This window comes from Pongo abelii, chromosome 2, assembly GCF_028885655.2.
Source record: "Pongo abelii isolate AG06213 chromosome 2, NHGRI_mPonAbe1-v2.0_pri, whole genome shotgun sequence".
Lineage (NCBI taxonomy): Eukaryota > Metazoa > Chordata > Mammalia > Primates > Hominidae > Pongo > Pongo abelii.
Window position 1 is genome coordinate 190,385,276 of NC_085928.1, and position 72,089 is coordinate 190,457,364.

Below are 72,089 nucleotides of genomic sequence, written 5' to 3' on the forward strand. Positions count from 1 at the left end.
TTGCAGGAACTTCTGGAGAAATTAATAGGAAAGGTGGTACATTAAAGTGGAAAAAATAGAGCTTCTTACAGGTGGACATCTGGAAGAGCTGGAGCAAAACAAGAGACAGGACAGATGGAAAAAGTGAGTTTTGTATTTTCTGCTTCAAGCCCACCCATTGCATACCAACAGTTCTCAGGAACATATCTAAGAAAAACACTTTAGTTGAGCAACTCAGGTGATCAAACTTGACCCAGGTAGCAGCTTACAAGGAAAGTAAAAATTTCATTGGCACATATCTGAACAAGACAAGTACAGAATGCTCACTAGGACACTATGTCCTAGGTTTAAATGTAGGTATAGTGGTATCAGACCACATACTTCAGTTTCTCCCCACCACAAGGAAGACATTTGGAGTTTGAGTTTTGCCAACTTAGGAAGGTTTGGTAAGCATCTTAAGTTTTCCATTGATACCCCAGAATGATCACATCTTAGGGATATAAATTAATATCCAGAATGAAAAGATTTGCACTAAGGTTATGGGAAAAACCTAAATAGACCCTCCTGAATAAAGCATAAAGCCAAATCCCTATGTATTCAGTTAATCATTGCAAGAACAAAACCCAACAACTTTTAGAGGAAGATATCAAAATTCAGTGTCTTACAATCATCATCTACAATGTATAGTATACAATAAAAATATCTAGACATATGATGAAATAGAAATATGTGACACATAGACCAAAGTCAGTCAGTAAAAAGAGAACTGCATAATTCATGAAGAGATTTAGAAATTGCTTAATGGAATAACATAAAACGCCTAGAACTAAAAATACAATATATTAAGTAAAAATGTATTGCATCAGTGAATTTGAACATTGGTCAATAGAAATTATGCAAACTGAAGTGCAGAAAGAACTTTAGTGAAGTGCAGAAAGAGACTCAGTGGCACATGAGATGTTCTCAAGCCATCCAAAAATATAGGAAATTAGAGTCCCAGTAAATAAAAAGAGAGTGAGAATGGGGCAGAGAAATATTTGGGAAAAATATTGACTAAAAATATTCCAGTATTTGACCAAAAAACAGTAAACCACCAATCCAAGAAGTTTAACAAATCTCAAGCAAGATACTTATTCATTTAAAGAAAACTTCTATATCTTTTGCAAAATATTTTATAAAAGATGTGCACTCTTTTCACATCCAATATCTTTATCATATGGGGGCATGAGAGAAACAGTTCTAAATATTTATTCTAAATAAAAGAGGATTTTATATTTTTATTTGTCAGATTAAGAGGATTTCCCAATCAAACAATTCCATATTTTTAGCTCTGTCAGGAAACTTGGAGCTGGATATAGCAGAGGTACTTGTAGCAATTAAGTTATTGCTATCCTATCCTTCTTCAAAAAGCTTTTCTTCTGTTTTTTAGTGCTCCCCTCCCATATCTCATGTACACTTTATGCTAAAGAGAACCTATAGCAGGTGGGTTTTGGAGTTAACCAGACCTGCATAGGAATTTGCTCCTTAACCTTCCTCATTGTATGATTTGACCCCTCTGCACCTAAATTTCTTAGTCTGTGAAATGAGGGTAATAAGAATACTCACATTATCTGTGTTACAGCATTGTTAGAGAATTTAATTATAAAATGCATGCAGAACCCATACATCCTGGCATGGAATGCGATCTCAGTTAATGTAGACTATTGTTATTTAGTCACCTCAAATAATGCTTGGGATTAGCTGTCATATAAAATGCAAATTAAAAACAGTAAAGTCATCAAGTACAAAGGAAATGTTTATCTAAAGATAAAGTAATACGGGGAATTTTGAAACTAATGAGAAATTACCAATCTTTGTCTCTGGAATAAATACTGGACCCACTTGTATGATGGTTTCAAATTTCTGGGCAATAGGAACGTGCATTTAGTAGACACAACATTTGCTCATGGAATAATTAATAGAATGCGAATATAAACAGGTCCTCAGACCTCTTTGGTTAAGTTCATTCATTTTACTGCTAGTGAAATACAACAATTATGTGTATTCATAATGCACTGGATCTTTAAATTTCATAATTTTTATTATTTTCCAGAATTCTGCAGTACTTCCTGTGGACCCTAATCCCTAGTCTCCAACTCACTTGTTTTGAAAATGGCTAAATCAGAAGGAGGTAGAGCATCTGTAAAGTGGGAATTATAGCATCTTCCCAGCTTACCTCTCAAGTTGTTATGAGGATTAAATTGTGAAATATTTTGGGGAAAATATGTGTAAGTAGGAAACTGTAATTCTCATTATTTGTCTCTGTAGCATTTCTTTTAATCAGCAAACAAAATTCTGGTATTTATACTCCTAGCTAATGAGGGAGTTCCTATTTTACAAAATAAAAAAAATTATTTGGTTTTATTTGTAAAGAGAAATACAAGAAAAAATTATCATGCAGTATTTTTCCCTCTTGCTTTTTAAAAATAATATGACTTTGAAACAACTACCATTTAAAGTTTGGGTGTGAGGAACAGTACAATGTACACAGCCATTTGACCTTTCATTAGAACAGAAGTATCTTTTCTGGTGCCCAGAAAAAATGGTAAATAATAATAGCTCCATTATAATAAAAAGAAACCAAGCAGATAATGATCCCATTATGCCAAGAGCTTTTATTCCTCTTTCCACATGTAAATGGATTGCTTCTTGATCCATACTTTTTTCTTCTACCTTTTTAATATCCTCTTATACCCCACTGAACAACACTGTGCGACATAAGAGAGATGTCAGACTTATTTACTTACTTTCAGACATAGGCATTATTTGGCTGTTTGCCAACACCAAGATAAACCATCTTTTTCTGAGTTTGAATTCCTATAATTTATTAGATTTTAGAGGTGTCCTTTATGACTCATATCATTTCAGAGCAAAAAGCATTTTTTTAAAAAAGAAGAAATTATATTGAGAGCTTCGATGTGCCTATGGACTCCTAGTTTGATATATCTATCTCAGATCACACTTTTGAATGCCAACCCCATAGTGCTATTTCAAATTCAACATATACAATATTAAACTCACCCCTACCACCCATTCAAATATACTTTTTTCCCTCTACTTCTTAATTTGGAATATTCTATTATTGTTTTAATATTTCTCTCTTTTAAAAAATAATTGATTTTTTTCTTTAAAAAATTTTTATGGATATACAATTATACATGAGTACATGTAATATTTTGATACATGCATACAATGTGTAATGATCAAATCCTAAATAACCATTGATGGGTTACGCACACTGTTCCATGGCTGATCTTCCTACAACATTAATCTAAGCATGTATAACTCCCCTGTTTTGAAACCCTCAATGACTCTTTAATGCCCATAACAAGAAATCCAGTCTTCTTAGTGTGATACGCAAGACCCAGGGTCTTGTCTTCTTACTATCAACTTTCCCAATCTCAAATCCCTGCCCATGCTCTATGCTTCATTTAGTAAATTACTTAAATTCCCAAAACAGTATATTGTTCCATGTTTCTTGTCTTTGCACATGGTTTTCCCATTGCCTAGAATGCCTTTCCCATCTCTCACATCACCCATTTCAACATTCACCTGCTAAACTCTTACTCATCCTTCCAGATCCAACTCAAGTTTTTTTTTTTCATTGTGAAGCTGTCTCTAATGTACCAGGAAAGAAAACTCCCTCCTCTGGGCCACCTTAATAGTCAAACATTCTTCTATTATTGCTCTTAATACATTGAATTCTAATACGTTTTCACATGATTGTTTCCTCCCTTTAGTCTCAGGGAAAGAAATGTATTATTTGTATCACTTTCTCAGTATGTAGCCAATGTACTGAATAGAGGAAGTCTGCAAGTCAGCAAGTATTTGTTGAATAAGCAAGCAAATGAAAATTTTAAAAACTGCCTTACAATTAGTAGGCTGGGCCCAGCGACGCATGCCTGTAATCCCAGCTACTCCAGAGGCTGAGGCAGGAGAATTGCTTGAACCTGGGAGGTGGAGGTTGCAGTGAGCCAAGATTGCACCATTGCACTCCAGCCTGGGTGACAGGGCAAGACACTGTCTCAAAAAAAAAAAAAAATGCCTTACATTAGTAAAACATTTTTATATACATGCTTCCTATAATTCTCATCAGAACCCTGGCATGTCAGTAGCCATAATCATTGTTATGGAACAGTTGAAGAAAAGATTGACACTACTAATACATCCATGTAAAAGGAGTTATCTTAAAACCAAAGGTCTAAAGGTCCAGTGAATGGGTACCCAAATTGTGGCTGACATGGCTCATTGAGTAATTTATGCTAAAGCAGCTGTTGTTTACCTCAGGTTTGACTTTACAAGGAAATCTGTGTATGTGCTGCAGGAAGATACATATTTTTTCTCAATTATTAAGAGATTACTAGCAGCCTGAGGTAAGGTTTCCTCCAATTCCCAGAATTTAGATCCCGCTTTATTGACATTTCTTGTTCACTATTCAGTTTCCCCTACTGTCTGTGACTGTTTGAGGATAAATATTAATATTATGCTATTTTCATGTTTGTTTCCCCAACACTAAGTGCCTGGTATTTAGTAGGCTCTAATAAAATGTTTCTAGAAAAAAAGAAAAGAGGAGAAGGAGGGAGGCAGGAAGGTAAAAAAGGGAAAGGAAGGGAAGGAAAAGAAGAGAAAGAAAGCAGTCACATCTGCTTGCAAAAGTAAGCAATGTAAAAATTATTCCCATTTTTTCAGACAAGAAAACAAAAGAAGAAAAGAAGCACACAAGACCACCCATGTACTGGTTCACTGGTAAAGCTGAGACCACACTCAGTTATCCAGTCTCGGAGTCTGCGGAGCACAGATTCCAGCATCTGGGAAAGAGCAGGCACTCACACGTTGGTGTTTCCCTTCTTTCTTCCCAGTGAGCCTCTCTGCCCTCTCATAAAGAATTGTGTAGAGAGGTATTTTTCTAGTTATTCACTTAGTAAAATGGAGCTTCTTAAGTATACTCAGAGAAACTAACAAAAGAAATGCCTTAATCATAGTATCCTTTAACAAATTCTTTCTGGTTTTGTTGTTCTTCCTTCATTACAAAATTCCATCCTTGACTGATAATACAGATGACAGAAAAGTCCTAAAATTAATAAGCTGAAAATTGTGGGAAGTCAGTGGAATATATTTCTACGAAAGTGATTTGTAGGAAATGAAAGCTAAGTTACCTCTTTCTCTGGCTGTTACTCTTTTGAACAATTAAGAACTTTCATATTTAAATTATGGAGAATATTGAAATTATGTTTCAACTATACTTAGAGACCACATTTTCTTCTCAGACACATTTGCCCACAACTTTCACATCCTATTTTACACCCTAGAAACATGACCCTTCTCTGGGCTCCCATGGAACCCTCTAACAACACATTTACTACATTGTCATAATCTTTTAAACTATTGATTTCTCCCACTAGTTGTTTAGTCCCTTGAGAGCAGGAACATACAGAGCACTATAAGATATTTGTTTGTATCAATGTGAGTCATATGTGAATATTAAACTATTTAATTTTTGTGATAAAATTTCTTACCATACAATATCTTCTCTAAGATCCTAATTTCCTTCTGGACTATAGCTCTCTTATATCATAGTTCTAACAGATTATATGAATGCATGAGGAACACAAATTCAAGAGTGAGTTGGATGATTCCAGCCATGTCATTCCACTTTGGAACCTACAACACCTAGTGTGTAAGGTTTGGCCAAATAAGACTTCTGCACTTTAAAAAGCTTCATGGAACTAAGTGACCAGGAATCAACTACCAGCCACAGTGATTAGTTAAGGGAAGAGCTTGAAGCCTCAGTTAGTGCAAACAGAGAAAATCATGGGAGTTTTATTGGGACAATTGTTGAAAGAGAAGCTCTCTTCCTGCAGATGTTGCTGAGGTTGGCACATACTATGAAACTTCCAGCCACTATAAAGCAGGGAGGGATCTGCCTAACAATAGAGCCAACAGTGAGAAAGAGAGAGAGTAGTAATGAAATTGCCTGAACCCTTGGATGCAGCCAAACATGATTTATCAGTTACAGAAGCCAACACATTCTGCTTGTTGCTTAAGCTGTTTAAGTTTCTGTAACTGTCATCTGAAGATAAACAGCTAACAAACTTATGGCTTTGTCAAGATCTATGAAATGAATTGAATAGTATTAAATTCCATCAGCCAAAATCTCTTGTCAGTTACTAAATATTGTTTCACCCTGTTTTTCTTGACTATATTCCATTTAAGTCTGCAAACCCATTATTGCACATCTACTATTCATGACCTCAATTCCAAAATAACCATCCTGACCAACTAGAAATAACCTTCCCTTCCCCTAAAGTCTTAAAAAACTTTATTTGTAAGAAAACATTAAGATACTTTCAACTGTCTAAATAATTAGATAGTTGTCTTATACGGACCAACTTACCATAACTCAGCCAACTTTTTAAACTACTGCTTTACACCCTAAGATTTGTTTTATTAATTAATTAATTTCTAGAGATGGGATCTTGATGTGTTGCCCAGGCTGAATTTGAACTCCTGGGCTCGAGCAATTCTCTTGCCTCAGCTTTCTGAGAATCTGAGACTGTAAGTGCAGGCCATCATACCTACTTGAATTTTCCCCTGAATGACGAATAGATGAAATATTAGACTTTTTATTTATTTCAATTATTTTTTACTGGAATTACCAAATCAAAATTTTAAAATCAGTATTTCAATGTCATCATTGTATTAGTATTGTAATTATTCGTTCTATTTAATAATTTTAGTTTTACTTGTGACTTAGATGTAATTTCATTGTCTATATATGAGTTTCTTTGACTTTATTTATGTGTTTATGAATAGTTTGTGATTTCCCAAAATACCCATGGGAAATAAGCAACAAACAACTGCATAGTTTCATCTAGCTTTTGTGCAGTTCCTATTTTGAAGAACTTAGGTGGATTATTTTACTCTTTTGGTTGTAACTATATTAGAGCTAGATTATCTGAAAAGTAAATCTTACAGTGAAAAATCCCTTAATGCCTATATTATTTATATAATTTGCTCCATTATATCAATCCAGACTCATTTCTAGCAACTTCCTGCCTCAAACCTTACACTCAGAAAACACTAAACCACTTGCATTTCCTAGAACATCATGTTGTTATGGTTTTTTTTTGCCTTTGGATGTATTCTCCCTTCTATTTGAAATGACTTTCTATCTTTTGTCAATCAGGGAAATTCTTATCTATCTCTCAAGCCTAAATTGAGCTATTATTCTCTCAATGAAACCTCCCTTTCCAAAGCAAAAATGATCATTCCTTCCTCTCTGATAGCACTGAATCTATGTCTCATTATTAAACTTGTCCCTGCTGAATTATTTATTTGACTGTCTCTTCAACTAAAACATGAACTCTTTTAAAGTAAGGGGACCAGATCCCATGGATTATTGCATATCCAGAGGCTAGAATGTACTTGGTAATGTAGTAAATAATTTATGTTTGATGAATGAATTCATGTAGACAGCAAGAGTGATTTATGTATGTTTGATTAATTTAACAATCATTTCATTTTAATAAAATGTCTTTTATATTAATCAATGTCCTAATTCTATTTTTATAGAAAATTTTTAAACACAAAAATGAGATCTCTGCACAAATTTTAAGTAAATTTGGGGTTTCTATGGCAGAGTTTGAACTAAAATTCATTAGCTAAGGTTCTAATCGAGCGTGGCATTCTTCTTGTTGAAAAATTTAAATGACATGTTAATAGGTACTATCAGTGGTATGGAAGTGTAAAAAGGTCAAGTATTATTTCCAAAAGCAATTAACATATAAGACATACTGGCCAGACGCAGTGGCTCACGCCTGTAATCCCAGCACTTTGGGAGGCCGAGATGGGTGGACTACACGAGGTCAGGAGTTCAAGACCACCCTGGCCAACATGACGAATCCCTGTCTCTACTAAAAATACAATAATTTGCTGGGCATTGTGGCACACACCTGTAATCCCAGCTAGTCTGGAGACTGAGGCAGGAGAATCACTTGAACCCAGGAGGCGGAGGCTGCAGTGAGCTGAGATTGTACCACTGCACTCCAGCCTGAACAACAGAGTGAGATTCCGCCTCAAAGAAAAAAACAAAACAAACAAACAAACAAAAAACAACCATCCATAGCCAACACTTACCCTCTAATAAGAAAAGAAAGACAAGCCAAATAGAAGATAAGCAAGATCTTGAATAAACAATTCACATAAGAAATATAAATGGTTATACTTCTTAATATAAATTCCTTCCTACTAGGGAGGTGGAGGTTGCAGTGAGCCAAGATTGCATCACTGCATTCTAGCCTGGGGAACAGAGTGAGACTCTGTCTCAAAAAAAGGAGAGACATTTTGGCATAAGAAATACTTTCAGCTTATAGAAAGATGTACAATAACTTCTCACACTGCAGAGATAAAATAACAAAAGAATCCACATTTTAAGACATGGCTGCTAGAAAAATGACAAACTTACAGGTTTCATTAGAGGTCACAAAAATAGAAGATTCTCAGAGTCAAAAGACATTAAAATAGAAAATGTAAAAATTTCTGTTTCATCAATTACATAGATGATTGAAATAAAAGATAATGTGCTTTCATTAAGATCCGTAAGACAGACCCTATTAAAAGGTAGAACCCACATCCACTTTCTATTCCATTAGAAGAAATTAAGATGTTAGATTTACCAGGTTTTATATCTGATTCTATATGATTCAGAAACCTTCCCCCCTACCTCCACCCCGAGATGGAGTTTCATTTCTTGTTACCCAGGCTGGATTGTAATGGCATGATCTCAGCACACTGCAATCTCAGTTTCCCAGGTTCAAGAGATTGTCCAGCCTCAGCCTCTTGAGTAGCTGGGATTACAGGCATGTGCCACCATGCCAGGCTAATTTTTAGTAGAGACAGGGTTTCACCATGTTGGCCAGGATGGTCTCAAACTCCTGACCCTCAGATGATCCACCCACCTCAGCCTCCCAAAGTGCTGGGATTATAGGGGTGAGCCACCGCACCTGGCCCAGAAACATTCATATTGCCCTTATTATTGAGTACACACAACTAGTAGATTTCTTGTGGCAGTCACTTGTCATTTCAGAAAATGTCAACATATTTAGAACATTTATAATTTTGTGAAAGAAAACTTGGAAACATTTTTCACAATTAAAAAACAAACTTTGCCACACCTGTGAACCTCTTGAGGTATAAAATATTTTCAGTCATTTCCTGTCTCATAATAAAGTATCATTAAATGGTACAATTTAAGGAGAAATAGAAAATTTGAAGAGGCAAATAAATATTAAAGGAATTATAATAGTAGACAATTTCCTCCTCACCTCATCCCTGTAATTAACTTATTATTAAATTCTGTTGACCTAATTGGCTATCCATCTGGAAAAAAGCAAAACTAAATTTCTAATTCCTTTTGATATTTAAATATACGAAGTAGAACCATACAAATATTATAATAAAAATTAGAAGACTGCATAAATTGGGGATGGAAAGAAATTTGGGATAAAAATAAGAAATGTAAAAATCCATAAAGGACTAGATAAATATAACTAATTACATAAAAATATTAAATGTTTTCAGGGTGAAGATATTATAATCAATAAAAGAGGATAAACAGGAAATAGAAGAAAATTGTTTCATATCTAAGAGCCAACAGGTTAATACAAAAGAGCCTCTAAAAATTATTGTCTTTAAAAAAATAAATCAATGGGAAAATGGACAAAGGATATAAGCATGTAATTCAAAAAAGAGAAAATTCAAGTGCCCGGTAAACTTAAGAAAAGATGTTTAACATGTTGCTACATAACCTGGTCATTAAAAATAAAAATATGCATTTCTTCTGCTATTTAACTTTTGGTAATAATCTCTTCTACATAAATAACAATAGTACATGTATAGACTGGATTGTTAATTGAAGCATTGTGGATAGTGAGAAAAAACCAACTGGACACAGAGTGACTGTTTAAGAACAGGGGATTGGTTAAATAATGGTAGTAAAACCACAGCTAGTAAATGATGGAGCGAAAGACACAAGTAAGGCAGCCTCAGCCATTGCCTCACTATTGCATCTGGAGAGCATTGGTCATGTCCACCTCTCACATCTCCTATCATGGACCTGACCTCTAAGACATGCACAGTTTCCAGAGACCAACCTGCTAATCTAGTACAGTTCTCCTAAAATAAGATGGGCTTCTCTCCTCATCTCTTTGTCTGATTCTCTGACACTGTGAACAGTGTCAAGGAACATCAAAATCCCCAGGCTGAACATCTACTAGGTCCTTCCTACACTTGCCTCTGTCCTAATGACATATACCAGTCCTACTGGCTACCCCATTGCCCAGTAGTTAATTTTTGAAGGTTGTGGTATCTGACTGGCAACGATGAGATTGGAACAGCACTCTGGCTGTCAAGTAGTTCACTAATGCAGCAAATAAATAGCTTCTCAGTTTTCTTGTTTGAGTAGATATGACCAGGAGATAGTAGAACTGGATGAAAGATCTCCCCACCTATTTTGAGATGTGCTTACACAGAAGGCCCCAAATTTCATTGCTCAACCCATTTCCCTTGGTCATAGGGAAAGTATTTTCAGATTCTGCCACTGATGCTGGTAGTCCTTGTTCTCAGTGTTGTGGTGAGTTTTACCATTTTTCTCTGTTTTCTCATGTATTTTAAAGTGGGTCTGGGACAGATTATTTCAGAGGCTGCTAGCCACATGCTTTTTAAAACTGGAACTCTTTAATTTCATACAAGAAGTTGTCATGAGGTAGATCAGGCTGTGAAGTTTGTCTATGTAAAGCCAGTTATACTCATCTTTATCAAGTTTTTAATTTTAAAATTATCATACAGTAAAATTGACTTTTTTCTCTTTTTTTTTTGGTGTATAGTTCTATGAATTAAACACATAAATAGATTTGTGTTACCACTATCCAGAATTACACAACAGCTCATCATACCAAAATCTCTCCTCAGGCTCTGGTCACACCCTCACCTCACCCCATCACTTGGCAATCATTGAGTTTTTCTCCATCACTGTAGTCTACTCTATAGCATATAGAATCACTATTGTCCTTTAATGAATGTCATGTAAATAAACTTGTACAGTATGTAAAAAAAATAATAATAATAATGGTAGTAAAAGCATACTATGACATGTTAATTAGTTCTTAAAAATAACAAGCTAGATTTCTATCTATTGATTGGAGGAATATTCACAATGTACTACGAAGTGAGAAAAGTAAATTTCAACATTTGTATAATATGATTCCATTAACAACAAACAAAGAAATTTTTTAAACCTATTTATATGAGCATAGAGAAAAGTAGGAGGAGTACATATAGGCTATAAAGATTGGTTACTACATAGGAATAAAAAGAGGGTTGATGACGGTGAGAGTCAGAAGCTGTATGTATGTAAAGATTACTATTTCTTACTTTTTATATGTTAAATTGTTCCACTGTTTGCAATTAGTGTGTATTACTTTTGTGATTAAGAAAAATAATCAAATGAAAAGATGTCATGGGTCTGTATAAGCCATTCCAAATAAACATCGGTTAGAAAGGAACTTACAAATTTTGTAGAACAATCCAAAAACTTGCAATCCAATGAACAATCCAGAATACAAACAATTTTCTGTTAAAAGTATCTGGGCTTAGGCTAATTTTTATTTCCAACAAAGGTTGGGGCCAAAGTAAAGTTGGTTTGTTGTCAATGAATACCACTGGGCTTTAGTTGAATCTACAAATAAGTGGAGTAGATTAATATATCCTTTCTCTGATATTCTAGGCTGATATTCTATTCTGATATTCTTCAAGGTTTCCATAAAAATTTAATTCAGCAAATATGCAGTCAACATGTATTATATGATTGCAGTGTGCTAGGTAATAGTCATGTACATATGGATAAGATTTGACATTTACCCTCAAGAAACTCAGTCCACCAGAGGGAAAAGTAGGCACTTAACCCCACACATTGCAATTACGAATTATACAGGAAGGCACAGAAACATAATTATGAAAAACGTAGGTTTCTGGAAGATGTGAACTGGCTGTCAAGGATTAGCAGGAGTTTATGAAGCAAATTAATATTTCAGGCTGAAGGACCAGAACATACAGAGACAACAGAAGAGAATTTTCCATGTATGTGTGCAGAAAGATGAGTAGCTGAGTGTAATTACGATACAGGATACGTGGAAAGTATCAAAATATGAAGCTGGAAAGCTGGTTCATTAGGGCTGCTTGTGCCAAGGAATTTGCATGATAGCCTACAAGTGAGTGGTTCTCAAACTTCTGTGAACACAGTAACATCTTGGGAATACTTATTACAACTCAGATTCCTAGAACCCAGCCCCATGAGACCCAGGAATCTGTATTTTAATATCAGGTGATATTGGGAAAAATGCTATAAACCCAGTGAAATCATTAAGATTTTAAATTAGAGTTGATTATCATACCTGTTTTAGGTGACTAACTCTGATGCCAGTGTGGAGAGTGGATTAGAGTTGGAGACTGGGGGCTGGGAGACTGAGTTCACATATTCACATGGCATTACCAATGCACAGTTGAAAGATGATGAAAACATAAATTAGGACACCAGCAGCAATAGAGATAGACACTTGCGGCGAGGCAAGTTTTGAAAGACATTGGAAGTTGAATGAGCAAGATTGTCGACCAACTGAAAATTGGTGAGAGGCAGAGTGGAGAGAAAAAGAATGAGAAACAAAACCAAAAAACCCCAAAGATTCCACACTCCTGGGACAAGACGTTGTTCTGAGGCTCTGTAGTGAGCAACCACCCAAACAGGAATAAAAAGCATTAATAAATCAATGACAACTTTCTTCAGTGAATATACTTCTGAAAGCCACCCAGCCTGACATGAAGAAGTATGCCTCTACAGCTGGTTTCAGCCACTCCCACTCCTGAAAGTGTTTCAAACTCTGAAATCTATGCCTCCTCAAAAGTCTGTCAATTTCTCCCCTTGCCTTTTCCAAACGTTGGCTTTGCTAAGGGAAACTTCCCTGCTACCATCATTCTCCCTGATTTAAGAAAGTAACGAATTCATTTATTGATTTAGTTATTGTGTGATGATCTTGTCCTTTGACAGGAAGAAGGCAATGTAGAAAAAAAAGGAAACTTAACATGTGTTTAGTGATGGCTATATGTTAGACATTTTACCAGATGCTTTCATTTTAATCTTCATTTATTTTCTAAAACTCTTTGAAGTATTATTCTACTATTTTGCACATGAGGAAATGGAGGCTTGAGAAAAGAAACTCATACAAAATCATAAAACTAATCTGATTTTGATCCAGAATTTGATCCCAGGACTTCTGATTCCAAGTCTTGTGTTTTTCCTAGATTTTAGTTTAGTGAACATTAACTGAGACAGTAAGTCAGGAAGAAAAGCAGATTTCAGGAGATAGAGTTTTATAATAGACAGGTTAAAGTTGGAGACTGCTAAAGGATATTGAAGAGGAAATGGGCAATAAACAGTTGGAAATATAGATGAAACTCACTAGAGAAGTTGGGACAAGAATGATATGTTTAGGATAAATTACATCCTATGCTGATGCAAGATTAAATGATAGACATTTAAGGTGCTATTGGAGGAGAAATAATGAGAGAAAGGGAGGGGGGTAAATCATTATTTAAGGAGAGCACAAAAAATATATACTTACATAAGAAGACAGACAAAGTTTTCATAATGGAGGATGTGATTGACAATGCTGAATGTTGAAATTAAAACAAGATGAGATATTTATGCAGTTACTGGATCCAATAGCTACATCTTCTTTGATTTCGATCAGAGTAGTTTCATTCAAGTGACAGGAATATAGACCAATGAATTGAAGAGCAAATGAGTGGGAAAAGGGAAGAGACAGTAAGTTTAGATGACTTTTCAGCTCCCAGTAGTGAAGGAAAAATTAAAGCAGACAGTGGCTGAAGGGAAAAACAGAATTGAGGTATCTTTTGTTGCTGTTTTTAGGATAGGAAAAACTTTAGCATACTTGTAAGCAAAAGGGAGGGAATCAGGGAAAAACGTGATTTAGAATTAGGTGAGAGGAGAGGGAGGAATTAAGCTTTTGTGTGAACACCTTTTCCTCTAAGGCATGAAGATAAAAGGAGAAGGTGGGTGAAGTGATGGATAGGTTTTTCAGTAGAGAAAAAAAATTAAGGTATTGTCTTACTATTAACAAAGACAATTATCTATACGTAAACTTTCTTTTATTTAATCATAATAGTTTTTCTCAAGGCAATATATATTTTGAGTTTTAAATAAGACATATTTTTGTCAGTATATTAGAGTGGTGAATCATTTCAGAAAAACTAGAAAGCATGGAGAATGGCAAATAGGATTAAGACAATAGGAATTTGAGACCATATATATGTACATATATGTGTATGTGTATATATGTATATATGTGTGTGTGTGTGTGTGTGTGTGTATATGGAGATAAGTTTCGTGTACAGGAGCCAAGAACTTGTGAATACAATGATAATAATTATTCCAACATTCATTATGATTTTGGACCAATTCCTTAATTTCTCCACCCCTGGGGGTTTACAGCCTAATGATTAGCTTTCCCAACTATAAAATTATGGGGCATGTCAAGTATTATATAGCTAATAGTTGAATGGTAATATTTGCCTATCTGCCTCAAGAGTAAAATGAAAGAATTAATTATTCAGAGTTTGTGGACACCTACAGTGATGAATCTAAAAGGAGCAAAGGGAGAGAAATTTATAAAGAAACATTCTTTATCTGAATATAGTAATGGTTTTTGAATATATATTGCTTCCACTAAATCCATTTACTCTCACATTTCTTCACTTTATTTTATTCAGGTGTCTGTGCCTTACAATAAAAGGGGAGAGGAGTTTTGTTAAAATTTTCTTTGCAATTTACTTTTCCCAATTTCATTGCAGTTATTTAAAAAGATCCACTGACAAAAGAGGTTCAGTGTTAGAGATTCATTAATTCAACTTTTCAGACAAAAGCAACATTTTTCATAAATGGCCTAGGGCCATTAATAAGTAACAATCTACTACTTTCTAGAAGGAACCAGAAATGTAAAAGTGATTTTCAGATAAACTGGTTTAAAGCTAATTAGATCTCCTGAATAGCCCCCAAATTGTGAGTGAGCACAAAGAATTTCATTTAAATTAAAATTCTTTGTAAAAGTCAGTTTAAGAAACTAGAAACAGAAGAAGGAAAGTGTCATTGGATTCATATATAGTTTGCGAAAGTTGTGAAATACATTCACTTATTATATAATTTGCCTTGGTTTTATAACATTTTGTATGTTATTTGTAATATTAGTTTAAACAATACAAAGAGACACCTCCTAAGAGGTAACATTTTTTAAAAGGCTGACTCTGGAATTTCAGGGAGAAATAACTATTTGGTGCAATTCTACTGAACTGGCAGTAGTTGTGTTTTCATCTGATACACTTAGTTTAAAATATTATATGACAGCCAAGTGTTAAAAAGATTAAATCCTTGTGACAGAAAATGTACTCATCTGTGCTTCTAAGCAATAATTTTAGCTATAAAATCGAAGCCAAGAATTCAAGACTTAAGATGTAACATTGCCTTTTTTTTTTTTTTTTTGACAGGTTCTCGCTCTGTGACCCAGGCTAGAGTGCAGTGGTGACATTACAGCACATTACAGCTCACTGCAGCCCTGATCTCCCCCAGCTGGGCCTCAGGTGATACTCCCATATTAGCCTCCTGAGTAGCTGAGACTACAGGCACATGCCACCATGCCTGGCTAATTTTTGTATTTTGTAGAGACGGGGTTTCCTCATGTTGCTCATGCTGGTCTTGAACTCCTGGGTTCAAGCTATCTGCCTGCCTTTGCCTCAAAAAGTGCTGGGATTACAGGCCTGAGCCACCATGCCTGGCCTAACATTGCCATTTTGAAGAAAAAAATATTTTCTCTCTTAAAGCAGAAAAGTTCAATATAAAACAATTAAGGAAAGATATATAATTTCATTATCAGTGGGTGTATGTGATGCTCACGTAAGAGATCATTTACCTGGTTGAGCCAAATAGTTTAGTGACTAAATATTAATTGAGTGCTCAAAATATAGCAAGCACTATTAGGGATAGAGACTGTGAGGCCTGGTTGCCAGTTATAGCCAATCCCTTGGGAGGCACCAGGAGATCATTAATATAGTTTGTTCATTACAATGAATATCATCTAACTCTTTTTTTTTTACTTTTATTTTAAGTTCAGGGGTACAAGTGCAAGTTTGTGAGATAGGTAAGCTTATGTCATGGGGTTTTGTTGTACAGATTATTTCGTCACCCAGGTGCTAAGCCTAGTACCCCTAGTTATTTTTCCTGATCCTTTCCTTTCTCCCACCCTCCACCTTTTGATAGGCACCAGTGTGTGTTGTTCCCCTCTATGTGTGCATGTGTTCTCATCATTTAGCTTCCACTTATAACTGAGAACATGTGGTATTTGGTTTTCTGTTCCTGCATTAGTCTGCTAAGGATAATGGTCTTCAGCTCCATCCATTCTAACTTTTTAAAAACAATTCCTAAAGAAGTTGTTTAACTTGGGACTTTAGAAGAATAGCAAAAAGAAATTAATTGAGAAAAATAAAATACAACAGTGTAAACACAATTATAAATTAAATTTAAAATATCAATGAGTTATTACTAAATATGAATTTACATTTATCCATTTCTTAACTCACTGTTCTTCATTCATTTCTAGGGCACTGATAAAGCCCCAGTCACAGGAAGTTATTGTCATTTCTCTATCCAGGTTTGGATCCTGATCCTGCAACTAGTTCTCTTATTCTTAACTTCAAGTGCTTCTTATTCCAAATTCAAGGATACTCAACAAGTACTTTTTGAACAGCCAACATGCTCCAGACACGGCACTATCCTCAGACTCAAATTGCACTGTGCTTTCCTGAGCTTCCTGATCTACAGTATTGTTCATGCCAGTTTCATCCATTTTTTCTGTGCCATATTTTGAAATAACAGTTGTAGAAAACACTTTCTCTGCAAATATTCTAGGTTATCGTGATAGATATAAATGTGGGGTTTTTCTTTGTGTGTTTATCTTATCTATAAGAGCATAGCAACAGCTGTTAATTTTTGTTATATTAATATTTCCCTCTCCTCGCTCCATCTTGACCTAGTACTCAATATTTCAGTCCAGCCCTTCTGCCTCCCTCTCTCCTTTACCTCTCCTCTATCCCCCCGACCCCACTCCATCCCTTCACATCCACTACCATAGACAGATTCCTGCCAGATGGATCCAATGGCTCTAGGCCAGGTCACCCTCCTTCAGGAAAGAGCAGAGCTTTAGAGCTGCAGGCTTAATCAAGTTCTTATGCAAGGAGACAGCATTATTCTCTCATGACTATTATGTATAGGTTCCACTTAACAGCTTTAAAAATACTAAATCAATGCAACTTTATCTTAGGATGGCAATCACCTTCAACTTTCACCTTAAAATCAAAACTTTTATAATGGCCTAAAGCCCATGTCACTAAATGGAAACCTATGAAGAGCCAAGGAAGATAAAATCTGCAAATTTAGCACATAAAATGGATTACTATGAAGTGGTGCCAAATGTCTATGCATTATGTGTTACAAATTAGAAAGGAGCCTTTTCCAATAAACTAATTTTGAGTAGGTTGGGAATAACTAAGAAATAATAAGGACAGGAACATGTGACTTGAAATAAAGGTTCAATTCAGAGTAGTTTAGAGGTTATTTTTTGTCTTCTTCTTTTAAAAAACATATTTAAACCTAGAGTAGCAAACCCTGACATGAACTAATCACCACCTTCAATTACGCAGTTGTCCAAAAAAGAGAGCATCATTTACTGTTTTGTTCAAAAGATATTTACTGAACATTTTGTTAACCTGTGTTGGGCTGCAGAAACACAGTAATGAAGTAGATGCAGACTCTGCCCCTCAAGGGTGTTCACCTTTTATGAGTGTGAGAGTAAGGGAAGCATGGAATGCTAGAAGAATCACTGGAACAAGCATTCAATCCAGCCTTGAAGCTTTACCTGGTGTTTCCCAGAGGAGATAATATCTAAGCTAAATCCTGAACGATGACAAGGAAATACATTAATCCTATTTTTAGATCTTTGTTATTATACAACCTTAACAGCATTTCCCAGATATTTTAATGTGGAAATAAGAAGGTAAATAAAACAGTTCTTTTCTTTCCATCATCATCACCCTGACCAGTCAGCCCTAGCCACTTTTTTTTCTTCCTCCAAAAATAGGAGCAAGAAAGAAAGACAAATTAGGGGAGAAGTTTGGAAGTTTCTTGAATAGCTTTTCTGGAGCAGATTATACCTACCTATAGAGGAACTTTGTACTAGACACACACCCACACACAAACAAACACACACACACCTTATTAATAGTCGAATGCCCAGAAACTTACAAAGCTAATATAAAGAGGAATTGAAAATTAAAATTGACCACTGAGGTCTGTAAGAGCATTATGTAAATGAATCATTGATCTCACAAATACAGGCTGTGATAGTTAATTTTATGTGTCAGCCTGACTGGATGCCCAGACATCTGGTTAAACATTATTCTGGGTGTGTATATGAGGGTGGTTTTTGATGAGATTAACATTTGCATTGGTAGACTGAATAAAGCAGATTGCCCTCGCTAATGTGGGTGGCCCTCATCCAATCTGTTGAAGGTTTGAACAGAAAAGGCTCAGAAAGGGAGAATTCACTCTCTGCCTCACTGTCTTCAAGCTGGGACACAATGCAATCTGAGTCTTCTCCTGCTTTCAGGCATGGACTTGGACTGCTTGGACTGGAACTTACACCAACAGCTCTACTGGTTCTGAGGATTTCAGACTTTAACTTGGACTAAAACTATACTGTTGGCTCTCCTGGGTCTCCAACTTAACTACTACATATCCTAGTACCCCTCAGCTTCCATAATAAGAAATCTCTATCTGTCTATAGATGTATATCTATAGCTAGATCTATATCTATATTGATGTAGAGATACAGATATTGATCCATATCTATCTAGATAGATCTATATCTATATCTATACCTATATCTATATCTATTTATCCACCCAGAATACATTCCAAGACCCTCAGTGAATGCCTGAAACCATGGATAGTACCAAACCCTACATATGTTTTTCTCTACATGTTCATACAATACAGTGTGGATATGCTAGATAAAGGAATGATTCACATCCTGGGTGGGACACAGCAGGACAGTGAAAGATTTTATCACACTACTTAGAATGGCACACAGTTTAAAGCTTACGAACTGCTTATTTCTGGAATTTTTTATTTAATATTTTCAGACCACAGTTGACCTCTGGTGACTGAAACTATGGGTAACTGAAACTGTGGAAAGTGAAACTGTGGATAACAGGGGACTACTATACATACAAACATACATATATGGATCTATATCTATATCCTATTCATTCTATTTCTCCAAAGAACCCAGGTTAATATAGATTTGGGTACCAAGAATGGCTCCAGAGGAACAGAATTTTAAGAATAAGTTGTCTCAACTGGGTTTGGGATTTCTGGCATTGGCTCTCTCACCTGATTAAAGACACTAATGACTTTATTCCCAGAAATAAAGAGAGTACTTATAGTCTACGGTGTGATCTGGCACTAGAGATATGCAAAATATCTCCAATACATATTCCTATTTAAGAAGCAAGGAATGAGTGACTGTGTACATGATACTTTTGAACATGTTTGGAAAAGTAACAAATATAATGAGAGATTAACTGGCTGCTCCTAATATCACTGGACAGTGGTAAAAGCCCTACCATCCTCTGTAGACAACTCCTCTTCTTTTGAGAAATAACTCTTGGTCTGCTACTGAGCCTTAGCAGAGACTGAATACTTAACCACGGGCCACCAAATTACCATGTGAACTGAGCTGTCTGTCATTCCTGGGTATTATCTCACCCACCAAGCCACAAAGTTGGGTATGTACATCAACATCCATCATCAAATGGAAGTGATACATAGAGAATAAGGCTAGAGCAAGCTGTGGGGGCACACATAAGCTACATAAAGAAGTGACCCAAATTCCTCATTGTCCCTACTCCTGCTACACTGGCTTCTCTCCTTCAGGACGTACCTATGGCTTTATATGGTGTATCCTACGATTAGTTGACAGAGAAGAAGACTTGGCCTGGTTTGAGATGGTTCTGCATGATATGCAGGCACCACGTGAAAGTGAACAATTATAGCACAACAGTCCCTTTTTCAGACATCTCCAAAAGACAGTGGAGAGGAGTAATCCCAGTGGAAAGGACTTTGGGCAGTGCACCTGATTGTTCACTTTGCTTGGAAGGAGAAATGGCCACCTGAAATGAGGCAGTACAAGATGTTGCCACCACTCACCCCCATTCTTCCATGAAAATGCTTTATGTACAAACCAAACCTAATCATCTTCCTCCAAAAACCTACTATTCCTATCATTTATTCTATTTTTATAAGTTATTAAGAGCTTACTATGTGCAGGCACAGTTCTGGGCAGTGCGGACAGAGCAATATATTAGAGTAGGCTAGCTGATATAACCAAAAAGTCCAAATTTCAGTGGCTTAAATTACAAATATCTCTTAATATCACAATATAATAAAATTCAATGTAGCAGGATGGTGGGGGCTGGAGGCAGCTTTATTTGTGCTGTAATTTAGAGACACAGACTTCTTCCCTTTGTGGCTCTCACATCCCTATGACTGGAAGAGGAGGAAAGAGAAAAGTTAAGGAGAATTTTCAGAAGATTCTCGCATGTCTTCACCCAACTGAAAAGGAGGCTGGAAAATGTAATCCAGAGTGCCCAGGAAGAAGAGGAGACAGGTGTGGGGCACATCTAGCCAATGTCTATAACCAGTCATAAACAAAACAAAGCTCTTACATGTAGCTTAAACTCTAGTGTGGAGAGAAAAAACAAAGAAAATGTACAACATTATATCAGAGAGTGATGAGTGCTACAAAGAGAATAATCCAGCATAAGGGAACAGGAGAGAAAGCCAGGAAGTTATATTGCATTTCATCAACTCTAAGAACATTTTCCCTCCATATTTTAACATCTGTGAAATTGGAATGCATCTTAAAAAATTATCATGTAATTGATTAACTGGCAGCATTTTGCTTTCTTAGTGGTACCCAAAATAATGGTGCATCTTACTGGCATATTATCTTAGTCTGTTTGGACAGTTATAACAACTCTAATACCAAAAACTGAGTGACATATATACAACCAAAAATTTATTTCTCACACTTCTGGAGGCTAGGAGGTTCAAGATCAAAGTGCCAGCAAAGTCAGTGTCTGGTGGGGGCTCACCTCCTGGTTCATAGACAGCTGTCTTTTCACTGTAATCTCATATGGGGAGGGAATGAGGTGGTCTCTTTCAGGCCTCCTTTATAAAAGTACTAATACCATTCATTAACACTACACTCTCATGACCTAGTCACCTCTCAAAGGCCCCACCTCCTAATATAATCCCATTGGGAATTATAATTTCAACATATGAATTTGGGGGAACACAAACATTTAGATCATAGCACGTATGAAATGAGATATTTTATATAGGGTCATCAGGAAAGCCCTTTCTGCAATGGCATGTCATCAGAGATCTGAGTGACAAGAGGGATCTAACCACATTAATAGTTGGGGGCTGAGAACCCTGAGCAGAAGATATAGCTAGAGCAACCGTCACAGAAGGCAGCATGCTTGGGATGTTCAGAGAAGAGCAAAGATGCTAAGGGTGAGAGGAGCAGGTGAGGTTGAGAATGGTAGAAGGTGAGGCTAAAAAAGTAAGCAGGTGACATGACCTCCCACGAATTATTTTACTTAACTAAGCCTCAGTTCTGAAGCATGAAATAAAGATAATAACATCTACTTCATGTGTATGTCTGAGGATTAAGTAATGACACAGTGAAGGAAACAGGAACAGATATGGCACAGACATCCCACTCCCCCACTTCCCTTCCTTATCCTTTGTGAGGACCAATCCAGCAATCTTTTAACAGAGTAGTAACAATAACACATTAAGGCTTCTCTAGTATAATCTTAGGCTTTATATTTTAAGCTTTTAATGTAAATCCTCATCTTTTCAACCATGTTGCCTTCTATTAACTAACAAAAGCTGTACTTACAATCTTATGGGCCCTTTTCTCACAATAAATCCTCAAAGGAAGGCTCTCTAAGTGCCAAATTTAGACAGCTTATTTTATTTTTCAATAAAGCTCAATTGTATTTTTCAAAGATGAAGCACTCACTTTTTATTTTGCATTTACCATATCTGGAAACTTGACAAAAGGAGAACAAGGAGATGGGTGACAAATGGGAGAAAATTACAAAATCTTGAAAGGCTCTTCTATTTCTGTTTAAAATTGTATCCCCATCTCCTCAAGCTTCATTGTGGCACCCCAATTTAGTCTTCTCTTTTCAGTTTTCATTTTAAATCACTAAAAAAAAAAGTTTTGGTGCTAAAATTCTAGCCAAATATGCTACTGATGAAATGAAACTGAAACTTGGGCCAGTGACCTGCATAGTTAAATGAATTTGTTGCATTTTTTTCTCTGAGATATTTAGGCCTAATTCCAAACACTAGGTCACATTTAAATATTACCTTGGTTTTATCACTTCTAGAGATATAAATTTTTTATACATTTATAAGGAGTAACATAAGCACTAACAACTAAGAGCTACATGGCTTACTTTAAAAAAAAAAAATCACCCTGATGGTAGTTTCTTTTGCTGTGAAGAAGCTCTTTAGTTTAATTAGATCCCATTTGTCAATTTTGGCTTTTGTTGCCATTGCTTTTGGTGTTTTAGAAATGAAGTCCTTGCCCATGCCTATGGCCTGAATGGTATTGCCTAGGTTTTCTTCTAGGCTTTTTATGGTTTTAGGTCTAACATTTAAGTCTTTAATCCATCTTGAATTAATTTTTGTATAAGATGTAAGGAAGGGATCCAGTTTCAGCTTTCTATATATGGCTAGCCAGTTTTCCCAGCACCATTTATTAAACAGGGAATCCTTTCCCCATTTCTTCTTTTTATCAGGTTTGTCAAAGATCAGATGGTTGTAGATGTGTGGTATTATTTCTGAGGGCTCTGTTCTGTTCCATTGGTCTATATCTCTGTTTTGGTACCAGTACCATGCCGTTTTGGTTACTATAGCCTTGTAGTATAGTTTGAAGTCAGGTCGTGTGATGCCTCCAGCTTTGTTCTTTTGGTTTAGGATTGTCTTGGCAATGCGGGCCCTTTTTTGGTTCCATATGAACTTTAAAGTAGTTTTTTCCAATTCTGTGAAGAAAGTCAGAGTGAACAGGCAACCTAAAGAATGGGAGAAAATTTCTGCAATCTACTCATCTGACAAAGGGCTAATATCCAGAATCTACAAAGAACTCAAACAAATTTACAAGAAAAAACAAACAACCCCATCAAAAAGTGGGTGAAGGATATGAACAGACACTTCTCAAAAGAAGACATTTATGCAACCAGCAGACACAAGAAAAAATGCTTATCATCACTGGCCATCAGAGAAATGCAAATCAAAACCACAATGAGATACCATCTCACACCAGTTAGAATGGTGATCATTAAAAAGTCAGGAAACAATAGGTGCTGGAGAGGATGTGGAGAAATAGGAACACTTTTACACTGTTGGTGGGACTGTAAACTAGTTCAACCACTATGGAAGACAGTGTGGCCATTCTTCAGGGATCTAGAAACAGAAATACCATTTGACCCAGCCATCCCATTACTGGGTATATACCCAAAGGATTATAAATCATGCTGCTATAAAGACACATGCACACATATGTTTATTGTGGCACTATTCACAATAGCAAAGGCTTGGAACCAATCCAAATGTCCATCAATGATAGACCAGATTAAGAAAATGTGGCACATATACACCATGGAATACTGTGCAGCCATAAAAAAGGATGAGTTCATGTCCTTTGCAGGGACATGGATGAAGCTGGAAACCATCATTCTTAGAAAACTATCACAAGGACAAAAAACCAAACACCGCATGTTCTCACTCATAGGTTGGAATTGAACAATGAGAACACTTGGACACAGGAAGGGGAACATCACACACCAGGGCCTGACATGGGGTGGGGGGAGGGGGGATAGCATTAAGAGATATACCTAATGTAAATGACAAGTTAATGGGTGCAGCACACCAACATGGCGCATGTATACATAACAAACCTGCACGTTGTGCACATGTACCCTAGAACTTAGAGTATTAAAAAAAAGTAAAAAAAAAAAAAAAAAATCACCATTGTTTCTAGTTAAGAAAGTCCAAAGAGATCCTCTATGAATGTGTATTTACTCACTCATTCTATTATTCATTACAAATGTATACTGAGTGCTAATGTGTACAAATGATACAAATAGAAAACAAGGCTACTACCTCCAGGAAAACGGTAATCTAGCATTCATTCACCAAAAATGTATTGTGCCATGAATTGTACTAGGGCTTTAGGAATATAATGCCTGAATGAAACATAATAACTGATCTCAAATATCTCACAGCTAGTAGAAAAAACATTTATAGATGGTTAGAATGCAGTTTTATTTATACAAAATGAATGCATAAAGTATGGAGAAAAAGAGTAATGCATTTTCAACTGTCCTTTTGTTCTATAATGTAAAGTGTCTGGAATATTTTTTTAAAAATTTGTAACCCTAATCATAAGGGAAGTTTTAACTGAAGTAAAATTAAAAGGGTAAAACAATTTCATAGCTCTTTCTTCTGTACTTTTCATGAATGAGATGATTAAACTGAGATGAATCTGTCCTAATCATACAAAGAAGCAGGAAATGAAAATGCTGCATTGGGTCAGAGGCTTGGAGGCAGGAAGTCAGGAACCCCAACCTGACTTAGTCAGGTTTAATCACTGTGTGTCCACTGGCACACTGTGAAACCCCTTAATTTCTGTGCCTGTGAAACAAGGCAGTTAGACTAAATGATATTTAAGGCTGTCTCCATTTACATTATCTTCTGACTCTCAGGTTGTGTCAGTACTGAGAAGGGGTTAGCTACAGGAAGGCTTATGTGTCCTATTAGATCAGTCCTTACATCAACAGGATGACTTTTTATCAGTTGATTATAAAAGATGAATCTACGCACATCTCTGTGCACAAATGGTCTATCTTATAAGTTTATTCACCTGATAAGAGCCCTGTAATTTGCCTCACTAACCTGCTTTGTTAGGTTCTTTATGAAAAGAGTTAGAGCTGTTGGAATATGTACGAATCTCTGCATGAAGTAAATCTTTAGGATAAATTATGTATTAGAAAAAAATCAACTTAGTCTATGATCACAGGCCAAAATATCAAATTCAAGTTCAATGACATTACTGCCTTTTGACATGACTCATCATAAATCATGAGTAAATTTATGAATCAACTGGACATCAAATTGAAAGAACATTTGACTGACTATCTTCAAAAATGAGTGTTTAAGATTTACATTCCAAGTATTCCAATGGAGGCCCAGGTTTATTTCAGACATAGACATCCCACTCTGATAAAGGAATCACCTGATTATGATAGTCTAATAAAAAGACCAAAAGCTGTACTTATTCCTTTCCCAAGCTCTTTTCCTATTTCCCATTTTACTTGAATTATTCATTTACAAAACCAGATTTTAAAATATATTACTACACTTTTCTCAACAAACTATCAAACATTTCTGTGAGATACATTTATAAAAATGCTTATAAACAAAATTATTACAATAAAGTTTGCTAAAAATTCTGTTTTATGAAGAGACACAAAAATTTGAAACCCTTAAAAAATCATACTGGCATTTATCTGGTTTTCCTAATTGGACTTGGATTTTAGACAAAGAAATGCAATATTATACAGCAACTGGACAAAAGAAAGCACTTAAATTCTTGTCCTAACAATGCCCCAAATCTAACGATTACAGAGTGAGTTTTACAGTCGTTTAAAACACAGTCCATAGAGAAGTATATATGTACGTTAATAACAAATGACTGGTCAATTTAATACTAAACTATTTTCATGATATGCTGAACAGCCCAGTAGATGAGGTTCTTGTTTCTTACTTTAACATGGTCAATTTCAGAAGGATGCTATTGGGAATGAAGAGAAAATTATTTCAAGCAATGTGTAGCAGTGTCAAAGGGCAAGAGAAAGTGAAATATGAAAAAAATGAAGTGGGATGGTTTAACCAGAGAAAATGTAAAAATGAAGTGGCTAAGACTAAATAAATTGTTTCCCCTTGCATTTACACATATTTCTTGATTCCCTCCCTCCACCCACAATTCAGCAACAAACTTATTCACTGGCTCAAGAAAAAGGAAAGAAGAGAACAGTAGTCTTATTTCTGGCTTTTGAATTTCAAAACTTTCGACTCAGAGGACAAAACGAAAGAATTATTATGAAAAAACAATCCATAAGAAACCTAGTAAAGTTAAATGATTAAAATAGACAGGAAGTGTTGCCACAATTAGAGAGGTTAGAGGGAGGAGATCCTGCCTAAACTTCCAGGTACAGGCAAGTATCTACCCTGCACAGCCATCTCTTCTGCTTGTACATTGAGGGGAAGGAGAGAACCCTGGAGTGTTGCTGCTTCTCTATACTATCCCTGGTAATTGGGACACAGACTCACCTCAAGTGTTCTCTCCTTCCCCACGATGTACAAGCAGAAGAGATGGCTGTGCAGGGCAGGTAGGCAGTCCTCAGATGGTCTCCTCTTTGAGATCTGTGTGACACTACAGGGCTCAGGGGTACAAAATGTTTCCTTTGTTCACAGAGCAGTACAGAAATGGCCCGGACAGTCAGATGTTGGGGTGGGTATAAAGAAGGACCCAACTGTTACCACTAAGCCCAAAGGGGAATGTGATCATTTGATCAAATGCTGATGTGGGCAACTGTCACTATACAAAACTAGATGCACTCTCCCAATGATTTGGCTCTATGTAAGTCTCCAGCAACTTATATCATCCGCAGATAAAGGCAGCTGGTGAGGTGGAATGTTACATTTTCTGAAATTTTTTCTATCTTTACATTAAACTGAGTCTCATATTGAAAAAATGTAATTCACATGGAAATATAAAGTTCGTATTTCTTGTACAACGAGGTTTTCTTCTTTTTTTTGGATTGAAATTTATATCTGCTACATGGGATGAGTTATGTCTGATTCTGACTTAGTACATGCATTGGCCTCAGATGCAGCCTAAGTAGGGGTGGTCCAAGACTGGAGTAGAGGAGGAATGGAGGGGCGCAATGGCTACCCTGCTATATAATTCTGCAGCTCTCTCTCTGACTGGATCTCAGAGCTCCTGCACATGTACTTCTGTGTGCATCTGGCTAAACTGCAGCCACATTTTGGCATAAGCATTTTACAGACATCTCTTTCCTCACTGCAACCCTTTCCTCATTGTTAGCATAGAGATGAGGAAATGGAGGATCAGAAAGTTACAAAATTATTCAAGTTCCCGCAATTACTAAGTAAGGATGTGCACCTGAGTCAGCCTGGCTCTGAAGCCCATACTATTTCTAATCCCCAGGTGGCCTCCATGGCAGGGTGCAGAATCAATTTTCAAGGAAATGTGACTGAGTGGAAAAAAAATTGTCCTAGATTTTAGGAGAATCTTTTTTATATATTTTATCCCAAGGGGGTATGTAAAAGGGGACTTCTTACTTTGTGAGTGTGATAATGCCAGGAAAAGTTTTTTTCCCCCCCATTCATTCATTCTACAGGTATTTTTGAGCACCTATGATATGCTAGGTGCTATACTCTCAATAAGGTTACAGCTGTAAGCTCACACGATGGAAGCCACTCTAGTGCCAGACCCCTACTCAGGGCACATATTTAAAGCCACGAACATCCCTCCTTCCCTCAGAGCTCTGTTTCGGGAGGCCAGAACTGCTTTACAGCACCGGGAGGGAGCAGTCATGGAGGAAAGGAAGCAGACTCACTTCTCTGAGGAATGAGGATCTCCTAACTAGTCTCCCTGCCTCTAGTTTCTCCTCTTTTCCTATCTGTTTTTACCTCTTTCTGCTAGGATTTTGTTTCTCATACATATATTTCACTAATTACTCAACTGCTTGCCAGACCCCATATGAAGTTCATAGTCTTTAGCGTGGGTTCATGGCCCTTAGCTATCTGCCCTGACATCCCTCCTCCAACCTGTCCTTACTTCAGCTACACTGTAGTATTCCTCATTTCCCCCAACTCCTTGTGCATGCTGTTCCCATAGTGCTCTTCTTAGTCTTCCATTGTATGCATTTTTCAAATGTTTTTCAAATGTGAGGTCATCTAGGAAATCCTTCAGGATCCCTCTCTTCATTTATGGAATCCATAATTCCTCTTTCCAATTCCATATAGCTATTTTGTCACATTTCTACCAAAGTACTTACCACATTGATTATATTAAATGGGCAATACTGATCAGGAGAATTACAGGAAATCCATGGCATGGAAGAATAAAAAGTTTCAGAATTAGAAGAGATGGAATGTGGAAAGTCAGTGAATTCAAAGGAACATGTATATATCAGCAACATCTTAGAGGAACACATCAAAAAAGATTTTAAAGGGAGAAGCTGAGGCTGGGCGACGTGGCTCATGCCTGTAATCCTAGCACTTTGGGAGGCCAAGGTGGGCAGATCACATGAGATCAGGAGTTCGAGACCAGCCTGGCCAACATGGTGAAACCCCATCTCTACTAAAAATACAAAAATCAGCTGGGCGTGGTGGTGGGTACCTGTAATCCCAGCTACTCAGGAGGCTGAGGCAAGAGAATAGTTGAACCCGGGAAGCAGAGGTTGCAGTGAGCCAAGACTGTGCCACTGCACTCCAGCCTTGATGACAGAGTGAGACTCCATCTCAAAAAAAAAAAGAAGCTGAAGACTATTTATAAACATATTGCCAGGTATCCTGACGTGCCCTGAGAACACTGTCGGACCTCATGGTGCAGATAGGGCTGAAATTCTCAAGGTCCACAGTCAGTCTCCTTGGTAACAGACTCCTCCACCATGTCACGGGCATCATAACGGGAAAAACCACTTGCAAATGAATTGGTAATCAGAGTTGGAGCTATATGTGATCTAGTTATCTTCACCTTTTAACAAAGGTCTGGAGAGATTTGAAAGAGGTTTGTACCAAAAACAACAATGAGATCCTAAAGGATGAATATTGGATTATATATAATAAAAGGGCTCACTTTGGTCTGCATATTCAAGATATTTTTGGGGAACAGTGCATACCTGTTATTTCTCCATGTACATTTGTTGATGAGAATACTAAGTCAGGTATTTACTAATTACCAGGTATTTATTCATCACCATGATATCTCACCTACTCTACTCATTAGTCCCACTGCCAGGAAAAATAATATTTAAACCAGAGTGTTGCTTAAGCATTTTACATAATTTCTTTTCTTACCACAACTGGAAATGGTGGAAGTCCATTCCCCTTGTGACCTAAGTTGGGTTGGGGACTGGAACCCACCACTTAAATTTCTCAAGAGGTCAAAAAATTGGCACATAGGCAAGGTGCAAGGTTGTTTCTGCAGAGACACTAGCAACACAACTTGACCTGCACTAAGGGAAATGCAGAGAAACTAGAACAGTGCCTGGCATAAAAAAAAGCAGGGATAGACTAATGCCCATGATGGGGTGTTGGAAGGAGACGCAACATTTAAACCAGCAAACATTTGCTTTATTACAGAGACAGATCCAAAATAGAGAGAAACTTTCACAGCCCTAAAAAAATCTGGGGATATCCTCATGAATGAATAGAACTGGAGTTATCTTCAGAAGTGCGGAAAAAGATAAAGATGCCCAAGGTCCACGACCAAAAAGGGTCCACAAGCAAGGTGTGGTCAAGGTGATAAGAGTCTAAAAAGACCAAGAGAGAGAAGAAAACTTGCAGAGAACTAGCAGATCATCATAGTAAACTCTGCTCAGGCCATTTTGGTACTGGAAATGACAGAGAAGCCAGAAATGGTAGCCATGCCATGCCATGTCATGCCATTTTCAATGACAAAAGAAGGAAAGAGTTTTCCCTTTCTTTTCCTAGTCCCCAAGGAGAGCGGCTGTAAATAGTAGTATATTAGCTATGACAACTGGCAAATAGCTATGCTGTCCCTATGTCATGGCTGCTTCTGTGGGTACCATTGTGACCCCAGCATGAGTCAAGATGATTATCACAATGTCTAGCAGATTACCCAGGCCTTGCACCTGGATCATTGGGCTGCCCTAATCAAGGATATCAAAAATGAAGGGACAGCTAAAGAAAAATAAAAGACACCTCAGAAAGTAGCATGCCTCTTTGACAAGGGACATGCCTTCAGAGGAACATAACAGAAACCTCTGAGAACTGTCAACAATAAAAAGACTGAGCAACAAGGGAAATTGGTAGGAAATCAAAGGTTTTAAGAGGTGAGAGTGGAGAAATGCTGTGCTTTTATTGATCCTCTCCAAAGGAACAACCTTAAAAAAGGTTAGTTGCAAATAAAGTGTTTTAAAGAAGAAAAGTTTTGAAATTGTAAGTGCAGTGCTAGTTAGAAGACAATTTTGAACTTTTTAAAAATTTTTTTAATGTGTGTGGCTTAAATCTCTGTCCTTACAGATAACAAGCTCTAGCCTTTGAGATTCTGTGAGTTTACAGAAGAATGAAAGTCAACTGGATTCAAATTAATATTTAGGATTTCATTCCTCCTAAATGGAAACACAGCATTTCCATTTGTAAAACAATAACTAAATGTTTCTGAAACCTCTTTGTAAAACAAACAGAGATTAGAATTTGGGCTATGCTTATAAGAATTGTTTAAGTTATATATTTTTTCATTTTTATGGACCATTGTAATTGATCTGTTGTTATAAATTGACTTATATTTTAAATCCTTATTTTTGTGTGTTTGGCTTAAGTTTGTTTTTAGAAAGTTAACCAGATTAAAGAGTAATAAAAATGGGTAATACAAGAAAATCATTGCACGACATTCTATGTTTAACAATGATTATCTTATAAATGTTCTTCAAAGCTGAAGATTTTGGGAAAAATCATCTAGGGAATATTTTGGAATCTTCCTTTGGAGTGTATAGAATCTATGGCTCTGGCTGAGAATGGGTCCTGGTCAATCTTCTCACCATCTCTAATAAAATAATTTTAAAGAGATTTACAAATTAAAAAAAAAGGTTATTTCTTTGAAATTTTTAAACTATTAAAATTTAAACCTTTAAATTTAAGGCTAAAGAAAGTAAAAGTGGTAGAAACTTATAACACGACAAAATTAGATAGGTTAGGTTGCTTTTTAATTGAGGATTTCTTTAGCTCATTGTCCAAGTTGAATAGAGAAGTACCTTTTGGAAAGGGTAGAATAATTTGTATAATTTTTAAAGGAAGTTATATGATTTATATAACCAATATGTAACACACATAGATAACATAGATAATGCTGTACTTTATAGCAGTTTCAAATATACACTAGTACATATCAATATTCTCTGCTCAGGTTGCCAGAGATCAATTTAACCTGGTCTCCAGAAAAAAAAAATTAAGACAAGATGGACAATATAGTTTTAAAATTACATTAAAAAATAAATATTGAACTTCTTCCAATCTGGAAATCAAATTAACACAAACAATTCAACTACCATAATGGTGCAATGAGAAAATATGACTTAAATTAACTACAGAAGCTCACTCTGCATTGTTTGGATCTCAGATTCCTGCATTCTCTCAGTGGGAAAGGCTACACCTGAACTCAGATCCTCAGACTTGTGACTCTTTTCCCCAAGCAGAAGGGTCTGAAACTTCCCACAGTCTTCAAGTTCTCCAGATGCTGGGCAGCTGAATTTCACAGAAATCTGAAAATAGCTGCCATCTATACTCAGACTGTTTGGCACCCAAATAGTTTGTCCCTCTATGACCCCACTCCCAACTCATAAGATTGCTTTCAGGGGCCTCGTCTCTTGAATATAACCCTCCTACATATGGCCCTTTGCCCCAAATTGCTTTTCTGTAAGATGATGAGAGGATAGGGGTCTGTACTCCCCTTCATACTGGTTCCCACGTCCTAAGTTTTTTAATAAAGCCTTTTCCTTAATGTGTACCAAGTGATGAAAACTTGACCTTTGCTACCTTGCATAACAATCCTCTAAGAACATTTTATATACAAAGAACAATTGGAGTCTATGGTAAAGGGGTCTATTCAGTAATCACATTGGCATGAAAAGAACATAGATTACTTCCTTGCCATGACCTGCACTCATTATTCACAGATTCCATGGTTACAGATTCACCAACCTGTTAAAATGTATTTGTAACCACCAAACCAATACTCAAAGATGTGTTCATGGTTATTCATGCACATGCAGAGAATAGCAAAAAATTGGAGTCAACTGACATTCATATGCCCAGCTGAAGCAGAACAAAGAAACCCTCTGTTTTCCTGTTTCAGCTCTCATACTGTAAACAAGTGTCCTTTTTTGTGGTTTATTTAGTGCCACACTTTTCACATTGTTGTGATTTTTGCTGGTGACTTTGCTATTTACAATAGTCCCCAAGCATAGTATTAGATTGCTGTCTAATGTTTCTAAGAGAAAGAAGGCTGTGATGTGCCTTATGGAGAAAATAGATGTGTCAGACAAAAGCTTCGTTCAGGCATAAGTTATAGGACTGTTGGCCATGAATTCAGTGATAATGAATCAGCAACACAGGACATCTACAAAAAGAAATAGAAAATTTGCTGATCTGTTTATGAAACCACTCTGGAAGTGTTAAAGTAATATCTACAGTGAATGATGAAATTATGAAAAAGAGGAAAACTAATTAAATTTGTGGATTCATGAGATGACAACCTATTTTTAAAAAACAAAGTGGACAACACTGTTGTGAGTCTGAAAGCCAAAGAAATTTATGATCATATTACCCAGAGTCAGGAAAGTGCTTAACCCTTCTTAGCTAGGTTGGCTGGCTCACATGTTTTAAAAGGCAATACAAAGTCAAAAAAAGGCTAAGCTTTCAGATAAGGCAGGTTCTGCAGATCATGAAGGTGCAGAAGAATTTTTAAAATAACTGCTAAATATGATACAAGTAGAGGGTTATGTAGAAAAGCAGTTTTTCAACGCTGATTAGACTGGCTTGCTTTACAAGGACTCTGGCAAACAAATCTATATAATGCAAATGGCATTCCAGTTGGCAAAAATATTATGACCAGAGGCTCACAGGAACTTAACCTTACATTTTCCCTATGAGCAATAGTTCACTATTTGCTAATTCAATTGTTTGTGATGACTTTGTAGAACATTACTAACTCAAAAAGAATAAACTATATCAAAGTCAGTAGAGATGTGGTTTTCATTTAAATGCATAGTTGCTAAAATGGTTCTGCTGAGTTTAGCCTGTCTTTATGGAATAGGAGTATTTCATCAACCCTGAGATCTTTTGTCTCCCTCTTGGCTAATGGATGTTTCTCGACCCTTTAACACTCAAAGGGAGCTGGGCCTATTGCTGCAATACAGGTAGTTAGTAGTAGTACTTTACTGAGGATAAGTAGATGCTCCTTAACTAGTGAAACAATACGCTCAAATGAAAGTCTCCTGTGTGAAAAAATCTAAACACTATATACATGTTCAAATTTTGGCAGAAACCCCAAAACTGCACACACACACAAGCATATATATGTACACACGTGTATATACGTGTGTGTATACATATCTACAGACACACCTGTGTGTGTATACATATCTACAGATACACGTGTGTATACATATCTACAGACACACGTGTGTGTGTACACATATCTACAGACACACGTGTGTATACATACCTACAGACACACGTGTGTGTGTATACATATCTCTACACACACACGTGTGTGTATACATATCTCTACACACACACGTATGTGTATATCTATCTATCTATATATACGTGTGTGTATATATATCTATATATGTGTGTGTATATATATCTATATATATACGTGTGTGTATATATATCTATATATATACGTGTGTGTATATATCTATATATATACACATGTGTGTATATATATCTATATATACGTGTGTGTATATATATCTATATCTATATATCTATATAGATATGTACATGAGAGGTGACTGACATGTCCATGTTATTGGAAAAGATATATTAACAGAATACCACAGACTGGGCAATTTATAAATCGTAATCTGTAGGCTCACAGTTCCGGAAGCTGTGAAGTCCAATATTAAGGTACAGACAGGTTTGGCAATTCTGATTTCAAGATGGTGCCTCAATTGCTGTGTCCTCTGAAGGAGAGAAAAGCTTCATTCCCACGTAGTGGAAGGCAGAAAGGCAAAGAAGCAATAGGAGGTCAAGCTTGCCCCTTTTGTAATGGCATTAAACCCACCCAAGCAGGCAAAACCCCCATGGCTTAATCATTTCCTAAAAGGCCCACCTCTTAATGCTGGTATAATGGCAATTAAATTTCAACAAGAGTTTTGGAAGGGACAGCACCCCACACAAGGCAGAATGTAAGTGCATGCAAACTGTACGCACATACCTCTTTATCTCTGGTCATAAGAGGTAGGAGAGGTCATTCCTCACCACTGCCTCCCCTACCTCCTGTAGAACCATGATATCCCACAAAATCATCATGGATATATTTAGTTATAAAATTTACAATCCATGGGGTTATAATGGAATATAATGCTTAGAGTCAACAAATATGTATATCCTTTTTCTAAACTACTTAACCTTATTAAAGTACACCAAACATAGTTTAATGAAAAGATAAAAGTCTTTCAGTTAGAAGGAAGTAGACTTAAATAATGGCTCCATGATAAGGATTTTTACCAAGTTATGAAATGTCTATTGATGTCAGTATTATCATCTCTAAAATTATAGTACTACACTTCTACCTTTGGCTACGTTAAGCTTGAGATGCTCATTAGACATCCAATTTCATATATATATATATATATATATATATATATATATATATATATCCAATTAGATAGGTAAGCAACTGGAAGGTAAGCAACTAGAATTGTGAGTCTGAGATAAAGGGGTAGATCTGGGTTGGAGATATACTTGGATATTGTCAGAACATAGATAACAATTAACACTATGGGGCTTTTATGGCATCTCTTAAGCAATGACTGTGGTTAGAGAAGAGGCCATAGGACAAAGATGAGGCACTCTGATATTTAGGAGTTGGGAGGATAAAAAGAATTCAGCAAAAGAATATTTTGAAAAAGCAGTCAATAGATAGAAATAAAACAAAAGGTTAGTGACATCACGTAAGGCAGGTGAATAATGGGTTTCAAAAAGGAACAACTGCCAATTGTGTCAAGTACTGATGACAGGTTAAACAAAATGAAGACTAAAAACTGATCTTTGTATTTGGATATGTAGGGATCATTGGTGATGAGCCCTGGTGATTCTGACAAGAGCAATTTTGGTAGAATGTGGGAACAAATGCCAGATTGGGGAGAAGAAAATAAGATGGCAAGTATGGACAACTCTTTCAAGGAGTGTTTTGTAAAAGGCTGCAAAGAAATGAGGCAGAAGTAGGGTGAGGGCTGAAGGATTTTTTTTAAGATGGGAGATATAACAGTATAGTAATGATCTAAAAAAGATCAACCCTGATAATGTAGGAGGCAAGGAGGACAATTGCAGAAATAAAGTACCTGGACTTTGTCAGGTTCTAGTAGTGGGCAGTTTGGGCTCTGGACAGGAGTACTGGCAGTTTATTCCTCATAATAGGAGGAAGGAAGAATGTTTGAAGACAGACACAGATATCTTGTTGATTTGGTGGTGGGCAGACAGAAACTATGCTTGTATACTTTATTAAGTAGTTTATAAAAAGGATATACATATTTGTTAACTCTAAACATTAGTAGAAAATATAAATTCAAGCATGTCTGTTTGAAGTTAAAAGGTAATATGAAATTAAAAACTTTTTAAACCAGAGGGAAAAATAGTTCTCAGAAAGTTCATTCAGTTGACAAAAGACTAGAAAAGGTAAAAATAATTAACTGAAAGATATGATATTAAACCCTCAACTCATTTCTGAGATTAGTATAATTCTGCTACCAAACTAGATGAAAGTCAGCATAAGGAAAGACAAATATCATAAAAGTAGATGCAAACTTGAGACCAAATGTTAACAAATTGAATGCAGTCAGTAAAAGAATCATAAGGAATAGGCAGGTAGGATTTATCCCAGAAATACAAAGATAATTAAGCATTACAAAACTTACCATGTAATATATTAAAAAACTGAAAAATAAAATTATGTAACAACTTAAATCAACTTAAATTACATATTTAAGTTGTTATATAATTTTCTATTTGTTATAAATTAAGTCATTCTATATTAGGTTTTTGAAATATATATATATATATTTCAAAAAGCAGTTGATAGAAATCAAACACCCAAAGCATATTTTAAAACTTTCAGTAAACTATGAATGGAAAGCAAACTTCTTAACTTTATATAGGGTAACCATCAGAAACTTTAGCAAACCTTTTTTTACACTGAAATTCTAAAGGCATTGCATTAAAGCCAGGAATAAAACCAAGATGACACAATTCAACTGTTCAACATTGTAATAGAATCTCCAGCTAATGCAATAAGATCTGGAACAGGAAGGAGTGAATAAATAAATAAAGAAGTTGAAAAAGTATACATATTGAAAAGGAAGGGATAAAACTGTGAATTTTTACAAGCGATATTAAGAGTTAACCTAGGAAATACAAGAGAATCAACAGACAAACCTATTCACAATAGAAACAGAAACCACAAAGTAGATAAACCTAACAGGAAAAGGACAAAATATTTATGAACAAAACTGAAAAGATGTACTGAAATATGTAAAGAATTATTTGATAAGTGGAAATATATTGGTAGACAGAAAGATTCCTTTGGAAGGATATCAGTATTCCCAGGATTAATTTATAAATTCAATCCAGTCCAATCAAAATACCATAAGAGTTTTTGGTTTTTGACAAAATTTTTAAAATTCAAAATGAACAAGAAAAGTCATAATCATTTTTAATACAAATAAGAGAGATATCTGTCTATACCAGTTAGCCATTGACAAGTTCTAAAACTAAAGAAATTAATATAATACAGTAGTTGTATAAGAACAAATAAATCAGTAAACAACAGATCATCCTGAAGCAGAACCATGTATGTAAATGAAGAGATATTAAATAAGATAAAGGTGGTATCCCATATCATGTTAGTTCCCAACCTTATAGTATTCTTCAAAAATGAGAGAAAAATATAAGTAAATATGTTATATTATACAGCAGTTAAAATGAATCATAGATGAGTAAGTATGAGTTCAAATATATCTTTTCTAAGACATATTGTGAAATCAAAGCAAGATGCAGACAAATACAAAAAAAGTGCAAAATTACAGATCTCTATGAATGCATTTTGGTCAGTGCAAAGAAAAAGATCTGGAAGGGATATACCAAAGGGATAACAATTTATTTCAAGAGGGAGGTATTGAATAAGAATTTAAAGATAGGAAAAATAATCTTCCCCTCAAAAAATGTCCACATTCTAATCCCTGGAATCTATGAATATGTTAAGTTACGTGGCAAAGGGGAATAAAGATTGCAGGTGGAATTAAGGTTGCTAATCAGCTGACTTTGAGATAGATTAATCTAGATTATCTGGTCTGCTCAATATATTTACAAGGGTCCTTTAAAGCAGAAGAGGGAAGTACAAGAGGGAGGATGAGACAGATAGCAACATGAGAAGGATTTGGCTCAATGTCGCTGGCTTCAAAGATGGAGTATGGAGGAAGGAAGTTAAGAAATGTGGGCAGCTCCTAAAAACTAGAAAAAGCAAGGAAATGGATTTGGTGCTGAAGTCTCCGAAAGGAATGCAGCTAACACCCTAGTTTTACCCGAGTGAGAGCTGTTTCAGCCTTTTGATCTCCAGAACTGTAAGATAATAAATTTTTAATGTTTAAGCCACTAAGTTTTTGTTAATTTGATATGGCAGCAAAAGGAAACTAATGCAAGTTGTTAAAAAAAAAAAAACAATTTTCACCATGCTTACAATGCTTCAGTTTTTAAATAGAAAAATCTATGCATGTGTAATTTCAAATTGCTAAGACAAATGAAAAGGTAGTAGCTAGATGTCACCAGGCGTTACTCCTTCTGTTGTTATTATTGTCATTTTCTGCTTATTTGTTTTGTTTATTTGATACAGCATGATAGAAACTGGCACTAATCATCATAAAAGAAGAATGTCAGCCAAGCCAGAAAAGGAATTTTGGGGTTCGCTTTGAAGACTTGTGCACTCTCCAGCTGGTCACAGACACTACACTCACCCATTTTGTAAATACATCTTTTTTTTTTTTTTTTTTAAGCTTCTCACCTCAATATCTACTAGACAGGCTTGCGCGAGGAGTGAACTAGTATTGTATCTGTTAATTTCTTTGCAGGCAAAAATCAAGTTACTAGGAAAATATTTTTTAAAAACCACCAACAGTCTAAGAGCACTGCAACATTTTGAATCATTTGTCTTTTCTCAACACTGGATTTTAAGCAAGGAACAAGACTATTCCGGTTCCAAATGCTTTAATGAACAAGGGGTATTGGGTTTTAGCATCAACATGATCTGTCTTCACTCTGAAGCTTTAACTTGAGTAGCTGCTATGCTTTGTAAAGCTTCAATCTAATTCATTTGATAACTACAATTACCAAATCTGGGCATTGCTGACTACACAGTTCAAAAAAAAACAGCATGGAGGGAAGACCTGCTGGGAACCTTAGAATCTATCGATAAGCTCTTGAAGTGGTTTAAAGTAATAAACAACTTCAATTGAAAGGGCAATAAAATGTTTTTCGTGTATATATGTACATAAGACTTCCTTCTATTTCTCTTATTTTCAAAAAGAACTTAAGAAACGTCACAAATGTGCAGTTAGAAACCAGGTAAGTTACTAAAATGTAGGACAGTGACAGATGTTACTATACCACTTTAAACAAATTAACAAAATTGGGAACACTATATTTACTCTGGATTTCCTACCAGCTAAAATGAAAAGAAAAAACTTGAATATATAATGACAGCATTAGAAATGTTCATTTCTGCCAGGCGCGGTGGCTCACGCCTGTAATCCCAGCACTTTGGGAGACCGAGGCGGGCGGATCACGAGGTCAGGAGATCGGGACCATCCTGGCTAACATGGTGAAACCCCGTCTCTACTAAAAATACAAAAAATTAGCTGGGCGTGGTGGTGGGCGCCTGTAGTCCCAGCTACTCGGGAGGCTAAGGCGAGAGAATGGCGTGAACCCGGGAGGCTGAGCTTGCAGTGAGCCGAGATCGCACCACTGCACTCCAGCCTGAGGGACAGAGTGAGACTCCGTCTCAAAAAAAAAAAAAAAAAAGTTCATTTCTATACAATCTTTTTATTGTTTGATATAATAAGCCATACTAATCATTTTTCAGAAACAAAGTTTTGTTGGCACCAATGTTAAAGAAGAATTTGTGGCATATGTATATAAATGAGAAATACTGGGTGAATTAATACATACTTTTGTAAACCAAGTCCTTCTATAAAATTAAAAGCATACCTAATACTAAATCTGTACTCCATGAAATTATTTCTCCAAACTGTTGAGATAATAATATCCAGCTATATAGCTTTCTGGGAACCTAATTTTAAAACAGATAGAGAAGGTAGACAACCTATAGTAATAACGAATTAGTTTGTTCACCAAAAAGTTTCTTTAAAACATAAGATTCACAAACTGGTTTTGAAAATTCATGGCTAAATTCCCACATTAGTGCCTTAAGTGCCAATATTGTGTCTTGTGGACAAAACAGGATTCCAGATATTTTAGAGAATAAGTATGAGGGACAAACAGTTCTTATTCATCTGTGGAAATGTATAGGCATAACTGATTTTAGACAAACTTCAACAGGAGCATACTGAAACTTTAGAAGTCATTATAGTAAGCATTAACAATTTTCTTTTAAAAATATTTTTTGGGCTGGGTGTGGTTGCTCACTCCTATAATCCCAGCACTGTGCGAGGCCGAGGCAGGCGGATCACCTGAGGTCAGGAGTTTGAGAGCAGCCTGACCAACATGGAGAACATCATCTTTACTAAAAATATAAAAATTAACTGGGCGTGGTGGTGGGTGCCTGTAGTCCCAGCTACTCCGGAGGCTGAGGCACGAGAATAGCTTGAACCCGAGGCGGGGGCTGCAGTGAGCCAAGCTCACGCCACTGCACTCCAGCCTGGGTGACAGAGTGAGACTCTGTCTCAAAAAAATAAAAAATAAATAAAAATTAATATATATACACACACATATATAGTTCAAATATATATATATATTTGAAATTTCTTCAGTTTCTGATTAAAATCTCCAAGTTTTGTGCCATATATAGAAGAAACCATTTTGGGAAGGATAGTAGATGTTGAGTCTTCCTTTTCCAACAGTCCTGGGTATCCTATTTAGGGATTCATGTAGTTCTAAGGATCCTTATTTTGCCACTTCCAACTCATATGACTCAGTCTGGTCAATTAGCACCATCCATTTGCCAGGCCATAATAATTGCTCAGGAGCAGGCATGTGACCCAAGCCAGTTTGATTAGAGTGAACCTCAAAATTTTTCTTGCATTTCTGGAACTAATGTGCTGTTTTCAAATTCCTTTTGAAACTGTGGAGTGTGACTGTGAGACTTGAAACCATGATGTTGATTCTTATTATCATGAATGAACCCACCCTGAGGGTAATACTGACACAAGGAGGAGGACAGAATCAAAAGAATTAGAGAAATGGATCTGGAGACCTGATGACATTATGGTCCTCTGGATCAAGCCATTCCATCAAATCAAATTAGATCCTGAGTTTCATAAGCCAGTATATTACCTTATTTAATAAAGTATGTTGTTATATTTTCTATTACTTGCAAGCAAAAACATTCTGCTATTTTTTACCTGTTATCAATGAACCCATTATCATTCCATTCATTTAAAGAAAGTAAAACGCCCTCTGCATTACCTACTTTTAAATTGAGCTACATTCTGATGGACCCACAAAGGTAAGTTAGGAAGAAAAATATTGTCAAGTAGCTTCATAATGGGCCTTGGCTGGGATTCTTTTGGATTGCCCATTTAGATGTGAGAATTATATGACAAAATCAATCACTTAATACAGTTAAAGCTTGTTTGCTTTTTTCCTGATAACAATTAGTCAATAAAATCAGTTTCTGAAGATATTAGAATAATAGAGCTATACTATGAACTAGAAAATTTTGTTTACTTTTTTATAAACCATATCAATGACATGGTTCCTTTGTACTTCACATACGAACAAAAGAATTTCAATACTTCAGGGATTAATGGTGGTATTACCAAAGAATTGCCTTTTCCCATGTCAAATTCCAACTGAAAAAAAAAATGGAATACACAAATCATGAATCAACTTTGTAAAATAAAGGTGAAAGCTATCTACATGCCTGAAAGTTGGAAGAATTTCTGTTAGATACATACAAACAGAACTGATTGATGAAGATACACACGACTCTCCATTGAGAGAATGTGGTATGTTCAAGATAAAAGTTAAAGGAATCTTTAATGATATTCCCCCATCCCTGACATCCCTTAACTCAAAGCTTCAGTCTAAAGAGCTTTTGAGCAACGATACTGAGATACTGGAATGCTACTTTGAGACCCTGATGTTGATGACCAACCCCAACATAATAGATATGCTCAATGAATAAATTAATGATTATGAACAAAGATCATGAATAACAGATTGAACACTACAAAAACTTAAAGTTAAGATTAAATTCAAGAAATGTTTTTCATCTTGGAAGAGAAAGGCAATAAAGACCAAAAAAGAAAAGACAAATGACAGAACTAGAAAATCAACCTGTAAATATCAACAGTTACTGAAAAAGAAAATAAAGCAAGAGCAGAAGCAATATTCATACAATAATGAAAAATCTTCAACGTAATTGAAAAAATATGTCAGGAAAAATTGTTATTTAGAAACCCCTGACAGTTAATAAGAAGTATGGTTATTAAGTATTCTGGATTTGTTGGATAATAATCTCAGGAAGAGCTAAATTCCTCTGTTCAAGGAAAGGGATAGAAAAAGACATGGGGATTAGAAAACATGGGAGAAAGGAAAGGCTGGAAACAGTAAAACAGGAAAATAACATAGCTGAGAAAGACAGGCAAAGAGATCTCAAACAGGTATTTGGGGAGCAAAATGATCTGTCTCCCAATACAACCATTTTCCTCTATCTCCCCGTTGAAATGTTGGTAAAATTGATATTGCTCATTCACTGGTACTTAATGATGTACTTAGTGTTAAGAGACAATACATTGTGCTCAGATCCTGCCTCAAGGCTATTGTGAGGCAAGAATGGAGGATTCCTGTGATGACTGAGTCACATCTAGACTGCACACAAGGAACTTTCTTGCTCAAAAAAAAAAAAAAAAAAACAACTTTGGTCTAAAAATTCAAAGTTTACATCATAAATTTTGACATAAACTAACTGAAAAGCATAATATATCTAGGCCAGTCCTATTAGAATTTCAAACTTTCAAGAGAAGGACTCACAAATTTTGAAAAAACAATCAGATCATCCACAAAGAGAAAAAATTTAGCCTGATCCTAACTACACCACCACACTAAGCAGTACAATGGAGTACCATCTGTAGAGTTTTGTTGAGACAAGCAGGGAAGGATGTACCTTGAGAATATAAGATCTAATCGAGATTTTTCTGGCTAGAAAGGAACTTACACTATCAAATCTCATGTAGGGAGTAATCACTATGAGTCTCAATGATCTGAAAAAGCTTAACAGAAGTGTTATGCCTCAAAAACAGGCTTTGACTAGAAGGCAAAAGACATAGGCATTTCTAGGTATTTTGGAGAAGAAGTGATCTTAGAGACGATGATATGTAAGGGGGAATTATTGAAGGTGAAGTGATCAAAAAGCTAACAAAGAAACTTTAGTCTTGATTGTACATTATAAAAAAATGAGAATTATTGGGGTTTCATGAGGAAAAAGTGACATGAAGCCAACTGTTTCTCAAAACAAAGCTGTAGGGAGTAGACAGGAGCAACTAGAAACATGGGGCCGAAGGGACAACGCAAAGATCTAAGACACGATAATGACTGCCTAAACCAAGATGGTGGCAATGGGGGTATTTACAAAGAGGTACAGGTGGGAAGGAATCATTTTGACAAAAGATCTACTGGGGCTTAGTGTTAGGGTTACAGGTAAGGGATAAGAAAGCTAGTATATGGTTGTACTGCAAGTTCTGACTCAAGAGTTGAACTCAAGTTTATGCCCTTATCATAAGATGCTTGAAAAACTCCACACTCAGTAAACTAATAGCAAAATAACCAGTAACCAACCCTTGAATTGTTCAGAGTATATCTAACCATTTTGTAACAATTGTATTTCAGAAAGGCAGAAACTGAGAAAAAGTAACAATACATTTAGAGATCAATAGAAGGGTGTAAATAATAATCTTCAAAAAAGAAATGGGCAAATACTTTAAGCAGTATGTACACATGAGAGCCGTATAACCAGAAATTATGTGAAAGAAAATACAAGAGCAAAGAATTAGTAGTGAGTGATACGGGAGAAGCCGAGTCAGTTCTACAGGTTTGCAGTCTGTGTAAGAGAAGTTAATGGAGTTGGAAGAATTCTTTCTGAGCTACCTAGACTGGGGTTTTTCACAGAGGTGACCTAAAACCAGCTACTCTGATCGGGATTTTGCAAAAAGGAATTAAAGGTGTTTTAGGTACTGAAATCAGTATCTCCATCTTTATGGAGAGGATTGTGGGTGATCAGAACTAAAAAACGCAGTGATGCAGGTAGTCCACCATTTTAAATTTTGTTGACAGGTAATAGAGAAGAAACTAAAGACAATTCTAAGGTTTAAATTTAAATGACTAGGAGAATAATTATGTCATGAACATAAATAGCAAACTCGAGAAGGGAGTTTGATTTGGAGAGGAACATTAATTTAAATTTAAACTTGCTGAATGTGAAATGGCAGCAAGACATCAAAGTAGAAATTTATTACAGGCTGTTAAGAACCTGGAACTGGAGCCCATAGCACAGGCCTGGACTTTAGGATAGCAATAGGTTTTGGAATCAGTTTCAAGAAGGGATATTTAAAACCATCGGGGTTCTAAGAGAAAAAAGTAAAAACAGAAGAAAGTCAAGGAAAAAACTTTAGGGAAATTCTACTTTAGCATCAAAAATAGGAAGAAGAGTCTTACAGAAAACTGGTGAAATATTTGAGAGGAATTAAGAGAACCAGATCAAAGATAATATAAAGAAACTTTTAAACATAAGTATATGGTTAAAATATACTGAAAAGAGTAAAGATTGGGGAAAGCTTGCTGCATTCGCTTGGATAGAGATATAGCAATTATAATAGAGACCCACATTAACAGTGGTTTAAATGAAATGGACATGTATTTCTCTTTCACATTAGTAGCCTGAAGGAGGATGATCCTGTTTTATAAGGTTGTCAGAAAGCTAATCTCTTTTGAGCTAATCTCTTATTGCTCCATTATTCCTAGGACATTGCTTTCTTTTGTATGGCTCAAGATGACTCCTCACAGCACTCACATTCTAGGAAGCCACGTGGAGAAAGAAAGGAAAGGAAGGGGGTTGTGATTCAGAAGTGGTACGCACCACTTCCTTCCCCTCCCTTCACATTCTGTTGGCTATACTTAGTCATATATCTATGACTAGATGAAACATAGTCTATAGCTGAGTGGTCATATATTTAACAAAAAATCCTATTATAGTGAAAGAAAGGGGGAACAAATATTCACTGTTACTGTTACTGAATTTACTTAGAGTCTGATTTAGATGACCATTCTCTATATTCCCATAATAACAAATCATAGCATATACCACCACACTGACCTGAATTATTGTGTTTAAACATTTCCCCTTTCAGACTATCAGCACCTTGAGTGCATGAACTATGACATATTCTTATCTATTGTTTCTATTATCTTATCACTTATCAATATTATTTGGTGAGTAAATGAATGAGATAGCTGTAAAAATAGATCCGATATTAGAAAAACTTTTGTAATTTAAATGATAAGGGATAAAAAATTGTTTCCTCTAGTGAATGTGAGAATGTTCTGGCATTCCTTGAAATGATTACCATAACAGGCACTGTGACGCAGACAAAGAAGAAAACAGTTTCAGAGGAGAAAAGAACATCTAACTGAATTGATCAAAATAACATGTAAGGAAAGTACAGAAGCTCAGTATCTGTCATGTGGATATGCGCAGTAAAAACCTGTCTGTGACTTGCACGTTAGTGTTCTGAGCCTAGAAAGCCCCATTAGCCTAAACTTCTCCAGGGCAAATGTGGATTTTTAAAAGTATTTATTTGCATTTAGCATCTGTGAGGTATTTTGTATGCATGCGCATGTGTGTATGTGTATGTGTGTGTGAATGAAGCACCATAAAATAGATATTTCTGATTAGATTAAGTTATAGGTTTATAAGTTTCCACTGTAAAGATCTCAGTTTGTGATTAAAAAACAAAACAATGTTCACCCATGATTCTAAGTTGCCTTGAAATCAGGAGGTGCATCTAGGTGAATAGTTACCATAGCCAACACTTGGTTTTCAATTATTCCTTTGACAGCTTGGTAACACATGTACTGAGCTCAAGGACTATAAAACCAACTTGGCCCCTCAGAAGAGAGTTAGCAGTGTCAAAACTAGATTAAAATTTGAGCCTCAAAGAAAACAAAATTGTCTGCTGCAGTCAGCTGATGGCATGGGGTATATAAGAACAAAGTCTATATGCAAAAATTAGCACTAGGAGTACCTTTTTCTAATATTGTAAAGATATACAACTACTGGCAGCCAAAAATCACAATTAATGCTGAAATATTGAGTCAGTCTTATTAAAGCTCAGAACAAACAACGATGTTCTGGAAGTTCTGAAAAACACATTAAGAAATTGGAGGAAAGTACCAAGAGTACAAATAATTGCAGAAAATAAAATTATATACCCAGGAAATCGACCAAAAAAATTAGAATAAGAAAGTTATTAAAATGGCTGTGAATAAGACAATATAATATATATATTTGTATGCACATATATACACATGTATACATATACCTATATATATTATATATAGACTGTTATAATCAACCAGTAATAATCAGAAAATAATACATAATAATAAGCAGGATGCTTCATATAGACAAAATAAAAAATCATACAATATACAATATATAGGAGCAACATTAATGGTATATATAAAATCCATATGAATAAGATTGTGAAACACAGCCAAGCAAGAGAGTCAAATATACCTGTTTTTCTATGGTAAAGTTAGATGTTATTGGTCATTATAGATGCTATAGATATTCTTGGCTATTAGAGGAATAAATTCTTAATTAATTGGTTTGGTATAGTTTAATATAATTTGCTTTAATGTAATTCTAGTCAAACTCTCAATATTAAAGATACAATTCTAATAAGTAAGACGATAATAAGATAAGATAAAAATTAGGCAATTTTGGGTTGTAGAAGATATTTCCAACCATAATTACCAAAAACAGATACCATAAAAGAAAAGATACTAATGTAAAACTTCCATACCGAAAATCCACACACAAGAAAAATAATGGCAAAAAACAAATTGGAAAAAAAATTTAACTTTTTGACTTACAAATAGCAACATATTCTTATGGTAGACTTTGCTAATCCTAATGCCTGTCCTATATCTACTTTCTGCTACTTCTTTGCTTCCAGATCCCATATTGTGTTTGGCAGCAACATGCCAACTATTTTCTTTACTCTTGTAGTTGGATGTCCCTGTAACCATGTTTGGTCAATGAGACATAAGCAAAATTCCCTGGTTGGGGCTTCAGGGAAAGCCATGTTTTCCTTATTGAAAGGAAGAGTGTAAGCTGCCATGTACCTTTTGCCATTGAGTCTTTCTGTCTTCCTTTTTGATATCTCAAATTGATGCCTGGAGGTGTAACAGCCATCTTTGACCATAAGAAAATAAAAGTCACACACTAGTAAGAGTGAAGCATCAAGAGGACAATCTAGTTCCTTTAGTGCCCGCACCAGACCTGAAATGCCATTACTGAACTTGTTATGTGAGAAAAAATACCCTTATTTGGTCAAGCCATACCATCTGGTTTCTGTTACATGCACCTAAGCCAAAAAAAACAAAAAACAAACAAACAAACAAACAAACAAAAACCTTAATATTTTAACAACTATAATTTTTTAAAGAAAAAGATGAACACTCTAACAGGAAAGAAATGAACTGAACACACAAGATATAATTTTAAAACTACAAAAGTCAAACATGGAAAGTATTGAAAATCATTAAGAAAACAATTTTTAAACAAATTACCATTATTAAATGATTAAGATGCAAAGATTTTTAAAAAAGGTAATATTCAGTGTGGTGGTGGTTGTGAAAATGTTATCAGATACTGCTTATGAAAGTGTAAATTAGTAAAACCTTTCATAAAGTTTTTTTATTGTGATGCTTTTAACTATAAAATATGCCTATTCTTTGGGTCATAGGTGCAAATATAAAATATAAAACTTCTAGAAGAAAACATAAAAGAAAACCTTGTGACCTTGGGTTAGGTGATGAGTTATTAAACACAACTCTAAAAGCATACTTCATAAAGAACAAAAAAAAGCTGAGTTTTATTTTTTCCAAATAAAACACTTTTACTCTATGAAAGACATTGTTAAGAGAATGAAAAGTCAAGCCATAAGTCAGGAGAAAATATTTACAGATCACGTATCTCAGGAAGATACATCCAAAATATGTAAAGAACGCTCAGTCATTGTAGATAGAAATGGAAAATGGTCAGTCACTTTGGAGAGAAGTTTCTTGTACAGTTAAACATATGCTTATAATGACCCTGAAACCTAAAGTGCATTAAGAATGACAGAATTAGAACTATTAATACATGCAACCAAATGGATAACAAATATAATGTTAAGAAAAAGAAGCCAGACACATGAGTATACATATGATTCCATTTATGTAATGTTCTAAACCAGGAATAACTAGTCTACGGTGTTAGAATGACTATGACTCTGTGAAATAAAGTGTTTATTTGAGGTGGGAGGTGATTTATAAGAAGACTTCTGGAGTGCTAATAATGCCTTGCTTCTTGATCTGGAAACTGTGTTCACTCTGTGAAAACACAAGCTGCCCATATATAATTTACAAACTTTTTTGAAAGAATTTTTCCTTCAATAAAGTTTACCAAAAGAGAGGAGAGTGGATTGATTAAATTGTCATACATCTATGCAACAGAATATCCTTCAACCATTAAAAATATAATATACTATTTATAGAAAATATGCTCAATAAAAGTAGGAAAAGAAAGAAATTACAAAAGAATGTGGTTTGACCCCATTTTATAAGAATATTAAAAGTCCATATATAAACAAAGATCTAGAAAACTATACACTGAGATATCAATTTTGGTTGGCTCAGAGATGCAATACACTGAGATATCAATTTTGGTTGGCTCACAGATGCTTTGTGTTCCTTGTGCTAGAGTTCACTGTTAAATTATTGCGTGACGAGCAAATATTAATTTGTATGAAAATAAATTTTAAATTCATGCAAAAAAAGTAAAAATGGGGCCCTTGGCACTACAAAATATCCAATGTAACATAGTAATTAAATGGTGTAGGGATAAATATATGAATAAGTGGAAGAGAATCCAGTAATAGACATAAATTTTAATATGATAAAGGGAATGCTACAAATATGTATCAAAAGGAAGAGTATTTCATAAATAGTTCTAGGAGAATATTTGGAGAAAATATTAAGTCTGTATACCTTATGTGAAGAATCAAATTCCTAAAAAATCCAGAAGTAACTGTAAAAAAAAATGAAGCCATAAAAAATATAGAATAGAATAATAGAGGTAAATATCATTCTCTGGTTGTGAAAGGACTTTATATAAAAGACTTGATTACAGAAAATGAAATGCTCTTTTACTTCAAAAGAAATCATCATCAAGATTAAAATGCAAACAAATTGGGAAGAATGGTTGGTATAAATATGACATATAAAGAGAATGTATACTGATATTTAAGATCTTAGAGAAACTTATAATAAATGCATAGAGATGCCCACAGGAAAAATAAGAAAAGAACATGAAAGTCATGAATCACAGAAAAGAAAATGTACATGTCTAATAAACAGAGAAAAGATAGCTACATGAAGCCTAGTCATAAAGCATCCCTCCCCAAAACTAATGCAATGAAAAAGATTAAACAAAGAAAAAAATGGCATAGGATAAATCTGTTTTCAGTAGCAGCAACCAAACAAGAAAAGAATTATAACCTAATGGCAGAGAAGCACTTTCATTTCCAGCCAAGGCATAAGAGTGACCACACTTTGCCTTCTTACCTGAAAGAATTGAAAACAGGACAAAGTGTATAAACAAGAGTTTAATACATCAGTCATCAGACAATGAAAGACAATGATCATGGAGAAACGAGAAATAAATAAGATAATCCTTAAAACTGTTCCAACTTACTATCTTAAGAGAGTACCCAGGCTACTATTCAGCAAGGGGAAACCAAGGCAGAACCCGCAGCTCTCCGCAATCGAGGAGATAGAACTGGTATTCTGGAGAGAAAAAAAGCAGCCAGAGTTCTCAAAGCACAGAATATTATTAGAGAGACAATGGCACAGAGAATTCCATACATCTTCAGAAAATCCACTTTTAGTCTTCAGCTTATTACTGATTAGTATTTAATATGCGCTTAGGAGAGAAGCACTTGAGGACAGAGAAACAACCTCACAAAAAGATTAGGGAGAACAATCCCAGGAATTTACATGGGGTTGGGGGTAGTTCCTGTTCTCAATAGCTAGAGTATAAGAAATTTCATAATTCATAGGGCATCCAACAGGATACTCAGAAGAGTTTTGCCTCAGTAGTGGGGAAATTATCCATAGACTAAACACTGCTCTGGTCTCATCTAACAAAGCTTAAATGCAAAACCCAAAAGAATCCAACTTTTCCCAAGTAACTTCACTGCGTCCTATAACAAAGCTCAAGAATATGTGTAGGAATATAAAAATACATAGCACTCAAAAAGGTAAAAATTTTAATGCCTAACACCTAATCATAAATTATCAGGCAGGCAAGAAGTAGAAAAACAGAACCCATAACAAGAAAAAAAAAATCAATCAATCAAAACCAGCCCAGAAATACTGATACGTAAGATAGAATTAGCAGATGAGGTCATCAAAATGGCTATTATTACTATATTCTATATGTTCAATAAACTAGAGAAAAAAATGAATACATTAATTAGCAACATACACACATATATAAATATATCATGTCATTAACAACAGATTAGACATTGCAAAAAAGATTAATGAGCTTGAATATAAGAAGAGATCAGTGAACTTAAATGCCAAAGAAATTATCCAAAATTAAATATGGCAAAAGACTGAAAATAAAGGAACAGAGAATCAGTAAGGTAAGAAACAGGTTTTAAAATATTCAAAGAAATATTAATTGAAAATTTTCCAAATATGATGAAAACTATAAACCCAGAGATTCAACAAGCTCAAGGTATTCAAAACCAAACAACAACAAAAAAAGCAAGAAACTACACTAAAGCATATCAAAAAAACATTGATTGAAACTACTGATAAGAACAACCAGAGAAAAATGAAACACATAACATACAGAGGAAAAAATATAATGATGACAGAAGATTTCTCATCAGAAACATACAAGTCAGAAGAGAATGGAGCAACTCTTTCAAGGCAATGAAAGAAAAAAAAACTATCACCACAAACTTCTATTTTTAGGGTAGAGGGAGAAGAAGTTTTCAAAAATAAAGGGTTTTTCAGACATTCAAAAGCTGAAAGAATTCATCAGCAATAGACCAGCACTATAGAAAATATGAAAGGAAGTTCTTTAGATGGAATAAAATGATGCCAGATGGAAATTTGGAAACTGCACAAAAGAATGAAGAATACTGAAGATGGCAATTTTGTTGGTTAATATCCAAAATTTTTTCATTATCTAAATATCAATAACAGTTAACCAATTGTTTAAAGCTAAAATAATAAAGCCTTTTAGGATTTATAACATATGTACAAGTAAAACAGAGTGATAACACAGGTATGAAGGAATGAGATAGAAGTTTACAATCATAAAATTCTTATACTACACATGAAATGGTGTAATATTACTTGAAGGTAGACTGTGATAAGTTAAAGTCGTATATTTTAAACCACTAAAATTAGACAATAAAGAGTTATAGAAAATAAGCTCAACAAAGAAGATAAAGTGGAGACAAAAAATAATCTAAAAGATGGCAGAAAAAGAGGAAAAGAAGAACAAAGAAGAGATAGAACAAATAAGCCCAACCATATTGACAATCACATTAAATGTAAATGGTCTAAACAGCCCAAATAAAAGTCACAGGCTGTCAGATTAGATAAAAAAGCAAGATATAGCTGTATAATGCCCACAATAAACACACTTTAAAGATAAAAATATGAATAGATGATAGCAAAAGAATGGAAAAAAGATATATCAAAAGAAAACAGTAATGATAATACTAATATCAGACAAAGTAGGTTTCAGGTCAAAGAATATTAACAGGGATAAAAAGCATCATTTCATAATAATAAATGCATGAATAAATCAAGATAAAAACAGTTATGAACCAAAATATACATAGAGTAGAACCTAATAGTACTTCAAGGAAACAAAGAAAATTCAGTTATATCAAGAGATTTCAACCCCCTTTCAACAACTAGAACAAGTAGGCAGAACATCAATAACATTGAGGAGTTGAATAATGCTGCCTATCAACTTCACCTAATTGATGTTTACAGAAAATTCTACCCAATGACAGAAGAATACACATTCTTTAAGTACACATGAACATTTACCAAGATAGCAGAAATTAAGGAAAATTAAAACATAGCAAAATTATAGAATGCAGATGAAGCAGTAATTAGAGGAAAACTTACAGCACGAAAACTGTACTTATATGGGAAAAGAAGAAAAGTTTCAAATTAATTATCTCAGCTTTTACATTAAGAATCTCATTAAAGTGAGAAAATGAATGCAAAAAAAAAAAAAGCAGAAAAAAAATACTACAGAGTAGAGGGGGGAAAAGTCAATGAAACAGACAACCAGAAAGATAATAGAAACATCAGTAAAACCAAAAGCAGGTTCTTTGAGATCAATAAAATTGATAAACCTCTAGTTTCATTAATCATGGAAGAAAGTACAGAAACAACTATTAATATCAGAAATTGAAAAAGAGATATTAGTGTAGATTCTATAGGTATTAAGAAGGGAAATAGGGGAATATTTTAAACAACATTAACCAATTATTTTAACAATTAGATAAAATGAATGCATCTCTTGAAAGACACAAAATACCAAAGCTCACTCAAGAAGAAATAGATAATCTAAATAGCCATATATTGGTTAAAGAAATTGGATTTTGCCAGGCATGGTGGCTCACGCCTGTAATCCCAGAACTTTGGGAAGCCAAGGCAGGCAGATCACCTGAGGTCGGGAGTTTGAGACCAGCCTGACCAACAAGGAGAAACCTCATCTCTACTAAAAATACAAAATTAGCCAAGCATGGTGGCACATGTCTGGAATCCCAGCTACTCGGGAGGCTGAGGCAGGAGAATCGCTTGAACCCAGGAGGTGGAGGTTGCAGTGAGCCGAGATTGCACCATTGCACTCCCGCCTGGGCAACATCTTAAAAAAAAAAAAAAAAAGAAAGAAAAAAAGAAATTGGATGTGTAGTTTAAAACACTTCATACCTAAATTACTTCACTATTACATTCAATGAAACATTTAAAGGATAAATTATAACAATTCTACACAAACTCTCCCAGAATTTGAACAGAAAATTTTACTTTACAACTTATTTTATGAGGCCAACATTATCCCGATACCAGAACCAAGAGCATGGTAAGAAAAGAAAACCATAAACCAATACCCATACTGAACATAGATACAAACATTCTTAACAAAACTTTAAAAAACAAATTCCACAACATAAAAAAGTATACAAAAGACAATTATAGAATATCCAATTTGTGTTTGTCTCAATAACACAAGGTTGGTTTAACATTCAAAAATCAATTCGCATTATTTACTATATTAAGAGACTGAAAATGAAAAATGATATTATATATTTATTATGTCATATATAAAATAATATATGATAAAATCAATAGATACAAAAGAGATGAACTCGTAGCAAAGTAGAAATAAAAAGGAACTTTCTTAGCCTGATAAAGGGTAACTGTGTGCAACTTCAGATAATATCATTCTTAATGGCGAAAGACTGAATGTTTTCCACTTAAGAATGGAGCAAGGGAAAGATGTTTACTCTCACCACTTCTTTTGGACGTTTTACTGGAGGTTCTAACCAGTGCAACGAGGCACAAAAAATGAATAAAAGACAACATGTTGGAAATAAAAAATGGAATTAATTGCCTATGTAGAAAATTCCATACAGTCTACCAAAAATATCTAATATAATTAATGAGCCTAGCAAAATTCTAGAATATAAGATCGATATACAGTAATCAATTGCAATTCTGTGTACTAGCAATGAAATTAAAAATCAGTATCATTTTTGATAGCATAAAATACATATTTAAGGACAAACCTGACAGAATATGTGCAAAACTTTTATACTGAAAACTACAAAACATTGTCAAGAAAATCTAAGGAAAGTCTAAAAAAGGAGAACTACACTATGTTTATGAATCAGAAGATATGATATTGTTAACATGTCATTTTTTCCATAAATTGACCCACAGCTTCAATGCAATTTCAATCAAAATACCAACAGGCAAAAATTTCAAAGAAAAAGAGAACAAATTTAGAAAACTAACATTACTCAATTCCAAGATTTATTATAAATTTATATCAAATAAGTGGAACAGAATAGAAAGCACTACAGAAATAGATCCAGTTATATATTGACAGTTGACAGTTGATCATCAAAGGTCAAAGGCAATTCAAGGAAGAAAGGATAATATTTTCAACAAATAGTGATAGCACAAGTGGATATCCATAGGCAAAAATTAAAAAATAGTAACCTTTAACCCATGCCTCACTGAAGACATAATAACATTCATGCTGAGATAAATTATAGGAAAGAGCCAGTCATACAAAGAGCTAAGGGACAAGCATTCCAGGCAAAAAGAACAGCACGTATAAAGGGCCTTAGCTAAGAAAGAGTTTGGCATATTTAAAGAAGAAAAAGAAGGTCATTGTAGCAACAGCCTAAGAAATAAGAAACCGAGACAGAAGCAGAGAGACAGAAAGATAGAGACAAGATAATGCAGCACTTAAATTTTGTTCTAAGTGCAGCGGAGGGATACTGATTGATGAGTTTTAATTTGAGTAGTGAGATCATTTGTTTCATGTTTTCGTCTTCTACTAGGTTGTTCCAATCAGTGTTCTTTCTCCCATTTTAAAATGCCTACAAACAAACTAAGAAAACAACAACAACAAAAAAAAAAAAACTCTTCTCTTGATCTTACTTCGGCTGCCAGCTACTGAATCATTTCATTGTTTGCTCTCGCAGCAATGCTTCTCAAAACAGATATCTAATTACAATTTCTAATTCCTCTCCTCCTATTCTCTCTAAATCTCGTTCTTAAACTTTTTATTATGGAAATTTTCAAAAGAAAGGAGAATAGCGTAATGAACTCCCATGTACTCATCACCAGCTTTAACAACTATAAACTTCATGATTTATAATTCTTGTTTTATCTATATTGTTATCCACTCCCCCACCACATACAGGATTATTTTTAAGTCAATCCATAGAATCTTGTCATTTCATCTATAAATATCTAAAAATAAAGCTTTTTAAAATACAATCACAACATAATTTCACCTCAAACATTGACCATAATTCCTTAACATTATCAAACAGATAATCAGTGTTCAATTTTCCCATTTATGTCATAAATATTTCTTTAACAGTCTGTTGTTTGATTACAATTAAGTTTATACTTGCATTTGCTATGTATCTTAAATGGGGTGACTTCATAATTTATTGTCCAAACTGGGACCTAATTAAGAGTAAAAAGGAGCACTATTAATAATTGTGTCAGAAATAAGCATAAATCAGGATAATCTGATTTATGCCAGCTGAAAGACATGGTCACCTTATTCCTAAATCTATTTTAATCCATGTGATTCCCCTTCCTCTCTGGCTTCTCCTCTTTCTCCATCCCCACCCCCATGCAATGTATTTGTTGAAAAAAATCAATCCCTTTGTTCTAATTTTCCACAATCTGGAATTTGCTTATTGTATTCCATGTTGTTTCTCTCTTACATGCATTTTCTAAAAATGATTAAGTAGACCCAAATCTGATTCAGGTTATCCCCTTTTTGTTGTTGTTGTTAAACACTTCATAGGTCATATTTCTTTCTCTCAAAACCTACACAGAACAGTCTTTCCTCTCAGCCATCCAACAAAACTGCTCCTGTCAATGGCCCCAACTCTATTGCTGAACCCAATCTTCATCTTATTCGATTTATCAACTAATGACTTGCTTCTGGTCAATGCCCTTTTTTCACTTTTTTTTTAAACACCTTTTGCTTGTTTTCCAGCTTCACTGTTCTCACCTTCTTCGTCTTTTCTCTTTTGTCTGAGTTCTCTTCTCTCTGGCCTCTTAATTTTAGAACACCATAGCACTCAATCCTTGGTCCTCTTCTCTTTCTTACATTCACTCCCTTGACAATCTCTTCCAGTCTCCTGGCTTTAAATGACATTTACATGCTGACAGATTCCAGCTGAGTGCTCTTCCAGAATTTCAGACTTGCATAGCCCACTGACTACTCAACACCTCCACTCTGATGTCTAATATAAGTATATCAAACTTAACATGATCAAGACTAAAACTCCTGATCTTCCCACTAAATGTATTCCTTAATCTTTTCTATCTCATGTTATGACAGTCCCATCTTTTCTGGTTGCTTGGTCCTAAAACCTTGCAATCATCTTTAATATCTCTCTTTCACATCCCACATCAAATCTATCAGGAAATCTGTTGGGTCTATCTGCAAAATAGGTCCAGAATCTAATTACTTTACCTCTCCCATTACCATTCTCGTCTAAGCCCCATTATCTCTCAGCTAGATTACTGCAATAGCCTACTAACTGATCTTCCCACTGTAATCTTATCCCCTAGTGTTTATTCTCAAAATATCAGCCAAAATGATTCTTTTAAAATGTGGCTTTTATTATGCGAGTCTGTTACCAAAACTGTCCAATAGTTATTCCTTCCATTTAGAGTAAAGGCCAAAGTTCTTACAATATCCCACAAGGCTCTCCATTCTCACTCATGCTAACACTGCTCTCCTCCTCTTCTACACTCCTCCTCACTCACTCAGGCTTTCTTGATGCCTCTCAAACACATCAGATATATTCTCATTTTAAAGATAATTATTGTTCTTTTTGTCTGGAACATTCTTCTCTCAGATGTCCAATGGTTAACTCATGTAAGGATCCCCTTCTCATTGAGACCTATCCTGACCTATTTAATACCGGATCATCACTACCCCGCACTCTCTAGCCCCTTTATCATGCTTTACTTTTAATTTTTCCACAGCATTTACTATCATCTAGCCCATTATATATTTACTTATTATGTTGATTACTTATCGTCCATCTTCCATAGAAGATGGAAGAACATATAAGCTCTTCAAAGGCAGAGATCTTTGTTTTGTTCCCTGATGACTTCCAGGAGCCTTAAACAGCCTGATCCATGGTAAGCCCTTCACGTACTCAATCAAATGTTTGTTAAATTAACATTGAATGAAAAAAAGAGTATTCTTACTAATCTGTGAATGCTAGATTTCAGTGGGCAAATATTTAGAAGGCTATTGCAATCATCTAGATGACAGACACTGGTAGTGTGGTCTAGAGTGGTAGCAGCATAATGGAAAGAAGTGGAACACTCCAAATGTAGTTTGTAGATATTTATGATGATAGATTGGATGAGGAGTCAGGAGGTAGAAGAAGGAAAAGAATCAAGAATAAGCTTCAGATTTCCTAGATGATAAACTTGAGTGGCCGGTTGTGCAATGGGATGGTTAAGAGGGGAGGAAAGAGATAAGGGGTGGATCAACAGTCCATACTGAATGGTAAATTTCAGATACCTGTGAGCCATCCAAGAAGTAATTTCAAGCAAGTTGTCAGATAGAATGGTCAGATTGAAGATCTTGGCTATATTTAGAAATGTTAGAATTATCAATATAAGAGTAGCAATTAAATCTACAGGAATAGTAGATAAAAGGGTAGATATATTTTTATCATCTCTTAAAAAGAATCTGACTCTGGTGTGTGGATTTGGGTAAAAGATACCAAGAAGGAGCAGTTAGTAAGGTAGAAAAAAAGCAGAGGGAAGCAGCATCATATGAGCCAAGAGATAAAGTGTTTCAAAAGTTGTCAAGTGCACTTTGGTTTTGGTAAAACAGTCTTCATGGCATCATTGGTGGAGGCAACCTTAGTGGAGTGGTGAGGTAGAAGCCAAATTATGTTCCAGTATATCACTATGCTTCCTTGGAATTTTATTAATCCCATACCTCAGCAGGGAGTAAAATTCTCATAAGCTTTCAATCAAATCAGGCCAATCCAACTACACACTTATCCACTCAAGTAACAAACTACAAGGAGTGGTAGACAAAGCAAGTAATATGGATCCAAGTTGCCTTTTGAATCTATAGGGCAGGGTAGGTATGTTGAGCTAGTAGTAGCACCAAGTAGTACCACCTTAGCATCATCAAATCTAAGGAGTGGAGAGGTTATTGAAGGAACGTCCAGGGAGAGAAAATGCACAACATGCACATCTAGTCTAATCAATTATAGCATTTCTTCCTCATAAGCTTGGATAGTGTCAGAGGCCCACAGTGCTCCAGGCAGTCCTTACAACTTGACCACACTTGGCACAGGAATTCAACGCATTTGCTTTCCCTATCCCAAGTCCCATCCCAGTATCACCGCCTTGTCTAATTTCCTCTACTTCACCTCTACAAGACCAGAACAGTCTACTAGCTTCTGCTTCAATAAGAATAGGGAACGTCTGTGTTCTTCTTTAGGTTGAGCCAAATGCTGAGCCTCACTATCTCGCACTCCTTAGAAGTTATTAGAACCTTAAAAGTCACCATCATCTTTTTTAGTCCTCACATGTCAACCTTTCAGATATTTGAAGACATTATGTTTCCCTTAAATTTCTTTCCTCTCCAGTAGAAGTAACTTCAGCATCTTTACCAAAGGTTCCTAATATTACATAGTTTCTATTTCATACCACCTCATTCACTTTTATCAGCACTCCTATTTTCCTGAAAAACATATATACCTCACTATCACCTCCACCACCATGCTTTACATGCCCAGAGCAAACTAGAAAACTAGAAGGCTGGCTCCAAATAACAGAGTAAAGCATCTATTTCTAACTTACATTTAGTCCCAGCTACCAGATGCTAGAAGTTTTCCCCCAAGGAGAGTGAGGAAGTGTGAACAAGTCTAAAGGGCTCTATGGAGATAAAGGGAGATCATGCAAAGCAGGCGTTCGTTCCAGCTGTTGCAACTTCAGCAGTCTAACTACTGAGCAGAACAGATGATTCATTCCCAAGACGTTTTTCCCTTGGGCCATGTGGATTTATGGATTGAAATATCTAGCAGAATAAAAATAGGTTCTGAATAAAATTACAGCATATTGAAGATGAAAATAAATTTGGCTCTAACAGCCTAATAAAACATACTAAGTTATCTTTTAGCCGATTTTTACATAAAGGAAACACTATTACCAACCCCTCTTAAGAATTTCAGAGGAAAAATTTTTACCTGATTTTTCAGGTCTCTTATGAGTTACTGTATCAGAGCCATATGGGGAATTAATAAAAAGAAAAGCATTATATTTTATTTCCAAATAGATTTTAAACTCCTTAAGGGCAAGGGCATTTTTTTTCATGTATTTTATCCAGTGATTAGAAAATTTAAAAATATGTAAATTATGTGCTTATTTTCATAAAAATAATGAATAAGTGAAAACATGATATAAGCATAGGAAATAATCTTAAACTTTTGGTTAGTCTTGTCTTTATTGCTAGGTCTGCAGAAACAACCAACAATTTCAAACTGTGCTTTGGAAATGTATCTCTTGTTTATGCCACTAATATAAGCAACTTGTACACATCATATAGAAAGGCACTGAGGCCTTCCATTTGCACAAAAGACCTTATTTCTTTATCTACTCTTCTTTCTTGTCTTTCGTATCTTTGTTAGTAGCTTTTTATGTTCATCAGCAGTTTCTCCTATATAACATTGTATTACTCAGAAACATCAGCTGTAGCCTTCTCTCTGTAGGATTTCATGAGTGTTTTAAGTTGCTTTAGGTTGAGAGATTCCCAGCCTTGCTTTTCTTTTTTTCTCTTTCTTTATTCAGTGCTTAACCCCGTTGTTCCCATTTCCAGTAAGCCTCATCACTTCCAGTAGTAAGAAAGGATGGCCTCACCCTGCCTTAAATCCCATACCTCATGAGGTACAGGTCTGCTGGCCATATCTAAAGCTTTAAGTTCATAAAGCTTTTTGCATAAGAAGTTGTCAATAGAACCTTGGCAATAGTTGAATAATTTGAATATTCTCACTCATAGGTGGGAATTGAACAATGAGAACACATGGACACAGGAAGGGGAACATCACACTTCGGGGACTGTTGTGGGGTGGGGGGAGGGGGGAGGGATAGCATTGGGAGATATACCTAATGCTAGATGACGAGTTGGTGGGTGCAGCGCACCAGCATGGCACATGTATACATATGTAACTTACCTGCACGTTGCGCACATGTACCATAAAACCTAAAGTATAATAATAATAATAATAATAAATAATAATAATAATAAAAAAGAAAAATTAAATTAAAATACTTCCTAAGGGTGAGTTTAGTCAATCTTGGCTTTAATCTTTCTGAGAGAAATGCTTATCAAAATGAAAAATCTTTAGGACAAAGGTATTTTCAAGTTATGGGCAAGAAACTAGAAAAGGAATTGTTATCCTCTGAAAGACACAGGGATACAGAGCAAAGGACGGATGCTCTCACTTTGTGAGTAAATATCGTTTGAATTTACTTACATAAATTGCTACATCCCCTCACCTTTGGCCAGAAGACTCTCCGTGTAAAAGCGTTCATGTTCTTTCATGTTGCAAACACAAAATATTTTGTCAGTTGGATTTCTCTTCAATTTTATGACACTCACTCCAGTTATGTATTTTCATGATAATCTTTATAATACTACATATGTGTACATGTGAGCGAGTATGCATAAATCCATTTGCATCGACACTTGTGAGATGTGAACTTCTCTTGATATTTTATTAACCAAAAGGAATTATGTCTCTTCCTTAAAAGTAAGCCAAACAGAATCTTAACATTTTAATGCTGCAAAGTTCCCCAGAGATCATATAGTTCCACATCATCATTTTACAGATGAAGTAACTGAAGCCCAGAGGTTAAATGACTAGGCAAATATTATAGAGAGCAATATAAATGGCTTTGCAAACCTCAAAGTAGCTCATTCATTGGCCTGCAATGACCCTGGTGTTCTCCCAACTGGTCTTAAATTCCCATTAGTCTCACAATGTCTCACACTTAAAGAGTTTATATCAATTAATCAATAGAGATTAGGTAAGTAGAATCGTTGTTCTTTCATGGACATTGTTAAAATCGGGACTGGAGTGAAGAAAAATAATAAATTAAGCACAATTTGTCCTTGATATTCCTTTCCACCTGTTTCTCATCTTCTTGCTTTTTTCTTTTGCTACCTTAGAGGTCTCTTTATTTTCTGAAGTCTTCTCCTAGCACCACTCCTACTGGAGTTTTTAATTTCCTGCAGTGACCTGGATCTTTCTACACTGATTGACTAACCAAACTTAAAATTATGTCCTATTCATCTACACAACCAAGTCCTACTATGGTGAACTATGATCTACAGGCCACTACCATTTTCCCCAGTCCTTCAAAATACTGACTTACCTATAATGTCTTGGCATTTCAAATATTAAGGCATGAGTAGGACGAGATACAATGTTCCCCACATCTCATAGCTTTAAATATTGATCCTTTGAATGGAGTAATTCTAGAGCAGCAAAGACTCCTAGGTAGGTGTGCTCCTTCTCCAAACTCAGCCCCTGCTGTGTATCATTATAATTCTTACAGTTATTTTCTTTGTTTTACAACTGTCCCTAGCTGTCTTCCACCAGACGCTATCAATATATCAGTATCTTTTTCTTCTTGACATGTTCCTGTGTCAATGGCAAGGTTTCAATTAAGGAGCATTTGTTCTTATGAATTCTTCTCTGACTAACCTAACAGTCTCTATTTTACAATACTAATACAGTTGTCCCTGCTTATCCACAGTTCACTCTCCACAGTTTCAATTTCCCCAGTCCAAAAATATTAAGAGATTCTGAGAGACAGAGAATGAGAAAGAAAGCACACATTCACGTAACTTTTATTACAGTATAGCTGTAATAATTGTTTTATTATTGTTGTTGATCTCCTATTGTGTTTAATTTATAAACTACATTTTATCATAGATATGTGCATATAAGAAAAAACATAGTATGTATAGGATTTGGTACTATATGTGTTTCAGGCATCCACCGGAGGTCTTAGAACATGCCCGTAATGGATAAGAGAGGACTACTGTATGTCATTTATCCTACCTCACCTTATGCTTTGTTTTTTAAGGTCAGCTGAAGTCTCTTGACCTTAATAATGTAGACAATTTATTTTCACCTTACAATAGTTATAAGAATAAGCCAGGCATGGCGGCTCACGCTTATAATCCCAGTACTTTGGGAAGCCATGGCGGGCAGATCATTTGAGGCCCAGATTTTTGGACCAGCCTGACCAATATAGCGAAATCCCATCTCTCCTAAAAATGCAAAAAATCAGTTGAGTGTGGTGATGCACACCTGTAATCCCAGCTCCTTGAGAGGCTAAAGCATGAGAATCACTTGAACCCAGGAGGCAGATGTTGCAGCAGGCCAAGATCATGCCACTGCCCTCCAGCCTGGGCAACAGAACAAGACTGTCTCAAAAAAGAAAAACAAAAGCTGTAAGAATAATTATAATAAACATTTCCTGAATAATCCCTATATATCAAATAGTTCACTAGACTAACAGTGTAAATGCTTTGTCTCATGTAATTATTTCAACAATACTTTGATCTATACACTATTAATATTTCTTGATTTATTGACATGGAAACTGCTGGGTGTGATCTTGGGCAAATTATTTGCCTTTCTCAGTCTCTCTAAAATGAGCATGATAATAATACCTACCTCACTGAAGAGTCAATAAAATAACTCACATATTTATCACAGTGCCTAAATTACAGTAAGTACTCTATAAATGTTAGCATTTATTGAATAACTTATCCTGTTCATACAGCTAGTAAGTGCTAGAGCCAGGGATCAAAGCTAGGCAGTCAGCTTCCAGAGACACACTTTGCTAACTCTAAAATGGTACCAATAAAGCACTTATAAATGATGGCTGGTATTGAACATGATTATCCTAGATTCTGAAGCATGAAAACAGGTATCTATTTACAGTCTGCTTCTCCAAAATGAACTTAAGTTTGATCCCTTAAAGCTTATTTTTAATTTTGCCATCTCCTTTAACAAATGTAAACTCTGCAGCAGTGTTTACATTTCTGGAACACATTTATTATAAGTACTGACATAAACATATTGTCAAAGACAAACCTAAGTTCAAGACAAAATTAAGGCAGGGTGTTTGTTCATAAAATTGCAGCAAAGAAACTTATCTTTTGTTTCAGCAGGGGTTCAGAAGTTTTAGAAAGGAGACTAAGTTTTATAGAGGAAATACTGAAACAATCCAATTGTCAGTGTTCTATTAAGAAGGGATTTTTAGTAGCGAAAACTTTCTAATTGGTCTTCAGATAATTTGGCAGTTCTTGGTTGACTGTAGAAAGGCAAGCAGCAGTTTGGGGATGTTTCAAAATGAGGATGTGGAGTGTTTGATGTGTGGAGCTGAGGACTTTCTAGGCTGGCCATTTTTTGAAACAACTGGGTTTGATGGTGGCTGTTATGGTAGATCATTTCTCAACATTCCCAAGTGATGTCCATCAGAACTCTATAAGGAAGGCAGGGCAGCCATTATCACTCCTTCCATTGCCAGTGAACAAATTGTAGCTGATGAATTAAAGTTTCCTAAGGCCACATAGCTATAATATTAAAGTGAAGAACCTGGACTACAATCTAGGTTTTCACATTCCCTGTTCCTTGCATCATGTCACACTGATGTCATACCTTTTTTGCCAACTTAGACATTTTTGATTAAAAGAAAACTAGCAATCCTTTATTTAATATAGAATCAAAAGGTATTCTCACCATATACTAAAGAAATGGTTTGGAGATCATTTTTAACTCCACTGACCATTATAAGAAAGTTTAAGAATATAAAATCTGCGTGCAATGTTATTTAAAGAGTTTTTCCTGTTGACCTCTGGAAGAAAGATTTGCTAATCTGAATGATCTTTTGCCTCTCCTAAATATCTCTTACAACCATGTCCACAGTGTGAAAGCACTATCTATTTTATATATAAATGTACTATGTATAAGATGTATTTTTCTTGTCTTTAACCTTTTCTAAGGCTTATTCTGCACTTCTTATTCTTCTCGTTGACAACTAAAGCTATTGAGCGAGAAGAAATCTTTCTTGTAACTGGTAAAGTGGTCAGTTAAACACAGAGGGACTTTTTCCTCCTACACAAAATTTCTTCTCCATTTTTGCAAAGGCTAGCCTTAAGCAATGTCTTCTTGCTCAAAAACAACATGACATAGTGGAGAGCCCTGAGTGGATTGAGGTCATTTAGGTGCCTGAGCAATAGAGAAAGTACAGGCAACTTGCATAACCAGTTTTTGTGAATACCTTAAAAATACATCTGCAGAGTTCACATCCTAAAACTTTTTGTGTCCATTAGCTTTAGTAACTGTAGAAGAAAATGCAGTCCTTGCATCACCACAATCTCTATTACTTCATCCTCTTTCTCTCACTTGCCTCTAGCCTCATCAGTGTGAAGATTATTGATGCCAGCAAGTGAATTAAAGGAATTAAAGTCAGAATTCCCCCCCAAATTATATCTATTTCATTGCAGAAATTAGTGGTAATTACTATAATCCATCTTTGGTAATGCAAATACATTTTCTGAAAATGGCAAAGAAAATGAAGATTAAGATTTATATCAAAAATCTACAGAAAAGGCTAGTATAATCTCAAAGTGTTTTAACTCAATTGCTTATTTTTTAGAAAGGAATATGTTTTATAATTTGCTATTAGCACACATCAAAGAAAAATAAAAAGGGAATTTCAAAGTAGTAAGACTATAAAGGCAAACTAAAGCTTTTCTATGATTAGTGTGAATAGTCTGGGGAAGGGAGGAAAAAAGACCAATAAGCTGCTCATTCCTGAGGCAGTGCTTCATTGGCTACAGAGAGAAACAAGCCAAGCACTGAGATGAAGGTATTCCAAAGAGGGAACATGGTAGCTAGGAGGTGGCTTGATTTCAAGCTAAGATTTGTGTTGATTCATGGGAGCAGTGAAGGATTAGTGATAACGGTAATGAATTATACCATAAGCATTCATCTATCTCTATATTCTTTTTTCTAAATTATCATTAGAATTAAAATCACCTGATGTAAGACTTTTTTTTTTTTTTTTTTTTTGAGAAGGAGTCTCACTGTCGCCCAGGCTGCAGTGCAGTAGTGCAATATCAGCTCACTGCAACCTCTGCCTCCAAGGTTCCAGCAATTCTCCCGCCTCAGCCTCCCGAGTAGCTACGACTACAGGCACCCACCACCATGCCCGACTAATTTTTGTACTTTTTGTAGAGATGGGGTTTCACCATATTGGTCAGGCTGGTCTCAAACTCCTGACCTTGTCATCTGCCTGCCTCAGCCTCCCAAAGTGCTGGGATTACAGACGTGAGACACCATGCCCAGCCAAGACTTTTATTTTCTATAAAATAAAAACATACAGAAAAATGATGATTAAGTCATGAAGGCACAAAAAGTACTATGACTTAGAAATCCTAGAAAATCGTTCTGGAAATTAAGCCTCTCTTTTTGGAAGTATTGGCAGTAGCAGCTATTATCACCCAGTGGCAGTATATCTAGCTAGCCGAATAATCTTTTTGGAAAATGATATTAACTTCTCGAATGTTAACATCTAAAAAGTAAAGGCAAAAAGTGATGTCTAATGTATTGCCAAGACATATTTTTTTTTGCCTGGGTTGAATAATGATGTGGTTGTCTGAAGTCTCCCTTTGATTCCCCCCAAATTAGTTAAATCTGGCAGCATCATTGTATTAACCCAGCCCAAAGTTTCAAGCGTGTTTACTTGACTTAGGCCAGAACTACAAGGTTATCTGAAGGTCAATTTGCAGAACAGTTAATTGAATCATTAAACAACTATGTAATTTAATTATTATGAAAACTCAATTAACAGGGCTGTGAAATGATTTGATCATTTAATCTATTTTTGCAACTAAACAGAATATGTCTGTATACATATATACATATACTTGCATATATATGTATTCATATATACATGTACATATATACATATATATGGAGATAGAACAGATCTATATATATATCTCTCTATACAGACAGAGATATCTATATATATCTCTCTATATATAGACAGAGATATCTATATATATATCTATATAGAGATATCTATATATATCTATATAGAGATATCTATAGATATCTGTCTATATAGAGATATCTATAGATATCTGTCTATATAGAGATATCTATAGATATCTGTCTATATAGAGATATCTATATATATAGATATCTATATATCTCTATATATCTATCTATATATCTCTATATATATCTATATATCTATATATCTATATATATCTCTATATCTATATATCTATATATATCTCTATATATCTATGTATCTCTCTATATATATCTCTATATATATCTATATATCTATATATATCTCTATATATCTATATATCTATATATATCTCTATACATATATCTCTATATAGAGATATATATATGGAGAGAGATATATAGAGAGAGAGATATATATCTCTATATAGATAGATAGATAGATATAGAGAGAGATTTTTATTATGAAAATTGGATTATGGAAGCCAAGAAATCCTATGATCTGCCCTCTGCAAGCTGGAGACCCAGGAAAGCTGATGGTGTTGATTCAGTCTGAGGCTGAAGTCATGAGACCCAGTAGTGCCAAAGGCAGAATGTCATCTCATGTACCCCATAAATATATATACCTAATATGTAGCCACAAAAAAATTAAAAATTAAATTTTTTTAAGCCAGAAGAAGATGGATGTTCTAGCTCAAACAGAGAGCAAATCTCTCTGCCTTCCCTCTGCCATTTTGTTCTATTTGGGCCTTTAATGGACTAGATGATGCCAGCCTACATTGGTGAGGGAGATCTTTACTCAGCCTACTGATTCAAATGTCAATCTTTTCCAGAAACACCCCTGAAATGGTGTTTTACCAGCGATCCAAGCATCCCCTAACCTAGTCGACACATAAAATTAACTATCACGCTTACCTTAGAATGTTTTCCTTTATACTTATTTCAGTTCCTTCAACTGTCTCTCATATGACAGGATCTATAAATCTACATTTTTCCTGGATGATATGGTAGAATTGAACACAAAATTCCAGCTGTGGATTGATCAGCCTAATCAACTGTCTTAATTTAGATACTTCAGTTTTATTATTGTTATTTTAGATTCAGGGGGTACATGTGCAGGTTTATTACTTTGATATATTGTGCAATGGTGAGGTTTCAGATTCCAGTGTACCCATCACCCAAATAGTGAACATTATACTCAATAGGTAATTTTTCAACCCTCATCCTCCCTACCCTCCCCTGCTTTTGGAGTCCCCAGTGTCTATTATATCCATCTTTATGACCCTTGTTTAGCTGCCACTTGTAAGTGAGAACTTGTGGTACTTTATTTTCTGCTTCAGAGTTATCTCACTTAGGATAATGGCTTCTAAGTCCATCCATATTGCTGCAAAAGACATGATTTCATTCTTTTTTATGTCTGCATGGTATTCCATGGTGTATATATGCCACATTTTCTTTTTCTGATCATCTGTTAATGGATACTTAGGTTGATTCCATGACTTCGCTATTGGGAATACTGCTGTGACAAACATGAGTGCAGGTATCTTTTTATACAATGATTTCTTTTCCTTTGGGTAGATACCCAGTAGTGGGATTGCTTGGTTGAATGGTACTTCTATTTTTAGTATTTTAGAATAGATGCTTCAGTTTTAAAGCATTTTCTTGAGCATATCACCTGGAACCTAAGTTTGCATTTACTTTCTAGAACATCTGTATCCAGTTGTCAGCTTTTTGGCTCCTAATGAGTCTGCGGCCAATCGAAATGCTTAAGTATTTTTGCTATATCTTCTCTTTTCTATATTTGAACATCTTTCTTAATTTATTTGTATATCTTCTACATTAATTCCTATGTTTCTATTTTTCACCTATAATCTAAATCTCAAAAATTTCTTGAATCAGCTCTATCATTCAGTATATCGCTATTCCTTCTGGGTTATGTCACTTCAAATTGAATACATTCACCACCTATGTCTTCAAGTCACCAACAAAATTGTCAAGCAGGTCAGGCCTAAGGTCACAGCCCTGCAGCTTGTCATTCAAAACACCCCTCCAACTTTATCAATCATTAATCAACTGCCTTTGTGCCATGAAATGCTGCAATAGATAAAAATCTACTCATTGGTATTTTGAATTAGCCTAAACTTCTATTTTACACTAGGGTTACATCATTGAAAGTGATTAAGTTTATATATTGGTTGTAGAAAAAAAGATAGATGGACTAGCATTTTTTGGTTCATAGCTATGTAATCTATACGTGGTTATGTATATTATTAAATATATCACAGGTATGGCTTAATAGATACTTTTACTTAGGGTGAGGCTAAGTTTAAGTAAAAACCATGAATTTAATTTTAAAATCTAAGTAAATAAAAGGACAGTGTATTAATATGGCAAAAAAAAGAAAGTGTTAAAAATCATTGAAATTAGGGAGTGCCTGGCATAAAGTTTTAGTTTCAGTTTTCAATGCACAAATACATTATCTGACCCACATAAAACTAAAATAGGGAGCACATGAGAGACATTATCAAATGCCTTAGAAAATACACAGGCCCTATTCTTAATCAGTAAGTTTCAAGAAAGGTAAGAGTTTGAAATAATTTTACTTATGCTAAGCAAAACTTTTACCAGTTACTAGTAATCAGTATCTCCTTTATAGAAGTAGGAGGGTTCAAATACAGCAATAGACATGTATACTTTGATTTTTTTCCTAAGGTGCTAACAAGCCATCTGTTTAATAATCTGCTTCACCATTATGTGTGGCCTCAAGCTTGTGAGTCTATGATTATACTCTTACATCCATTATGAAAATTGGGACATTTCCTATCTCCAGTCATTTAACACTTCAACTACCCAAAATTCCTTCAAGATAACTGGCAATAACTCCTAAGTCACAGATGGATTTTTTTGTTTTGCTCTTTTAGCATGTATTTCATTTGACCCTAAGGACTTGAACTAATTTAGACTATCTGCATGCGCTCATCAATCAGTCAATAAACATTTTGAACATTTACTAGATGCTAAGTTTAGAAGGGGAGATGACAGATGTGTAAATAAATGCATATTTATTTACAACATGACAAGTGCTATAATAGGAATACATACAGAACATCATGTGAAAACAGAATAGGAACTATCCACCTTTGCGTAATTTTAAAAAGGTGGAGATATGTAAGCTGGGTCTTAAAGATTGCCCATGAATTCTGCAGGCAAAGAAAGATATTTATGATATTTATACCAATGGATTAGTAAGGTCAATGATCATTGAGAAGTTTGGCAAAGCTAGAACTCAAAAAGCATAAAAACATACTATGATGGGCCTTGTGTGCCATGTTAAGAAGTCTGGACTTAGAAATTACAGAGAACAAAAGTGCTTAAGCAGTGGAATGACAAGATTTACTTTCAGAGAAATAATTTGTGAGAGTAAAGAAGTTATCTTCTTCACTGGATTGGAGGTTGAGGAGAGGAATGCATCTCAAGAAGCAGGAAGAATTCTTAAAAAGGCTGCTGAGATAATGCAGGCAAACAATAATGAGAGCCAGAATCAAGGTGCTATCATATTTTTGGCTTCAATTCCTTATCAACATGTTCTTCTCCTTCCAGTTTAATAATTATTTTTAGCCAGGCACGGTGGCTCATGCCTGTAACCCCAACACTTTGGGAGGCTGAGGTGGGTAGATCACTTAAGGCCGGGAGTTTAAGACCAGGCTGGCCAACGTGGCATAATCCCGTCTCTACTAAAAAATACAAACATTAGCCAGGCATGGTGGCACATGCCTGTAATCCCAGCTACTTGGGAGGCTGAAGCATGAAAATCGCTTGAACCCGAGGTCAAGATCGCACCATTGCACTCTAGCCCATGTGACAAAGCAAGACTCTGTCTCAAAATAATAAATTTTAATAATTATTTTGATAGAGGAGGTGAAAACAAAAGAGTATTAAATTTACTATTTTTCCATCACCTGTTAACATTAGAATTTTCCTGAAGAACTGTCACTGTCTTGGTTTACTGCTTATGCTAATTTGTTTTTAATTTAAACAAGCAAAAGCCAGTGTTTTGTTAGTATCTTCTATAAGCTTCAGATTATACTAGCCTTTTATCCTTCCTGACACAATTATTAAAGTTTTCGCTTACCTTTTCTATTTGAATTTGGTTACCAATATCTGTCAATATTTGCTAGATGTCTCCCAATATGTGTCTGTTTCATTTTTATTTACTAATAGAACTTCCAAATAGGTAGAAACACAAATATCTACCATAAAGTTTGCATTTCCCACCCTTCATTGTAGCTAACTGTGGCCATCTGACTAAATTTGTCCAACGGAAGTAAGAGGCACTAGCATGTATCTTTATGGCATAGAGCTATGCTTTTCTTCACTTCCTTCTTACTGATGGTTGCATTACAGAAGTGATGGCTGGAACTAGAGCAGACATACCATAGCAGATTATGAGGTGACCTCAAGAATGATGCCTATATGCAGCAAAGCCACAAAGAAGGCTGGGCCCACAAGAATGTTGTGGAGCACAGATACTGTACCAGTCATAAACTATTCAACTTCAGACTTTAACAAGAAAGAGAAATTATTTCTGTCCTGTTAAAACTTCTGCAACTTTAAGTTCTCAGCAACAAAGCCTAATCCTGATATGATATCCCCTTTCAAATGTTAATATCTTTCTCCTACTTTTTAAAGATCATAAAATTCAGGCCAGGTACGGTGGCTCACGCCTGTAATCCCAGCACTTTGGGAGGCCAAGACGGGTGGATCATTTGAGGTCAGGAGTTTGAGACCAGCCTGGCCAACATGGTGAAACTCCATCTCTACTAAAAATACAAAAATTAGCCGGGTATGGTGGCGGGTGCCTGTAATCCCAACTACTTGGGAGGCTGAGACAGGAGAATGGCTTGAACCTGGAAGGCAGAGGTCGTGGTGAGCCAGGATTGTGCCAATGCACTCCAGCCTGGGTGACAAGAGTGAGACTCTGTTTCAAAAAAAAAAAACAAAACATAAAATTCAAACAGAAGAATAAATAAAACATCACTGGCATCATTCCTCCATATCACCCAATTCTTACAATGAAGGTGAAAAAGAGAACCAAATAAACATAGGTTTATTATAAGACAATATATATTATTTTATAATTATGTATATATTATACATATTGTTCATATTATTCATTATATATTATATATTATTCATATATGTATATTACTCATACATATTCTTATATAAATAAACTAGGATAATTGTGAGAATTAAATGAGGCAATCAATATAAAATTCTTAGTACAATGCCCTTTATATTGTAACTGCTCAATAAATAAGAGCTGTCATTACTTAGCATGCGTCAGTGGGCCTTACAATGCCTCATTTCCTTTCATTGGTTTTACAAACTCCAAAATGAGGTCACTGTTACCCATGCTCTTTTACATTTTTACATCTCCAAGCAGTTCTCTCTTATTTATCAGATTAGGCTTGGACTAGAAGTTTACTTCACTGCTTTAACTTTTCGAAGGAAAAAAAAAAAGCACATTCACAAGTATACTACCATTTTTTTGGTGTCTTCTTTGAACAAGGTATGTCTTTAGGCTTTTCCATTACTTCCTTTTAGTTGTAAATGCCATCCCACCATGATCCCAAGATAATAATTACATACCGTCTTAGCATACCAAACTCACTTTCTTCATTATTTATATTCCGCATTGGTGTGAAGACATTTCCGGCCAAAAATATTATTAATGTTCCTCTTCCTTATTTTCTCCAGTGAGAATGCATCATTTCCACTATCAATCTGTCAGTGCCAGGTTTGCTTTCCTGTATCTTATTTGGTTTTAATGTGTCTAAAAAATATTATCACTAAACTGCTTTCAAATTTCAGGTTGCCTTCTGGGTTTTTCCAGGTATGTTCCAACTTTCCCCATGTGCCCAAATAGTACTAGAAACTCATGCCTATGTCATGATACTATATAGTCAGTCAACTACTCACTTCTAATAGCTACTTGTTTTCATCATTCGAGCTCTACAGGACTCCAAAGTCACTTGTAAACTATTTTATGCTTCTTTTGATGGTTTCTTTTAACACCAATTGTGAGTAATAATCACTAATTTCAATGTCTTTCAGGCTATCTTCTTAGTAAGTCTTCATGCAGTTACATCCATACTTTTCTTCAGTATAGAAAAAACATCCACCATGAAGTTACTTTTTCCTAAGACATTATAGGCTTTCTTAAATGTGTTAATTCCTCTGAATTCACAATGTCAATTTTTAAATGTGAAAACAATTTCAAA

The 72,089-nt window shown here is 35.2% G+C and overlaps 1 long non-coding RNA gene across 1 annotated transcript; it reads left to right on the forward strand.

The window, feature by feature from the left end:
• Positions 1 to 30,136: 30,136 nt before the first annotated feature.
• On the forward strand, positions 30,137 to 38,873 carry LOC112132746 (uncharacterized). The gene is made up of 2 exons (XR_002914472.2): positions 30,137 to 30,505; positions 38,229 to 38,873. It is a non-coding gene; the product is annotated as an uncharacterized LOC112132746 (long non-coding RNA).
• Positions 38,874 to 72,089: the final 33,216 nt, after the last annotated feature.